Source organism: Juglans microcarpa x Juglans regia, chromosome 2D (assembly GCF_004785595.1).
Source record: "Juglans microcarpa x Juglans regia isolate MS1-56 chromosome 2D, Jm3101_v1.0, whole genome shotgun sequence".
NCBI classification, from domain to species: Eukaryota; Viridiplantae; Streptophyta; class Magnoliopsida; order Fagales; family Juglandaceae; genus Juglans; species Juglans microcarpa x Juglans regia.
Window position 1 is genome coordinate 20783646 of NC_054596.1, and position 72089 is coordinate 20855734.

The 72089-nt window shown below is 37.6% G+C and overlaps 2 protein-coding genes and 2 long non-coding RNA genes across 4 annotated transcripts; 3 read left to right on the forward strand and 1 right to left on the reverse strand.

Annotated features, from left to right (window-relative positions):
- Window positions 1-20335: 20335 nt before the first annotated feature.
- Window positions 20336-22349, forward strand: LOC121248874. The gene is made up of 3 exons (XR_005937532.1): window positions 20336-20635; window positions 20960-20965; window positions 22331-22349. It is a non-coding gene; the product is annotated as an uncharacterized LOC121248874 (long non-coding RNA).
- Window positions 22350-24514: 2165 nt separating this feature from the next.
- On the reverse strand, window positions 24515-45677 carry LOC121248875. The gene is made up of 2 exons (XR_005937533.1): window positions 45643-45677; window positions 24515-24655 (listed from the first exon to the last, which is right to left on the reverse strand). It is a non-coding gene; the product is annotated as an uncharacterized LOC121248875 (long non-coding RNA).
- A 3634-nt stretch (window positions 45678-49311) lies between these two features.
- On the forward strand, window positions 49312-50833 carry LOC121248876 (desmethylxanthohumol 6'-O-methyltransferase-like). Its single transcript, XM_041147486.1, has 2 exons — window positions 49312-50155; window positions 50283-50833. Exons 1-2 carry the CDS (start codon window positions 49397-49399, stop codon window positions 50580-50582), a joined length of 1059 nt encoding a protein of 352 aa, XP_041003420.1. The 5' UTR covers window positions 49312-49396; the 3' UTR covers window positions 50583-50833.
- A 1580-nt stretch (window positions 50834-52413) lies between these two features.
- On the forward strand, window positions 52414-53082 carry LOC121249357. Its single transcript, XM_041148069.1, has one exon. It carries the CDS (start codon window positions 52414-52416, stop codon window positions 53080-53082), a length of 669 nt encoding a protein of 222 aa, XP_041004003.1.
- Window positions 53083-72089: the final 19007 nt, after the last annotated feature.

Consider the following 72089-nt stretch of genomic DNA (forward strand, 5'->3'; position numbering starts at 1 on the left):
ATGCTATATAACTAGCTTATCCTTCTCACCCTTGAGGTCGTGGCATGATTTCTTGAGCTCCTCCAACTCCGCCTCCTGAGAGCTAGTCTGTCTCTCAAAGTGCCTCGCTCGTCCTCCAAAAGCTTGGTCGCGAGCGACCTCTTTCTGAGACTTAGCCAAGTCATTTTGAAGGAAGGTCTTCTCCTGGTGAAGCCTAGCAATCTTCTTCTTCTTGTGCTGATGATTGGAGTACACATAGATGAAGGCCTCCATGACATCGTCCCTCTCTCTATTCTCCTTACAGACCTTCAGGCGGGCCAAGATGGCAAGGGAATACAATGCTCGAACCTCCTCCTCCAACTCGCCCCTTTCATCCATGATCAAAGAGCCCAATTGGTTAACCCCCAGCAACCCAAACACATTTCGATGAAGCAAAATCAAAGTAGAAATGAAGAAGTATGACAAAGAGGAAAACAAATCCTACCAAGGAGAATAAATCCTTGTGTTTGATGGCTTCTCGACTAATGGCCTTGGCGTGAGCTCTATCAAAACCCGACCCAATCCTTTAAGTGTGCATGTATCACCTAAATGAGTAGTCACCACGACAGGCTCCTTTAAGGCTGTCAATGAAACAACCTCAGGCTAGGGTGATTTGCTGAAGGAGAGGAAGGTATGGAAACCTTCTCCTTGCTAAGGTCGGCGAACAAGGGATGGCCCGGAGACAACCCCATGGAGTGGTTAGAATGTGGAGAATGGGCACCGCTAGGAACCTCGACACCTTAGTATCAATTGTCGTCTCTCTGGAGCTATGGCGTGTACTTCAACATCCTCATTTGGGGAGGTGAGTATCTCTAAGACATCCTCAAGTTGTAGGATGAGAACACGAGACACCCTTAGAACAAAGGCGTGTAAGGCAGACAAGAAGGCCATCTCGAGCGCTTCTTTGTCACGGCTAGAGACCCCAATTGGCCCTTGATCACTTATTGGGATAGAAGATAGAGGCCCTAGTTGGGATAAAGCAAGGGGTGGGTTGGATAGGATGGCATCCAAACTACCTGGGGTAGGCTGCTAACCTCAAGTCAGCTCCGAGACCCCCAATGAGGATGGGGCCCGTGAAAACTGGCTTGGGAGAGGCAATCCAGGAGTTTCAGAGCTGTTGCTAATGGGCCTTAATGGCTTGCGAGCCACCTCATCCATAATACGAGGCTTCTTCCCTTTTCCTTCCACCAAAGGACTGGGAGGCCTTTTTCGGTCTTAGGGAGCATACAGCTCCCTTGGGATATGACGACCCCCAAAACAAGATTGGTCCGAAGACAACAGAAGTCAGTTGATGTTGGCTCCAATCAGCAAGGCGTCAGTCCAAACTTCTTCCCGATGTGTCTCCACTTAGGCATAGATCTCTGCCTCTCTACGAAAATCTCCTTGTCCTCCAAAACAACCCGACATAAATAGAACCACTTAAACCAGTCCCTGACACAGGTAAAATGAGGTTCCAGGTGGGCAACCTTATATCCCCTTAAGAACGAAAACTGCATAGGTTATCGTCATGCTACCGCATACTATGGATCTATAGTATGCTAGGGATTTTAAAGGATATGAGGAGGACTGAAACTTAGTTATATGATAAATCAAACTTTTGAAGAAAGAGGCTAAAGATGGACCCAAGGTAAGACCCAATAATGGGCCCAAGGTAAGGCCCAATAAGAAGGCCAAAGTAAGGCCTAAGAAGAAGCCCAAGTTAAAGCCCAAGATGGTAAGACCCAACAAGTTGGACCTAAGGCCCAATAAGAGGGCCCAACCCAAAGCCCAAAACAAAGCCTAGCCCAAGCTACATACTTGGGGCCAAAGTTGCCCAAACTAGGAGACCAAGCTTTGGAGCCTTGCACATCACCCTTACCTTGAGATTTCACCACCTAGCAAATCTAAAATCTGCCTTGACCAAACCAAGTGGAGCCCCAAAACTTCTTAGCTACCAAGTTTCACTCTCCATCATGAGTTAAAAATGCAAATTCTGAATTTGGTATGACATTATAGGACAAAAACCAAGGCAAGATAGCATGAATGCTATGTATCGGCTAATTGACTTCAAACCTCTTTTCTTTTGGAAAATTTTATGAAATGCTTCTCTCCCCTTGAATTGGATGAATCATTAGAGAACCTAGACTAAGATTAAATACCAGCACATGCCATAACCATGGGAGACATGTCAAAGTCATGCACTCCACACAAACACCTCATTTAATGCAATCGGATACACTTCAATGCATACCATTGATTTCCTAGTCAAACTTGAATGAACAATTTGCAACAAGCAAAACCCCATCTCAAGAATCAAATCTAAAACTCAAACCTAGTGTAGGGACAAGAGATGCACTTTATTACACATTCACATGAGGAATAGTGCACCTAAACATCAATCAGGTGTCATTATGAACTTACACCACTAAACCAAACAAAGTCAGCCCTATTTACAAGCCATAAGATTTGTCCCCCAAGCAACAAAGTAGAGTTCCAAGATGTTCAAATTATAACTTGACTCTACACATCTTACTTGTTACAAAGATGAGAGATGGATGAAAGAAGATGGAAGAAGCCAAGTCACCCTTCTTAGCACGCATCCTTCTCAAATTCTTTCACCAAGTTAAGCCAAGTGTCCCTTACCTTCATCGCTCTCATTTATAAGAAAAGAATGTCTCTGCACCTACATGGACTCATAGAACTAATTTGGTTGAAAACCAAATGGTATAGGCGACAATTTTGGTAGGAGAAAAGGTTTTGCATGGTGAAACCAATTCCTCTTGGGAACTTGAACATTTTTGAAAAATCTAAAGCCTACACCCCACCCACACTCAGCTAGGTCTTCATCCATAGGGATACGAAGTGGTTTTCTTAGCTGCACATGAGGAGAAAAATGAAATGCAATCATAACACCCTAGCCGATTGCATCAAGATGAGTTACCTTTCTCAATTTCAAATAAGTTTTGTGATGTTTAGCATCTTACGTGATTTTCCTCTTCTTATGAGTCCTATAAATAGCACCCTTCATTCCCCACTTCCATCGACTCCATTTTCAAGAGCATATGAGTTTTTTGTGAGAGAACCTTCATAAACACTATGTAAGAGATAAACTAAGTACCTATGTAAGAGAATTGGTTGTGAGTGACCCCAAAGCTTTGGATTTGGTAAGTGATTCTGTCATGAATTTTTATTAGAGGATAGATTAACATGTTAAGTCTTGGCTTATGGTATAAAATTGAGTTTTGGTTGGAGTTTAGTAATGATAAACCGATTGGAAGCATACTTGGTTTAGATTTGATGTTTGATGAAATAAGCTTGTATTAATCTTGGGATATGATCATGACATGTTTAGATATGAAATAATAAGCTTAACTAAGGTCTTGTGATTGTGATGATTGTTAAGAATTGATATTTGAAGAAAAACCACATGCTATGTCAGTTTTTAAATGGATATCTTAAGTTGATCATCAAGCATGTTTCAGCTTCTACTAGATTAGGAGTTTGATTCTGATATCTTGACTGAGTTTCCTATAACATGTCTTGAAAGTATTTAGAAGTATGCTATCATCATAATAAGAATGAGTACTCATGGTTTTGGGGATTACAAGTGTTCAAATGCCAAAGAGAAGTTAGATACATAACTTTGAGTACTCGATTTTATGAATGCAAGATACTTTGGTGTTATCCATCATATAGAATTTGGTATGCTTATTTGTTATTGAATCTAAGTTACTAGCATGATAACAAGGTGTAATTTGATGTGTAGTTTGGTGTTAACTTTCAGATTTACAAGAAGTGCACTAAGAACATAGGCTTAAAATCACATATAGCAAGAGTTGGCAACATACATGTCACGGGTTGATTGGATTTCTCATGGTTGAGGTTTGATTCATGTGAGTCTAAAGCTTTAAATGAATTTAGAATATGGAATATAAGGAGTTTGTAAAGCATGATGAAGTTTTGGATCAAAATGCAAATAGTGAAAGACTAGGGTTATATATGCAATTTTGGGTAACATGTGGATAGATTTGCAAATATGAGTTTCTATATAACCAAACTTTATAATTTCTAACTTCGAGTATATCTCTTATTTCAACCACACCACCCTTAGAATCCAAGAAGTTTGTAAATTGGCCTCTAACCAAGCTCTTGGATAATGTTTATATGACTTTGTGTAAGCACCACATTCATGCTATAAATATGATTTTGATCATGAAATGTCTTATGGTACATGATGAGCATTAGTCACTTACATCACATGTGTTAATTAATTGTTAGTTTTGCATAAACATGTACTATTGAACATGATACATGAAAATAGGTCATTTTTTCATAAAGCATATTATATGCTATGAAGTAAAGCACATGTCATGAAATATGTTTGGTCATGAGCATAGCATGAAAATATTTTATTACGATCCAATTCTAAGATGGGGAATATCCTAGTGGAACTCCTCTGTCCACTCTAGAGTGGTTAAAGATGGAGTGGTAACCCCTGGGTTCATGAAAAATAGTCAACAAATGTTGACTGGTTCCTCTTTAAACGATTCCAGGGTGAAGTCAGGTTATGGCATCAAATGCTGGTGGAGGCATATATAATGGAAGTTAAGAAAAGTTATGATCAATGCATTGAATGCTATATCTGCTCTGCTTTGATGTCGTAGTCTCAACTAAAGGGCTACAATAACTAGAAAGTATTCATGGTGCAAATGGGGAGTCGTCATATATTAAAGGTGATTCTAAGTAAAGGAAGGACTGATTTGAAAGGAAAAAGTATGAAATGTTCTCGGTAAGAAAATGTGCTACAAAGTTTTATGAAAGATGTTAAGCAATTTGGATGGGAGACAAATATGATTTATCTGCATTTTGTGCATTCATCGCATGTTTATTATCTGTCATGTTTATATTATCTCTATGTATGTTGGTTGTTAACTTGCTGAGATTTCAAGAAATTTCATTATGGTAGTCTAAACTACCATTCCTCTCTAGAATGATAGAAGCTATCATAGAACCGAATGATGGTTATGACTTCCAACTCTTGGTAGAGGATAATTGAGGAGGAACTAAACTTGAATATAAATTGGAATTAATTGTGTTGTTCCTGGAAATGGTCATGTCCGCCATTCAACGCATCCCAGAGATGCTTTGAAATGTTTCCTTTTGAAACCCCTAGTTACCGTAACAATGTTGGAACTATTGCCTTACATAAGGGACATCTAAGTAAGGCATTAAGTAAGTTTAATTAAGCTTTGGGATGTTTAGTTTCATTCTAGTGCAAAATTTTTTCAAGTTACCATTTTTAACTGCGATTTAATGCATACTGCTAGAAGCATGCTAGGTTGCGTTGCATGTTATCTGTCATGAATGTAGATATGTAGACTTATGTTACATGTCTTGATGCTACAAGTCTTTATTCCATCCCAAGCAGAGGTTGAGGGCATCACACTCAGTTCTGCAGAAGAAGCAACCAAGAACCATTGGTTCCCCTCAAAGAACTGGGAACTACCCTAGACATCGGGAGGCTTCAGACACCTTGGGACCTTGGAAGACCCCTCAAGATGGGACCCTAAGATGAGAAAGGAAAGGTGTTCTTGGGCTCCATCGAAGACAAGAAGAGGAAAAATTAGGGATTATCGAAGGATGAAGGAAGTTGGAGAAAAGTCGGAACTCTTGAAGACAATAACAAGGATGATGAGAGTGAAGGAAGGATGAAGAAGTGGATGGGATGTGAGTTTAAATAGAAGACAGTGCTGATTAGGCTACCCCAAGTGGGAAAGTGACAAGTGTCACTAAAGGAGAAACGATGAGAATAGATCTGACGATTTCGACTGCATGAGGGAGCGTGGGATCATGCCTTCACACGCAACCCCAGCCGTGGGGAAGTGAGTGGGTGCGCACAACAGGCAACCACATTGGATGTTACGAATTACTCAAGTATCGTAGGGTGAAAAAAAATAGAAAAAAAAAAAAACAAGGGAGAAGAGAAATTGGATGGGATGTTCTCATTCCCAACTGGGCTGGACCTAACTCACCTCCGGGAGGCCCAGTAGCCAAAGGTAACCAGACCAACAACCAGGACAAGAATAGAGGCCCAGGGCCAAGGCAGGAAGAGGTTAAACGTGGGAAGACGGGACAACATTCACACTGACATGACTCAGCACACGTAAACAACAGTAGAGCCACACAACAGTAATGGGTCAGATATGGAATGTGGGTTGGGATCCCGGTGGGAGCCTCTGTCCCTAACATAGTGCACAAATGATGGTAGAACTCACTAACCTGCCATATAGGACATGACCCATAAGAGCCACGCTACATTAAAGTCGACGGTATGGTATCCAGTACGGAGGACGGGCTCCCCTGACACAAGAAATGGGGACCCCACCTCAGTCAGAAGTATAAAAAGTCGAATTCCAGGTTAAAGTTGTTTCTCACATACTCTTACATACAAAAATTCTCTTTGTGGATAAAAAAATTGACTTAGGCATCGGAGGTGACTCACCACTTCCTGAGCACTCACGTTTCTCGTGTTGTAAGAGTATTGAGCCTGTGACCAATGTGCAAAACACGTCGTTAACATAGTGAATCAGAAGATGTGGTGGTGATTGTTGACCACCCCGACCTAATAAGACAAAGTTGTGCACATGGGACAATTTCGTGAAAATTGACAATGATTGTGATAACCAACAATCAAGGTGACACCATTGTGGAGATTGTTTTGGTTGTCACTCTAAGAAGTAAGGCAAGTCATTTTTTATTGCACATTTGAATGGTTGTATACAGTATAAGATACACAAGGGGTTGGTGGCCTAAGATCAAAGGAAGCTAAGTTATGAAACAATGGCCACGAAAGATGGGGCAAGCAATAAAAAATAGTCAATCCCTCATTATAGTGACAGGAGAGTGAGGGAGTTGCTAGTAGTCATGATTATATTGGATGAGATGCCTTTTCTCACCGTTGAAGGAAAAGGGTTTCCTGATTTTGAAGCTAATCTTAAGCCCTAATTTCTCATTCTTTCATGATATACGGTTAGGAGAGATTATTTAAAAATGCATGCATCTAAGAAGGCCTGCATGAAGGATATGTTTATGAGCACTGGGCAAAGAGTTTCTTTTACAACTGATACTTGGGGAGTTTGATGATTGTATTACTAAGTGGGGAATTAAAAAATTTATTACCATCACAGTTGACAATGTCAGTGCTAATAACAACGCAATTGACTATTTGAAGGGAAATCGAGTGGCCTCAGAAGATACAATTTGTGACCACAAGTTTATACATGTTAAATGTTGTACTCACATTATCAGTCTCATACCCAATGAGGGTCTCAAGGAAGTCGATGAGTCAATTATCAGGATCTGCAATATTGTCTTGTACACCAAGTGTTCCCCCCAAAGGTTTGAAAAGTTTAAAACCTATGTTGAATAACTAAAAATCCCATATGGTAGTATTTTGACCTTGGACATTCCCACTCGATAGATTTGACATATTCAATGTTGGATGTAGTAGAAAAGTATCAAAGAGCCTTCAAGAGGATGAAAGAGGAAGATAGAGGTTTATATCATACTTTGTCAGACGACACACCTAGGAGAATGGGGCCTGGACCGCTAGACTCTCGTGGTTGTAATAATGGAAGAAATCTCGACTTTTTATTGCTTTAGTTTTTTTGCTTACATGGCAAAACATTTCTGTTTGCTCTTGGACTTGACTCTGTTACATCACATAGATACTGTTGTCCCATATGCTCAAAGTCAGTGATAGACATGCCTCGATTGTTATACTTGATCTGCATATTTTGAAGAAGATTCAGTACATATGTAATATGTAACATTATGCATTGCATTAGTTTAATTAGTTGTGATGTTTCTTATTTATTTTGTTCTTTGTAAATTGATGTTTTGCATTGTATTGTAAACAACAATGTAATATATAGTATGCATGTATTGTGTGTATTATTATTTATTTTGTAAATAAAAAAATAATAAACATAAAGGCCTATAAAAAAAGCCTTTTGAATTGTTAAAAAGATTTTTTTTTTTAAAAAATAAAATCTTTTAAAAAGTGTTTATAATATTTTTTTAAAAAAAATATGGATATTAAACATGATATCCGAATTAAAAAATACTTTTAAAAGTTTTAAAAACTCATTTTAAAAAAAAAAAAAGCAAAAAAAGCTATTATAAACCTGGATATCCTGTTGTAACCAGATATCCGGGTTCACATCCAAAAACAGGTGATAAACCTGGATATTTGGGTTTACATCTAGTTACCGTCCAGATCATTTTCAGATTTATCTAGCTGATAACCACCTGGTTTTGAAAATTCGGATCTAGATCTGATTCTACAACCCTATATAGGAGGTTCTTCCAATCGAATCTCGGAATCTTTATTCTAATTGCAGGTTATTGAGCACTTGGAAGTCGTAGTTGGAAATTGGAAGCTACACATAATTGTTACCGTAAAATCAATGGATAATGATACTCTTACACTCTTTTTACTACTATTTTGCTATCCAGGCTTTTTATTTTTTATTTTTTATTTTTTTTAAATCTTAATTGAAAATTTGAAGAAATGATCTTTTTGCATAATCCAGAGGAAAATGAATCAATTTTTATAAAATTAAATTTATATTTAATTAAATTACACGATTACGTTAGTTGATTGAATTATTTTCTTCTATATTATGCAAGAATTTTATATTCTGAGATTTTTAATTCAAATTCAAATAACAAAAAGAGAAAGAAAAATAACTTGAGATTAAAACAGTAATGAAAGAGGTGTAAATGACCCTTTTTCTAGTATCCAAAGCAAAGATAGATGCTGAAGTAGTTCAAACATCTCAGACAATGACGGCTTGCTTATTGGCGTCAAAAATGTTGTTTCAAACCTTCAGTACCGCTGGACTTTGGCGGTGCCTACCTTACACCGCTAGCTCCTACTTTAATTGAGGACTCGTTTGGTTTTACTGCAAGCAGTTTAGTTGAGTTCGGTTCAGATTTATATCTCTTTTAATATTTAAATACCTAACTATCAAATCATCAAATTCATCTCAACTTAAAATCTATTTATATGTAAGATCCATAACTTTTTTTAATATCCTATAAATACATCTAAGTTCATATTAATATCTAAATACATTTAAACTCATATTAGGTAGATCTCATATAACTCACTCTATTATTTTAACTCACTACTATTCATAAAGAAGTTAACTTAGCACAACATCCAATGCAGCATGAGAGATCCTTGAAAGTTGAAAGTCTTTCAAAACGCAGAAGTTATATAGAGTCATCCAGGTCATGAGCTATAGGTTTGGTTGGTGTGGATATCTAAGCACTAATTTGCATGAGCTATACGTTTTTGTAACTTTTTTATTTTTTATTTTTTTATTGCCTTTTCTAAGAGAACTAGACTATGCAAATATAAATCTAATAGGATGTTTAGTTAATAGAGTCTCAAAATATGTTGTATTGGATTATGTAAGTGTAAAAGGAGATGACTTTTTACTACAGTAAGTTAGTGTTGTGAATGATAGTAACTGTAGCATGACCAAAATGATTAAACAATATTTTCTTCCTTACTTCCTACCATGGTTTGATTGCAGCAGTTTTTTAAGAGCTATAATATTATTATTAATTAACATATAATCGGTAGAATGATAAAATATAATAAAATTAGATAATTTTAAAATTTTGAAAAATAAATTAATATTGTTTTATTATTATATAAAAAATATATAGATAATTTAGTATGAAAATTGGATGTAAATGTAATAGATAAAGACAAATTCATATCATATAACTTTAAGGCGATTTTTCTGGGATCAGTTTTGGTGAGTCCGTGTTTCACGGAATTACGAATTTTGGCCAACTTACATTGGTTTTGCTAGGGTTGGCCATGGAGGCTGGCCCTCCCCCTCCTGCTGCGGGGGTTGTAATGATGGTTTTGAACACCAAAACGTTTGCACAAGCTACTAACGGAATGGGACAGTCTACGTTTAAGATTCCAATGAGATATCCGGTGGAGGTGGATGGTGAACAGGGGTTTGTTTTTTCAGAGGTTGAGATGTCGAAGGCTGCGGATGATTTCAAATATGCCCTGGTTAAGAAATTCTCTCGTTCTTGACCGTCCATTGATGCTATACGTTTTAATGTTGCGAAAACTTAGGGATTAAGTGAGATCCCGATTGTTAGCTTTATGGATGATTTGCATGTCCTTGTTCAGTTGTGATGTGAATGTGATTTCCTGCATGCTTGGGCTCGTGAAGGTCGTATTATGTGTGGTTCGAGTTTCCGATTGTTTAGATGGACCAAAGATTTTGACTTGTCGAAGGAATCTCCCCTAGCGCCTCAGTGGATCTTTCTGCCAGGGTTACCACTTCATCTGTATCGTACAAATTGTTTACAAAGTCTTACGACTTGTTTTGGCCGTTATTTGGGAACTGATAATGCCACTCTTAATAAATCTAGAGCATCTAGAGCATGGTTGTGTGTAGAGGTGGATCTAAGAGATGAGCCGGTGGAGGGGTTTCCTATTATGATGTGTGCAACGAAGAAGATTGGCAGAAAGTGAAATATGAGAAACATGGATTCTATTGCTTTAAATGTCATAGACAAGGGCACACATCAGTGGTTTGTATGGTAGGTGTCTGAAGTTCTAAGCGAGATCAGATTGCTAAACAACCACCAAAGCGGATTTGGCAGGAGAAAAAAAAAAGAATATTGAAAATACAGTGAAGGAAGGGGAAGGTGCGATATTTGGAAAAGAAATGGCTAAGGGGAGTGAGAGGACGGTATAGGATGGTCCCTCATTATTTGTTGAAGGTATAGGGAAGGAAGGGAAGACTGTAGAGGTTTTGGCTCTTAAAGCAGTGCAGGAAAATGAAATGGAGGATGAGGAGGTTTGTGAGGAGATTGAATGTGAGGTTGACCCAAGAAAGGCTCAATGTGGTGTTTTGATTCAGCAGAGTGCTCCACAATCGTTAGAACTGGAACTGATAAAATTTGGGTTGTTACTGCAAGGTTCTTCTGATGAGGGTGGGATTGAGGGTGGACGGTGCCATTTGGTTTTGGCGGTATTAGAGATGGAGAGTCGTGGTGGGAACTTGGAACGACATTTACCTATTGAAGAAATTAAGGACTATATGTCAGATAGGGCAGAGGATGAACATGTGGGGATATTGATACAAGAAAAAGCTTATGAGTCTGACCTGGAGAATAATACTACTAAACTCATAAGTAAGATTTAGTGTGTGCATGGGGTTCGACAATCACAGTGGGTTGCTACTAGCACCTCTAAACTTAATTTATGATTGATACAATTTTGGTGTGGAACCTTAGGGGCTTGGGTACTTCTTGGAAGCGCCTTAAGAGTTTACTCAAGAAACACAGGGTGGGTATTGTGGGAATTTTGGAGCCATTCCAAGATGCTGGGGGAATGTCTTGTTTGGCCTCGTACTTGGGGTTTCCTAAGTTTTGCTGTAATGAATCTTCGGGAAGGGGTGGTGGGAGTTTGGATTTTCCAGAAGGATATATATGATTTTGGAGTAGTGCGCATGTCAAACCAAGCGGTTTCGGGATGGCTGAGTTTGGCTTCTTACCGTATTATGGTGACCTTTGTCTATGCAAAATGCACTCAGCTTGAGGGCAGAGGGCTGTGGGAGGAGCTTGAAAATGTTCAGATTAATGAGTGTCCATGGTTGGTGGTCAGTGACTTCAACGCAATTTGTTCGGACTCAGAACGGATTGGGGGCAACCCAAGGTCATTGTTGGCAATGTCGGAATTTAATGGCTGTGTGGATACTTGTGGACTTGTGGAGATGCGCTTTCAGGGTTGAATGATGTCGTGGTGTAATGGTCATGTGGAATCTTCAAGAAGTTGGGCATGCCTAGATAGAGCCTTGGTAAATATTAATTTCTCTACTACTTTTGGGTCGGCTTTTATGGAGTATTTAACGCGGAAGTTGTCTAATCATTGTCCTCTGGTGGTGCATCTGAGTTTGCCGAGATCGTTGTATGGGCCATCTCCTTTTCACTTTCAAAATATGTGGTGTTCGCATGAGTCTTCTTTAAAATTTCTAGAGGATGTTTGGGTGCAACGAGAATGTAGTCATGGTCTTTTGAGGCTGGTGGCTAAATTGAAGAAGCTTAAAGTTGCATTGAAAACATGGAATAAAAATATTTTTGGCAGGGTTGATCTAACTATCAAGGCACTGGAGGAAAAAATGGAGTTTCTTGATTTTCAGCTTCAGGAAGCACGGGAGCCAGAAGTGGAAGCAGAATTCCTATTGACTAAGATGGAACTAGCTAAGTGGGAGGCTAGGGAAGAATTTAGATGGGCACGAAAAGCAAAGAGAAAATGGCTTCAAGAAGGGGAGCAAAATTCCAGATTTTTTTGCCTCAGTTAACCAAAGATGGAAGGCCTCTGTTGTGTCGTCTATGCACCAAAGATGGGACAATGTTAGCAATGCCAAAGGAGATTCATCAGGGGGCTCTTGACTACTTTAAAAATTTTTTAATGTTGACACCGAATGTGCATTAGGTGGAGTTAGCAGATTTAATACAGCCTTTGATTTCGGAAGAGGACAATAGTCGGCTTTGTGATGACCTTTCGGTTGAGGAGGTTCGGGCAGTAGTGTTTTCTATTCCAAAACACAGTTCGCCAGGCTTGGATGGCTTTGGGTCTGGTTTTTATATGGCTTGTTGGGAGATAGTGAAGGATGACATGGTGGAAGCGACGAGAAAGTTTTTTAATGGGGCTTCTTTGCCGCAGTTTTATTCCTCTTCCTACATTATTTTGATTCCAAAAGTGCACCCATCAGTCTGCGTTCGGTGGCCTATAAAATTTTTTCTAAGATTTTGGTTCAAAGATTGACAAATTTGTTGCCGACGCTGATTTAGTAGGAGCAGGGAGCTTTTATCCCAGGGCATAGTATTTTTTAGAATATTACGCTTGGCCAGGAGATGGTCCATTCGATGCATAAGAAAAATAATGGTGGGAATATTATGATGAAGATTGACATGGCGAAGGCTTATGATAGAGTCCATTGGCCGTTTCTGTTGGAGGTTCTTGCTGGTTTTGGTTTGAATGGTCAATTTTGCAGGCTGATTGAGGAATGTATTCAATATCCGTGGTATTTTATTATGCTGAATGGTACTTATAAAGGTATTTTTCAACCTACTAGAGGCCTACAATAAGGAGATCCTCTCTCGCCTTACCTTTTTATTATTATAGAAGAAGTCCTCTCTCGACTTTTGAATTAGAAATTTATGGAAGGAAGCATTGGTAAGTTTTATCATCCGATTGGAGCATCTTTAATTTCCCATTTACTCTATGCTAATGATCTTCTGATTTTTTCAAATGGTGATATATGGTCGTTTTGGATCTTGTGAGAACTTTGGAGCTTTATGAAAATTGGTCTGGGCAACAATTTAGCAAGGAAAAATATGCTATTTATTTTTCCAAGCATATTAATTTCGCGGTAGGCGTGCTTTGTTGAGGTGCTCCGAAGTTGTTGAAGGGAATTTTCCTGTGACATATCTAGGGGTTCCTCTAGTCTCTGGTCACCTTAATGCCAGAACTCTTGAGCTTCTTATACAAAAACTTCGTAACAAGGTGGTGGGTTGGAAATTTAAGTTGCTTTCTCAAGGGGGTCGGTTAGTTCTTTTGAAGCATGTTCTCGCATGTATGGCAACGCATTTGTTAGCGGTGCTTGATGTTCTGAGGGTCATGTTGAGGAAGAAATTTGCGTGGCGTTTGTTGGATGCGGATAATCTTTGGACTTGCTTTTTCAAAGCGAAGTATGTGAAACGTGGTCATTTACTGCTTGCACGAAATTCACTAGCTTGTTCGAGATTTTGGAGTTCGGTAATGAGAGTAATGCTGGATGTTTGTGATAATATTAGTTGGAAGGTGAGAGAAGGAAGGGTGTCCTTTTTGGTTTTATAAATGGCTTGATTTAGGGCCACTATGTTTGGTGAGTCAGCAATTGCTAATCCTCTCCTTAAAATACAAGAGTTCTGGAACGTGAATGGCTGGGACTTAGAGCAGTTATAGGAGTTGGTTGGAGTGGAGACTATGGGGGAGATTTTATGTAGTTTACCTGCACAGAGAGAAGGGACGGATGTTCTCATTTGTAAGCCAACTTCGGATGGTGTTTTCTCTACAGCTAGTGCATGGGAGGTCATTCGACTAAAACATGCAAAGTTTCCTGAAATGGGGTTGATCTGGCATAAGCTTTTACCAAAAAAATATTCGTATGCATGTAGAGGGTGTTGTTTAATTGTCTTCTTGTGGATGATAAAGTGCTCAAATGTGGTATCAATTTGGCTTCTAGATGTGACTGTTGCATGAATCGGCAGTGTGAGACATTGGCACATGTGTTGTGCTCGGGTGAGTTTGCGTCTCAAGTTTGGGCTCATGCGGAACTGGTAATGGGGATGGCTATGATGACTGCAGGTACTTGGTAGGGGTAGATTTCCACTTGGTTTTCAATAGCAAATAAGTTGTCTAGAAAGGAGCTACTGATCGGTTTATTGCCCACGATTATTTCGTATAGACTCTGGCAACGCAGGTGCAAGGCGCACATGGAAGGCCTCTTGGAGTCCGTTGAAGATGTCTGGTTGTCTATTAAATATTGGCTACGAATGTTGATGGCCGAATGTGCCAAAGTAGACTCTGTTTCGGCTAGTGATGCACAGGTTCTTGCTTATTTGGATATTCCTATGGCGTAGAAGCATACCCGTTGACAATGTATTGTACGGTGGACTAAGCCCAGTCTTCATAGGGTAAAGCTGAATGTTGATGGGAGTTGAAGGGGTAATCTGAGGTCTTGTGGGGGAGGAGGTGTCATCCGAGATGGCTATGGTGAGGTAAAAGGTGCTTTCTCTAGTGTTTTTAGCAATGTTTTGAATACCGTACCAGAAGTCGTACCGGTCAAGGCACTGGAACGAAATATTTTGGTACCTGTACCGTTTCGGGATAGTCGATATATGAATAAATTATATATATAAATTAAATTCTAAAATAATAGTCTACATATGAATAAATTATATATAAATATATATATATATAAATTATAAATAGCATAGTTTGAATTGTGGGTCAAAAAATAAGCTTGTAGTTTGAAAAAATGAAAAGAAAAAAAAAATTGAAGGTCGAAATATCGGCCGGTACAGGCTGAAATTTAGACCAAAATGACCGGTTCCGGCAGGTACGGTCAGTATTTAGGCCGGTACGAAATATATAGGATACCTGTACCGGCCCAGCGGCTGGTACGAAAAATTTCGGCCCTACCGGCTGGTACGGTATGAAATTCAAAACATTGATTTTTAGTCAGGGTACTAATAATGAGGAAATTAAATGTGATTCCAAAGTAATAGTTGATTGGATCAATGCTGGGAACAGTATGGTGTGGTACCTTTCGGAGTTTTGGGAAGCGGTCAATAAAGAACTTGAAGGAATACTTTTCTCTATTAAACATATTTATAGGGAAGCTAACCAAGTTGCCGAATTTTTGGCTCGGCAAGGGGAAGCTGGCTTGAGTTGTAGATATGAGGAAGGAGATGTTTTTCTGCGACATTTGAGAGGCATTGTTAGGATGGACAAAATTGGTCTTCCTAATGTGAGAGTATAGTTTATGGTTTGTTACAGGTTTATTTACAATAGGCTTGTCTAGTTGGATTTGGTTTATTTGTTTAGTTTATACGTTGGTTTTGGTTTATTTGGATTATGATGCCTGAGATGGTTTTTTATTGGTTTTTTATTGTAAATCCCAAGGGTTCGGCTTGTTACCACGGTTTTCCTCCGCTATAAGTGAGGGCTTATTAATAAACTTGGGACGGGGTCACTAGATGTTTTTTTTTTAAAAAATAAAAAACTTAATTTGACTTTAGCTATTACAATAAAAATGGTCAAACAAGCTAAAAGTTTGATCCTTCATGTGGTAGATAACTCCCAGATGATCTTAGGACATGTATTCGAGACATCTCGGGGACATATTTTTGGTGACTATAGCATGGCTCTTTGTTGCACAGAAACCAAATCAACCTTTTCATTCTTGAGCAGTGCTACAGTCACCAAAATATGTCCCCAAGATGTCCCGAATAGTTCATTTTATTTTTTTATTTTTCTTTTCATTTTTTAATGTATTTTTTTAATCATCATAAATATTTTTAAAAAAATAAAAATTGACAACATCATTAAAAACACTTCTTTAATCATTAAGTAAAAAAAAAAAAAAAAAAAAGAGGTTTTGGGACCATTTTTGGGATCCCAAACATTTTTCTTCAGTTTCATGTATGCAATTATGCAAATCTCTCACTTCTGGGGCTGCATAAAACCGATGCTTTTTTTTTTTTCCTTTTTCTTTTGTCAATTTTTCGTCTATCTGACCACAAGGTACAACATATATATATATATATATGTATGTATGCATGTATGTATATATATGTATGTATGTATGTATGTATGTATGTATATAGTAATAGAGCAACGTCCAAGGTACGTTTGCCTAGTTTAGATTTTTTACAAAAATTATATGATTTTTTACAAAAGAAAAATGATTAATAAATTATCTAAAAAATTTTAGCAGTGGTTTAATGTGCAAAACACGTTCGCCACATTTGTCTAATTCAAAGAAAAAATAAAAGTTTTGAAAATAATGTGTCCAAACAGCAAATAAAGTGTGACTCCTTACATGCAGCACAAAATCTTAAATAATTGAATTATTTGTTAGTTCACAATCATCAAGATTGAAAGAGTATGTGAAAAATACAACTTAATATAAGCAAGCATCTATGAATTTCCATCTTTCTTTACTTTCATAAGAAGAGTTTGTTCTAATTGCAATATCTCCAAACATTTCCTTTGGGTTGATCATTTGTATGGGAAAAATCAATCACGACACGTGTTAAAGCTCTGCATGGAAGTTTCAACTCTACAGATTAACTATATTTGAAGGTAGAGAATAAAGCATGAATGTCATGTTACCTGCAACCATGTAGAAGATGTAGTGAGCTCGTATGAAGCAAATTCACCCTCTCTGTTCGTGACTCACCTTCTTCATCATTAAAGTAAGCCTCTTATATTTTGGAAGCCCCAAAAATATTATAATTGTAGAAAATCATTTTATCTAAATGATTTTGGCTAATTAAGAATATTATGAGATTTAAATTATGTTAAAGACTCTAATTATTTATATGGTTTTACTTTCTTAAAAATATTTAGCAAAATTTCATCATTTATTTAATGATGAAAGATTAGTATTTTATAAATTAAATTTGATAGTTTATGTATGATATGATATTTATATTTTGATTATCTATTTTAAGTTAGCTTAAATTAGTGTTTAAACTCCACCGTTGGATTAAATCTGGATCAAATCTGGGGACTTAAGATGAATGATTGGAATTTAAAGCTCCAAACCCTAGCCTTTTCCCCTCACTTTCCCTTTGTCCCTCTCTCTCATTCCGTTCTAGCAGCGGCACATCTTCCCTCTCTCTTACCCGATCTCCTTTAATTAATTAGATGCTTTTATTCTCTTAAAAATGTTTAGCAAAACTTCATCATTTATTTAATGATGAAAGATTAGTATTTTATAAATTAAATTTGATGGTTTATGTATGATATGATATTTATATTTTGATTATCTATTTTAAATTAGTTTAAATCAGTGTTTAAACTCCACCGTTGGATTAAATCTGGATCAAATCTTGGGACTTAAAATGAAGGGTTGGAATTTAAAGCCCCAAACTCTAGCCTTTTCCCCTCACTTTCCCTTTGTCCCTCTCTCTCATTCCCCTTTAGCAGCGGCACATCTTCCCTCTCTCTTACCCGATCTCCTCTAATTAATTAGATGCTTTTATTCTCTTAAAAATGTTTAGCAAAACTTTATCATTTATTTAATGATGAAATATTAGTATTTTATAAATTAAAGTTGATTTTAAATGTATGATATGATATTTATATTTTAATTATCTATTTTAAGTTAGTTTAAATCAGTGTTTAAACCTCTACTGTTGGATCAAATTTGGGGACTTAAGATAAAGGGTTCAGATTTAAATCTCCAAACCTTAGTCTTTCCCTTCACTTTCCCTTTCTCCCTCTCTCTCATTCCCTTTTAGTAGCCCATGTCTTCCCTCTCTCTCACCCAATCTCCTCCCTTAAGCAGCCCAGCGCCGCTATGCGCCACCCTACGGCATCATCAACCACCTCACCGGCTTCCCCTCACACTGGTGACCAAACCCCACAGTCAAAGCCCCTTAGCAGCTCCTCCCTCAGCCGCACCCGAGCAACCCGAAATGGGTCTCAACGCACAAGTTCTCCACCCTTGCACCACTGTGGCTTAGCCCCAACTCCACCAAGCACCACCACTGAGTTTCCCTCATGTCGTGGACCACTTCTGTGGAACCCACGACCAGTAGCTCCTCCTCCCTAGCCCCATGCACGTAGCCCCTCTGCACGCACGAGTTTCTCCCCATAGCACTGCCGTTAGCCAGCCCCACGCCACTGCACCACCGCCAGTAGCCTCCTCCCTCACCAACGACCCCTCTCACTCCTCCTTTTCTCCAGCTAAAGCCCTAGCTCCTCTCATGCCCTCTCTCTTCACAGTATCCTAGATCCACCACCATAGGACGACCATGATGTCGCTGTATGCCGCCTCTAGCAGCCACCACGAGACCAACCACAACATAGCTCCCCAATCTGCCTCCCTCTCTCACGGGTTCTTGCCGTCGCACAACCTAGATCCACCGCCTACAGCACATGACGCCACCACTAGCCCTCCACGGTACCTCCCCTGCTCCTCCATGCCCAACTGAGCCTCTACCTCTCTGTTTCTCTAATTTTGTGAATTTGTACTATTAGGATGATTTACAATGATTTTGTGATGATTTACGGTGAGGTTGGTTTGTGCAGTGATTGTTGTGAGATTGTACAGAGGGATATAAGTGGAAGAAGGAAGTGTCAAACAAAGACACTGTTTATTCCTATTCATCAACTGTAGCCTCTTTTAAGTCTACGGAGATATATAAAAAATAAACTTTTGGAGAATATTCCCCACTCTCTCTCTAGATGTGTTATTTTCTCCTCCTCTCAGTAGATAATATTTGTTTTTAAGCAAATAATATCCCAGTTCAAAAAGCAAAATGGGCCGATAGAAGCAGGTCAACCCAATCATAACTTAACCTTGTTGGTGAGCCCATCCAAAAAAGCTTATATAGCTTTCAATACTTTTTAGCTGAGCCCAATTCAAACCTTAACCCAAGCACAATGAACCTTTCAAGTTGCCCCAGCCCTCCCAAAAGACAACACAAAAATGGCAAAACCAGTTGAAACCAACCTACCTCTCTCTGTAGAAAACACAGTTTCCCCAACCCTAGCCACTACTGAGAAAAAGAGAAAGAACTTAATGCTAGAGAATAGGGTGGGAGATCAACTTGTAAAGAAATGCTTCCTGAGTTTAGTAATCCAAGTTGAAGAAGCAGAGAGTCTAGAGATTAAAGAATAAAGCTTTCATGGAGGAGCCTAGACGCAAAGACTATCGGAACTAAACCAAAACAAAAAAGATGAGAACAAGGGAAAGAAAGGAGCAATCAAAGTTGCTAGAGCTTCAAGATTTTTGCCATACTTCAAACCAAAGGAGAGAAAAGTTAGTTATGAACCTAATTCTCAGATAATGAACAGTTTCCCCACAAATCCAATGGCTGATGAGGCAGGGTCTTCACTCCCTCCAGAGAATCCATGAAGCTCATTTCTTGGAATTGTAGGGGTTGAGGCTGACCCCATACAATTAGATCCCTCAAGGCCATCATCAGGGTTCACAACCCAGATGTTATCTTCCTTTCTAAAACACTACTTAATGCTTTTGATACTCCTAATGTTGTAAATACTCTAGGTTTTGCTAAGTTTGTAAATGTTCTCCCGGCAGGGAAATGGGGCGATCTCTTGCTTCTCTACCTCCCTAAGTTTGACGTTAATTGTGTTAATATTTCTCCTAACAAAATTGCTGAATGCAACCGGCTTGGGGAATCGGTGCGTAACCGTGTCCTATGTGGCGGGTTAATGAAACGGTTCGTTTAATTCGAACCTATGCAACGACGCGTTTTAGTTTGGAATTTCTCCTTCTCCCCGTAACCCTTTTGATCTCCCACTCTCCCTTCCCCTTCTCCTTCTTCTTCTGATCTCCACTCTCCCTTCCTCCCCTTCTCCATCTCCATCCTTATCTTTGGAAGATCCTTTGACATTGATCTTCACCATTTCCATTTTTGTGAGTTTCGTCTCCTCTGATCTTCTCCATCTCCACATCTCCTCTAATCCTCTGAGTTTCCTCATCAAGATCTATTTTTGTCTTTTTAAGTTTTTGAGTTTGTTTCCTCTTCAACCCACGAAGCCTTATTTCCCCCATTCACCTAATCTTCTCCTCCTCACCAACACCCATCCCAAAACCTTAACCCTAACCCTAACCTAGCCCCTTCCCCTTCATCCTTAATTTTTTGATGTTGGGTTTGGGCACTGGGCAAATGGCCAGAGAACCCACTGGTTTGAGAACCTGCCCACTCATTTATTTATTTATTTGACTCGAGCCCAGAACAGAGCCCATGGCTACAACCAAGCTAGAATGTCTCTATGGGTGTCTTCGTGAACAAGTGGTAGATCTTCTACTATGAATTTTTGTGCTTAGTTCTTTTTGTCTTAGAGTGGTAGATCTTGTCCATCTAGTTTCAAGTTAGTCTTAGAATGTATTTATTTGTGTGTAAAATGTAAAGAGGAAATTTGGGTTAACTTAACTGTGAGCAAAAAAAAAAGGGAGAACATTTTCTCACATTTTTCTCAATGATACTCTATAGTTTGTGGGGTGAAGGGGAAGGGGCTAGGAATTCCATCTGTATGACGAATTTCAATTGTGGGTAAGTTACTTTCATAAAAACTTTCAAACACCCAACTATGTGGGCTGCAAATTAGATTTCAGTCTTGTTGATCACTATCCTCGTACAGAAAAAGAGCAGAACAAACTACTTTGAAAAACAATTGAAAGGTTAAATTAAATTTCTTTCATTTTCTTGTCTCCCACATGTTTTGTAGTATTCCAACTCTAGCAAGCAATAACTTGGTACTGCTTAATTTGGTCCTTAATTTCCCCCATCATCTTTGGTTAAATGTTTCTTTATGTGCAACAAAATTCAATGGTTTAGATAAATATATATATATAAATATATATGTATATGGTTGACCTTACATGCAATATTGCAAAGATGAGAAAATAATTTCATGATATATATGTTTGCTGCTATCATCCACGTTGAAAACATTATTTTATATCCTTAGACTCACATGTAAAGAGTAAATTAGTTTTGGCAACTCTTTATTAAAATGCTCAAGCCCGAGATCAATAATCACTTTTTTCCTCATGTTCTAATTATGTGTCATTATGGTGTTAACCCATGAATATATCAAACCAATCTAGCTGCAAGTCACATTTCAAAATTGATGCTTGTTTGTGGAAGTTATAGTGCTTCATATGATGAAAAAATAAGATATCTTGCGAGTTGTAATTTTAAGATGGACTATAGTTATAGCTCTTCTTGGGATTGTCAACATGGAAAAAGGAGAACACTCATCTCCTTGAGATTGTACTTCATAATTTCAGATAAATTTTAGGAATGAAGTCGGACTGATGAGATGACCAAGTGATCATTATTGCTTGTATGAACCTACCAGTTACTTTTAGCATTCTACAAAGATTGTGGTGTTTTATTTGTATAGCTTTTGCACACCCTAAATTAAAAGGGAGCTCCACATTTTTGTATTTTGGTTTTCCTTATTCTTTCTGGTCATATCTCTTGTATACATCCTGTGTACTTGGATTGTACCTATTTTTTCTTTTAATCAAATTAACTTATACATACAAGTACATGTAGCTCTTTTTTATCAAACAATTCATTTAGTTTTGAAAAATGATAAATGGTGGAAATAATTTCTGCTGATTTTGTGCCTTATCCTTTAGGTGGATATATTCCTAATATCTTTGGTTAGTAATTTTTGTATAGCTTCCCACTCATAGGAAAATTATTTCATCCCACTTAATTATGTCCTCTAACTTGGTTCAATGACTGCATTTGAACTAAATTTCCATGTGTAGCATGTGCATGTGTCAGATTCTATCAAAGATAATCTTGTTTTGTTGGCATCAGAGTTGTTATCAATACAAGACAATGGCGATATTAATTTCTATATTGCATGTACTGTTTGGTTGGTTTCTTGATGTCATGCTGATGAATTTATTGTTGTAAGTTATGATTGGCTTATGCATAATTTTGCACCAATAATGGACAGGGTGCTGGTCCAGCATGTAAGAGATAATTTGCTAGTTACAAGAACCAAATGATTCGTTGCACGAGTTGTGGTCCTATGGAAATGTTGTCGGTCGTATGGCAGCCCAAAGGGAATGACTTGTTTTCAAGATATGGGAGAGGCACCACTACTTCAAATTCTGACCCTGAGATTATAGATGTGGAGTTTGAGGATAGAAGAGCTCAAGAGTTCGAAACTGAAGCGCCATGTATTGGAACCAATGGCTATATTATATTGGACAATTATTTGTATTTTTAATTGAAGAGATTTTTATTTGTAGTTATTTTTGGATGGTATGAGAAATTTTATGTGGAAATATAATGTTAGTGCTAGCAGCTTTACACAATCTAAAATCTGAGTTTGTGTAATGATATGAGTTTGTGCAATGATACATTGACATAAATAGTAAATAACTTCCGAAATCTGAAATCAGTACACAATATTGACATTGGCATAAATACTTTGATACATTGACATTGACACAATATTTGTACACAATCTAAAATCTAAATACTTTGATACATTGACATAATATTTGTACACGATCTGAAATCTGTTTATACTATTCGAAATCACATAGCAAATAACTTCTAACATTAGTCTGAAATCACTTAGATACTACCAAGTAACATGAAATAACAATGGCAAAAGTCCAATACACTCGCAGTAGTGTGCATGAAAGCCTTATTTCAGTTTGTTGCTCAAAAAGCGCCAATTCCTTCACAACCTCCTAATTTCTATCAGATAGCACAATCTCTCTCTTCTCGATCACATCCACTCTCTTTCGTTGCTCAATCTCTTTCTTTTCGATATTTTCGAGTATCTTTTTGAGCTCTTCCTTGTTCCTTAACAGGTCATTTCTTCTTTCTCGAAGTTCTTGCTCTATGTATTGATTACTATCTGCCCACTTGGAAAACTTGCAGTTTGTTAATCCTTGATCATTTTATACATATTTAAAAAATGTTAGATGTAAATAATATTAAGTGTCGGACAATGAACACATATATGAAATGTTGTACAAATGATGTAGTTACCTCTGTGTTGTACTTTGGATGGCCTAAGAAGAGTCGTCCTAGATTTCTTGCAGTATTTGAGTATCTCAACGTGACTTCAACTTCATAGAAGCATAATGGTTGACTCAAAGTACGTTTAGCAAAGGATGAAGGAAATATTGATGATAATGACATTCTAATATGGACCGAGTTCACGATGCAGTTGAAAATCAAACAATAGAAAAACATAATCTGATTGGAATAGATTCAACATAGTAAAGATAACAGATAGCATTATAAAACTGTTAACCTTATTAAAAAAAAACTTTCAATTTTTTAATAAGGTTAACAGTTTATGATATTTTTTGTTTGGATCAGTCCCTTTTTCTTGGCATGTTTTATATGTGGAGATCAGCAATAAGTATTTCTTTGCTTTTTCTTCATTTATTTTGTTTAATGCTAACACCCACAAAGATGATTGATAATAAATTCCAAGAAACCTTGGGTGACCATCAACATGACTTTGGTGTGATCTCAGTTTTACCTTTACTCAAATAGCCCCAGTACAAATATTTGACTTTTGGACAATTTTTTTTTTTAAAGAGTCCTATAATAAAAATGGGCTAGATCTCTTGGTATAAACAATGGTTGGTGATTTGAGTGACGGTATACCTCTGTTATCAACCCTATCAAGTAAAATAAATACACAAACAAGGAAAGTAAAGAGAGAGATAGTACAATACCAACTACAATACATAAACAACACAGTTTTAAAAATCCATAATCCTTTCCACAGTAACCTTTGTTAGCTTAGATCCTTTATTATATATCAACATCATATAAGAGAATGAAATTGACTGCAATTGATGAGCCAGAGTAAGAATTTGTACACAAATCAAATGCTTAGTTGCATAATTTTATGACAAAATCTCCAAGCTACGAATATAAGATTAGTAAGAACATATAAGGAAAAACTCAAAAAAATACACCTTTTATTGTCAAAAAAATAAATAAACGAGTGGGCTGGTGCTCAACTTCTTAACTCGGGGATTTGCTTTCCAAAGAACGCAGAGAACCCGCTAGTTTAAGAACCCGTTGGTTCTTAGCAACTATTTTTTGAAGTAGTTTGTTCCGTGCTTTTTTTGTACGAGGATACTGATCAACAAGACTGAAATTTGGTTTGCGACCCATATAATTGGCTGTTTGAAAGTTTTTAAGAAAGTAACTTACCCACAATTGAAATTCCTTATACAGATGGAATTCCTAGCCCATTCCCCTTCACCTCACACGAACTATAAAGTATCATTGAGAAAAACTGAGATTAGCAAACTGAACAACACTCACAAATTTGTTCAATCTCAACCTCCACAAGAAATCCCACTGAATCTGGAGAATAATCTCAAGGAACAATTGAACTCACTCCTGAAAAGAGAGGAAGCTTTGTGGCGACAAAAATCTAGAATCACTTGGCTGATAGTTATTGACCTAAATACCAATTTTTTTTACACCTCCACAACAATTAGACATAGAAGAAACAAAATTGAATATTTGAAAACTGTCCCTAGTTAATGGACTTCAGATTCTCATTCAATAAAACAGAAATTCCAAGAACATTTCCAGAAAATTTTCAAATCCTCAAACCCAATACTTTCTGATGAATTGGAAAACCTTTTCCCCAATAAAATTTTAGAGGAGGAGAATTTTAATCTGTGTAAAATTCCCACTGATGAAAAAATATGGGCAATAGTAAAACAAATCCACCCAACAAAAGCTCCTGGATTGGATGGTTTCACAATTTGTTTTACAATACTTATTGGGTGGTCAACAAGTATGATCTTATTGTGGCAATAAAAAGTTTTTTCATCAATGAGAAAATTTTAAAGGAGTTAAATCATACTAATATTGCTCTTGTGCTAAAGAAAGAAAACTCCAATGAAGTACTTCATTTTTCATCCCATTAGCTTGTCCAATGTCTGTTATAAAATCATTGCCAGAATTCTTGCAAATAGACTCAACCTCATCCTCCCAAGCATTATCTCCCCCTACAAAACAACTTTTGCTCTTGGTAGGCTTATGTAGGAAAATACCATCTTGGCTCAGGAAATTTTTCATTGTTTAAAGAAGAAGAAAGGACAAAAAGGACAAATGGCCATTAAAATAGCTATGGAAAAAGCTTTTGACTATATAGAATGGTCATTTATTCTAAGTATCTTTCGAAACCTTGGTTTCAGTCAAACTTGGGTTAACTTGACTAAGGAGTGTATAACCACTGTTTCTTATTCAATCATCATTAATGGTTTACCCAAAGGGTTTTTCAAACCATCAAGAGGGTTGAGACAAGAAGATCCTTTATCTTCTTTCCTTTTCATTCTGGATAGTGAGGTGTTATCAAGATTCATACACAAGGAAGAATTGCAAAATCATATCAAAGGCATAAAGCTGTCCAGTAGATGTCCCTCCTTCACTCATCTACTTTTTGCTGATGATATCATTCTCAGTGGAACAACAACTACTCAGATAGCTATGGCCTTTGCTAACTACCTGGACGTTTATAATTCTTGGTCAGGTCAAAGAGTAAACACCGAAAAATCCTCCATTCAATTCATCAGAAACACTCACACTAACTCAAGACTAGAAATGAAAGAGATCCTTAAACTAAAAGCCTCACCCCCTAATCTCAGATACTTGGGCCTTCCATTATACATTCGATCAAACAAAAGACTTCCTTGCTAAAATCCATGAAAAGATTCAGAACTCCAAGGTTGGAAATCAAAGCACCTTTCTCAAGCTACAAAAATAACACTCATTTATGTAGTAGCTAGTGCAATTCCCTCTTATGTGATGTCCTCAATAATGATCCCTAATTCTGTAGCAAAAAATCTGGATGCAATGTTTCGAAGATTTTGGTGGGGAATAGACACTCAAAACTCTCATAAATACACGCCAAAATCTTGGAAAACCCTAGGCACCCCAAAATCCATGGGAGGTCTCGGGTTGAAACAAACTTCTCTCTTTAACAGTGCCCTTGTTTAAAAACTGGCATGGTGTTTCATCATTGATTTCAACAATGTTTGGAAACAAATACTTGCAGCAAAATACCTGAGAAATTCAACTTTCTTACAGGTAACCCCAAAGCCTTCTGACTCCTGGAATTGGAAAGGTTTGCTAAAACAATGGGACTTTCTAAAATCAAGCTACTGTTTTCAAATCAATAATGGTGTGAAAGCTAGAGTTTGGATTGATCCTTGGATTCCCACTCTCCCACATTTCAAACCTGTCTCAAACCTAAACAACAATCAAATTGATCCAAACACCACTATCTCAGAACTCACTCTTGAGGAACCTAGAAGATGGAATACCCTTCTTCTCCAAGCAATGTTCAATTTTGAAGCGGTTTATGAAATCGAAAAGATTCCACTCTCTAACTTTAGATTTCATAACATTGAGGACAAAATTAAATGGAATCATCACACCTCTAGTATCTTTTCTGTGAAATCTGCCTATTCATCTCTTGTTTCCAACCAACCTCAAGCACATGTTGATGATGTCAGCTGGAAGAAGTTTTGGAAGATTAAAATATAAGACAAACTAAAACTTTTCCTTTGGATAGTTAGTCATAATATTCTCCCAACCAGAACCAACCTAAAGAGAATAATCAATCTGGAAGACGACCAAATGCATTGTCCTTTGTGTAACTTGGAGGAAGAAAATCTCAGCCATCTTTTTTTGAAATGTATGTGTACTAGGATTCTATGGAGAAATGCTCCCCTTGGATATCTCCTCATTATTTGATATCTCAATACCAAATTGGATCCAAAACATTATAGATCCCTCACTGAGTCTTCACTTACTTGCAAGTGAACATCATTCTTTCCAAATCTTTACAACTCTTGCGATGGAAAAACTTTGGTTCATAAGGAATAAAGTCATTCCTAATCTTGAAAAGCCATCACCAATAGAATTTCTCACTACCCTGGGAAAGAGTTTCATTGAGCATAAAAAATTCTAGTCTCTAATATAAGCCAACAGGTTGACAATGAGAGTCACTTGCTCTGTAAAGATTTCTACCTCCTCTCATTTGATGTGGTAGTAAGGAACAATGGCAGCACCATTGCTGCTCTTGCTAGATCAGATTCTAGTTCTACAATACTGGCCAAGACAGATCACATTCATAGTACTAAACTGAATGTAGGAGAAGCTTATACAACAAAAACGATTATACAGGAGGCAGCTGCAATGAGTTTGAAGAAAATAATAGTAGCAGGAGACTCTAGTTTGGTCGTACAGGCCATCAACATTCAAACTCTATCAAAGGATTGGAAAATGTAGCCAACTATAAGTGATATCAAACATCAACTTAACAACTTTGAAGAATGGAAATTGTTAAAGTTCATCGATATGAAAATCAATGCGCGCACAACTTGGTGCAATGGACAGCTTCAACGTAGGCCCTTGGTAATATCTCTCTTAATTTTATCCCTCCTAGTCTTCTGAACTTTCATAGTGGGAAAGACCCTCCCGCTATTTTGTAATTATAAATGGGATCTTTTGTACTGCTTAAGTTACATAATATGATATGCTTGCTTAGAAAGAAAACAAAAAAACTTTTGGCGACATTTGAAGCCGATGATTATTACACTTGGTGGTCTGTTGCATGAGGCTTTTGGTCGAGGACCATTTGATCAAAAAAACTTAAAAGACTAATGTGGGTTTTGTGTTAGCCCAATGGACCATGTTTTCTTTCCAAATTGCGTGAAACACCCCATCTGAATCATACCTTGTTTATTCAGAGTTTGCATCCAATTATGTAATGATAATAATTCTTGATTCAAGGCAACCGAGATCAGGTTTCCAGCATATGTAAACACCATGTGTGACCCATTTTCACCTTAGCTTAGTATGGTATAAGTTAAGAGGAAAAAAACAAAACAAAACATAGTTAATAGCAGCACAAATTTCGGTAAAGAATTTTAGATAGCTTGATGAGAGAGAGAGGACTTGAGGAAAGAGAAAGATTAGAGAGAGAGAGAGAGAGAACTTGAGGAGAGAGAGCTTGAAGAGAGAGAGGTGAGAGATAGAGAGGTCGGAGAGAGAAAATTTGTGGAGAGAGAGAACTTGATGAGAGAGAGAGGTCAAAGAGAGAGAGAGAGATTGAAGAGGGAAACATAGATGAGAGAGTTGGGTTGGATTGGGTGATAAGGTCTGACATTTGAGAAAAAAAAAAGGTCGTTTGCAGTGTGTGATGGAAACATTTCATGATGCATACCAACTCTCCATATGAAATACAACATTTTAAAGACCCTTTGATCTTTATGGTTGTATCCTGGTGCCAAAAGGCCCAAAACCACTCTTCTGCTATCTATTCAGTATCTGCAAGGAAATAGTCAAAGTTATAAGCTGCTCAATCATACAATTAGATTTGCTTAATATTCCTTTTGCTTAGGTTGCCATTCGGTTACTTTCTTCGCTTTTCTCACCCCATTTGCTCTGGAAGCCTTGATACACTTGGTCGTTGCACTAATCAAAATAGTCATCTAAGGACATAAGCTAATCTTGGAAAGCCCATGAGGAGACTCCACTGTACATGACCTGTAGGAGGGGTGGTGCTGCAGGGAATGAGACTCGTCGATCTGATAACCCTTTGAGTAGTGTCTAGTTTTCAAGTACCCGCCCACACAATAGGCATGATATATGGGGAGCCATCGATCTACTGACAGAGAATGCATAAATGGATCAGAAGTGAAACAGATTGAGAGAACGATGTTGGATAACCACGCCACATTAATGACTCCACCACCCGGACAACACGCCGCATTAATGATAACCGTCGCAGAACCACGCCACTTTAAATGACGCCGTTGCAGAGCCACATCGCATTTAAAGACCCTAACACATGGAACAGTACTGGGAACCCGAATGTCATGATAAGTAGGCAGTATCAGCTCCTCAGGTCTGTGGTATAAATAATAGATCTCAAGTAGGGGAATATCTCTCTGTGTAACGCCCCGTCCCCGATGGTCCAGAGAGTTAACTCATGTTACCTGATAATCAACTCCGACACTGCTAATATACTTCCGAAAGCTCTAAATCAAACGTCAACACTTCCAGTTTAAATAATCATTCAAACTCATTTATCAAATCCTCGGTACAATAACCCAAAAAAATATCAACTTCTCTACAAGTCACTTAAACTCACATTTTAACAATATAACTCCCAATATTATAAAGAAATTTTGATTCAAACTAATTTCCTCAATATAATCAATTCTTCAAAATGCCACGTCATCAAAACACAATGAAAATTCTTAACAAAAATTGCCAATACTCATCGAAACTTTCTATTCTTAATCCACTATTCTTAAGTCATCTCACCCAATCCTTCATAGTCTTGATCCTCAGCTGAAATATTCCAAATCATCTGAAAATATTGGAGATAAGGGGATGAGTTATCAACAACTCAGTAAGAAGAGAACATTTACTAGTTTATAAATATGAGAATTTATCAAACTTTGAAATGCTGAACAAAATATTTTCTCTCAGAATGCAGAGTGAGAACTTGTTTTTAGAATGTAAAATTGAAATATGTTACCAAAATATAAGAGCAAAACTTTCAGAAAACATTCTTATTCAAAATTTCCTTGTTATACCATAATTGAAACATCATGTCAAAACAGAATTCCATGTTTAACCCCCCGTGGTAGTGTTGTGCATTTTGCGGAAAGCCAAGCAGAACATAAATCACCATGAATATCAAAGCGATTGCACTCAGAACAGAAGACTGCTATTATATCCCGTGGTGGGCCAGAGGTCAGTACTATATCCCGTGACAGGGCCAGAGGTCACTACTGTATCCCGTGGCAGGGCCAGAGGTCACTATTGTATCCTGTGACAAGGGCAGAGGTCACTATTGTATCCCATGACAGGGTCAGAAGTCATTATTGTATCCCATGACAAGGTCAAAGGTCACTATTATATCCCGTAATGGGCCAGAGGTCGCTATTGTATCTTGCGACGGGGCCAGATATTAGAGCAAAACAGAATCAATATTAGAATCAGAGTCAGAATAAAATCAGAAATCATGCCAATGGTTTTTCAGATGCCACATCATATCAAAATAGAGTACTGAAATTCAAATTATTTCACATTTTCCAAAACAGATTCAGAACATCTTCATGTAACATGCAAAATTTGTCAAATTTTCATATTTGCTCATTTTTCTCAGTTCAATAACAGAATGTCAAAAATAAACTCATGTTTACACCAGTCATGTCATAAAAACATTTTATTCTTATACAGAATCTCATGAGCAATGCAGAACAAATAACTGATCGTTTAATATTTCTTTTCATAACACAACATGCACATTTTCAAAATTGACCTCAGTTCATTTTATTTTTGTGCAAAGTCTAGTATAGGAACCCCGCTTACCTGTATTTCTTAGCTTCTTGAATTTCCTCACAATAGTGCTAAACGCATATCAGTCATCACATTTAGAAAATTTATATAATTTAAATAGATCTCCAATGAACAGATATTTCATATTTACACCTAAAGTACCTATATTAATTCCTAAATACTTAAAATTCTCTTAACTCTAAATATCATCACTTTCTAAATTCATCAATATCTACTATAACCAACGTCAAACTCAAAATATCAATATTTAAACTCGAAACAGCCAACCAAACTACAAAAGATTTGTTAGTGCAAAAACATATTTAAATCTTAAGAAATTCGTTGGAAAATTACTTACTGTGCTAAAAAATAATTTTCAGAGGATCCAGGAGGTGCTAGAAGTGGCATCACAGCAAAGAAACAGTGAAAAAATGGACAAGGGTCGTGGGTGTCAAAAAGTCAACTTTTGAACGAGGATAAACAAAGGCTTGCGATGGCTAGGGAATGGCTTATGGGTGTTAGTGAAGCTACTAGTGGTAGTGGTTGGTCATGGGTGACGGTGTGGGCGGCAGTTGAAGACCAAAACACCCAAATCGAAAATAGGGATGAAGGGGCTTCAATGATGGCGAATCTAGGCTGAGGACGGGTGGGTTAGGTAGCTGAGAGGCTGCTGGTGTTGTGGTGAAAAAAGATTGTGGCCAATGGTGGCGACACAAAAACAGCTCGGCTTGAGGCCGTACGTGGAGGCTAAAGGCGGCGTGGGAGGAGCTAAAAATGAAGGGGGAAGGTCGCCGGCTGAAGGGGAAGAAAATGGGAGGGGCGGTACAGCTCACGGGCAGCACACGACGACGCTATGGGCTAATGAAGAAAAAGAACGGGGAGAGGGCAGGGGTGTCGCATGGGAGGAGAGAAGCAGAGGAAAAGAAGGAGAAAAAGAAAAGAAAAGAAGGGGAAAAAAAGATGAAAAAGGACAAAGGGAAAAAGAAAAGGTGACGGAAAGTAATGAGGTCCAATCCTCACAACTTGGGTCACAAAATTGATCCAACAAAAAGAATTTCAAAACAGTAAGCTTAATAAAATAATTTAAACATAAAGACTAATTAAAATAAAATAATAATAAAAATCCAACAATACGTTAATTTTAAAGTCCAACATTGAACTAATTTAAAGTAAAGAGTAATTTAAATGCACATCATAATAGATTTCACAACTTAAAAATCATAAAATAAATTCAACGAGAAATCCAATAAATCGAAAACAAGAGAACCAATATTTAAAATAATTAAAATAATCCTTCATTTAAAATACACTAAAATATGGGGTATCACACTCTGATCCCTAGATTCTCTTACTTATTAACTACACTCCAATAATATTTACTAATTTAGGCATCAAAGGTTACCTAGCCCTAAGGCCGCCCTCTCAAAGCCATACTCTTCTCTACCTTATGCAAGACTGGTTTTCAAAGACCTAAGTTATCGGAATTTGGCTCAAAGGTGTGCGAAACACGATGTTAACACTTATATTATCCTATAACTTAAAATTCCACATTATTATTCCATGATTGAGAAGCCGACCCTAAATATTTCCTAGAGACAGAAGCTTTACCTTCTTTTTAGAAACCCAAATCGAAAACCACCTCAGAAGGGGGGGGGGAGGGGTGGGAGCTTCGGCTCGTCCCTCCCTCCCTCCTCCCAGATGCAGTTTTCTCCGAGTGTTGAATTTTCCAGTCAATGTTTTGGTTTTGTTTTTATTTTTTCCAGTCAAAGCATGGAAAAACAATGTTTGATGTTTTCTAGTGGCCAACGACCACCACGCGCCCCACCGCAAGGTTCCTAAGCTTCCGATCTTTTAGACTACCAAAGGTTTCACCAAAACGAGCTGCGCGTGATCCACATGTGATGGTCAAAGTGTGTGCGTGGCCTCCACGCGCCCCACATAAAGGGCTCTACTGCCGTCATACATGGCATTATGTTTTTGGGATCAGCGATCGCTGTAGTTTCAGAATCGATGGTTTGGCACACTCCTAGCGTGGTGTGTATCCTTCACATGCCATTATAGCCTCCTTGGTCAGTGTTTTCAGTTTTCAGTGTATTTCAAGTTTCTGTTTTGTTGTATTTCTATTTTTTCGGTTGTTCCTATGTTTTTCTGTTCTGTTGCTTGTGTTAGGTAAAAAAAAAAAAAAATGGCTATTGGACTTGTTGTCCATAGTATGAGAACCCTCTCTTCCTTTTGGAGGATGAAGATGGTTATTCAACTGCTCCTTTTGAGGATGGGGGCGATTTTCTCTCTCCTCCTTTGGAGGATGGGGGGTGGTTGTCCCTCTCCTCCAAAGGAGGATGGAGGTTGATTATCCTATTTTTATAGAGTGTTATATTCTCAGACAAATTGAAATTGAAATCTCTGTCCTTACAGAGTCTCATATCTCAAAAAATTTTGTCATTAGAGAGCTTATAGAAATTTAGAGAATGCCCATCACAAAAAAAAAAAATTGTGTGTAGGGAAACCCCAAAAGAAGTGAGTAGTTTGGCTTGTAATCTGAGTTTTTTTTTTCTGTATTTATAAGTCACAGCTATAACTTTGGTTTCATTGAATGAAATGAAGTCTATTTTTCATAAAAAAAAAATGCCATATCATTAAAATTTGTCATCGTGTCAATAATTTTATGTAAAATATTTTGATGAGATGGCATCACGTGATAAGCTTGTGGGAGTATTCTTTCCTTTGTATTTTGGGATTATCCAATAATTAATCATGTGAAATAACTATCATAATATCAATTATTTGCATTGCGTATGACATACAAATCAAACCAAAATAGCCAACCTCGATTCTTTCTGTCAGTCAATATAAAATGGGTTAGGTTTAACGTCTTTTCATCACCAAATCCAACCTGAGCACAGGCAAATCTATCTTAACCTAATACCCTATTCAGAATTTAAAATCATGTGAACAAATATTATATATGGGAATCTTATATATATATACACGCACTTGATCATCATTATGAAATTATTATTATTATTATTATTATTATTATTATTATTATTATTATTATTATTATCATTTGTTTCCTTTTCCAGTTCTATTGACACCATCCTCCACTAGATCACCTTGTCGATTTGGTTGCAAGTTATTGAGTTTTCACGTACGTACGTACGTACATACATATATATAAAGATATTTTCTTTAGCCAATTACAACATACATATATATATATATAATTGTCGATTTGGTATACATGTATATACATATATAATTGGCTACCAACGCTGACATAGCTTTTTTTATTGAAAATTGAAAAAGTAGTGGTTCTACCAATCACTACACCTAGAGGGGGGTGAATAGGTGTATTCCAATTTTGATCTTCTTTTCAATATTAGAAACAAATAAACAGTTAATCAATGGACAAAAACAATTAACACAATGATTTTGGTCACGAAGTGGAAACTCATTTGAAGAACTTCTTCAAATTCTAAAACCAATCCGGGTGTAAGGCACCACCTAAAATCCACTATAGAAAAAGTTTATTACAACCAATTTAGAGACACTCACAAAACCTTTGTAGTTCCTAAACTTGGCTTGCAACATCACGAGTGACCCACACGATCTCTACACGCATGTAGTGTCGGAACTCTGACTTTCTATAGCTTTCCACGAGAACCTCTCGATCTCTGCATCACAGCAGCTCCGGAAACCTTCCGGCCAACAAAACGTCCACTTCAATGGACTTTGAACGAGATTTGATCTTGAGTGTGGTGTGGTGGATATGTGTTTGTCCAAGAGAGATTCACAAGGTGAGGAATAGGTTTCTCTCTTTGGCTCTTGAAACACTTAGGGTTTTTCTCTATTTTTCCACCCCACAGAACAGAAATGATCTGTTCTATTTATAGTCCCAGCAAGTCACGGCGCTCAAAACATGAATCTTTAGGTTGTCTTGAACATTGGCTCGAGCGAGGTGTCGAGCGAAGGTCGAGCGCACGTTATCTTCTGAAACCGCTCGAGCGAGATGTCGAGCGACTGTCGAGCGAACGTCTCTGGATGAGTTCTGCTCACGCGCAACATCGAGCGCACATCAAGCGAACCACTCTGGATGGGTTCCGCTCGAGCGCTGAGTCAAGCGCATATCGAGCGAACCACTCTGGATGGGTTCTGCTTGAGCGCCACGTCAAGCTCACCTCGAGCGAACCACTCTGTTTGATTTCCGCTCGAGCGCTTAGTCGAGCGCACATCGAGCGAACCACTCTGGATGGGTTCTGCTCGAGCGCCACGTCAAGCTCACCTCGAGCGAACCACTTGCCTGGGTTCCGCTCGAGCGCTGAGTCGAGCGCACATCAAGCGAACCACTCTGGAAGGTTCCGCTCGAGCGCCAGGTCGAGCGCCCATTGAGCGAACCTCTCTGGAAGGTTCCGCTCGAGCGCCAGTCGAGCTCCAGTCGAGCCACGTTGAGCACACTTCAATCTTTTTCACGTACCAATGCATCAACATTTGTTACAACTCAACTTTACATAGGTTTTCACAAGAATATGCCAATTAACTCATTTTTCCCTCAACAATCTCCCCCTTTGGCATTTCTGTGACAAAACCTCTAACCTATACATAGGACCTAATCCTAACACACCCAAATCAGGATTCTCATTTTTCAGGCAAAAAGTCTTGAGCACATTGAGATATTTCTGCAAACACTTAGCAAACGGTTAAACGTACCAATAACAATATGCAAGAAATAATCATAAGCATAAACATCTGTAGCACAGTTTTCAGAAAAGACTTTTCATTAAGAATTAAATCAGACATTGTTTTCAATTTAGACAAACAATATTAGCACGAGCAGCATGTGATACAAATAAAAATAGCTGCTCCCTCACAAAACAAAAACAAAAGCTGCTCCAACAGCTTTCTTGCTACTCCCCCTAAATCTCTATACCACTCCCCCTTAATCTATACTCCCCCTTTTTGTCACAAACGCCAAGGGTCTCAAGTATCACCATGAGGCTGACTGCCATCATCATCACCATCAGGCTGACTGCCATCATCATCAAAGCGCTCCTCTATATCGTTGAAGCGTTGAGTCACAAGCTGCTGCAGGTTGTTAACTTTAGCATCAAGGCTATCAAACCGTGCATCAAACCGGACTTCAAGACGGGCAAGATACTCAATGACCCGCTGAAGGCTGGGCTCGGTCAAACCAGGTGCCGAGCTATGAGGCTGTGAGCTTGAAGGCTGAGAGCTCGATGGTTGAGACGTGGATGGCTGGGAGGAGGATGCAGGAGGATGCTCAACATTCAGTGGGTGAGGGGTAATGTGAGCACGACTCAGCTGCATGGTCCTACGCCCAATAGGAGCCTTAAGAGGAACTCTAGGCTCATTAGGAAGAAGCATAACAGCTTGAGAGAGGGCTATCCTAGTGATGAGGCAGGCGAGAGGCAAGCCAGTCCGTAATTTCGGGGAATTAAATGCCTCAAGCATAACCCGACAGAGATGACTCCCCAGATCAATGGAGACATCATTTATCAATGCATACAAAAAAGTGGCGCGGTCAGGACCGACATCACTTTGATGACCAGTAGGATATAGGTTTGTAAGGACTATCCTACTGAGAATGAGAAACTCGGGTGTAAAACTTGAGGTGAGAATGGGTGATTTACCATCCCAACTCGAAAATGGACCGATTAAACATTCAACAATGACAGTCGGACTAGGAGGAGAAGTCTGTGTATATGGATATGTGGGGTTTGCCACTCGCGGGGCATTTAGCAAATCCGCAACCATGCCCGGAGTCACCCGGAAGACAATGTTCCGGAGACTGACTTCAAAAGAGCCATCATCAGAGATGGCAGCAATATTGGAGTAAAACTCCTTAACCAACTCCACAGAAGGAGTGGGATGACCAATGGTCAAGGCCAGCCACTGGCGAGACTCAAAAATGCGGGGAATAACAGTTTCAGAAAGCTCTCAAGGAGAACTTCCCCCTCGACAATAGGAGAACGGGTAGAAAAATTTTGAGTGTAAAGTTCTCTTGCACGAGGATTGCGGAAATGTGCTTGAGCGGGGGCTGAAGGATTTTGGCGTGAACGAACTCTTCGAGACATGACAGAAGCTGGACAAAATCAGTGACCGTTAGACAAGGCTAAAGGTAATGTGAAATGCCCAATGCTTGATGAATGCACATGCCTAATTTTGAACCAAGCCAAACTTAGGTTAAAAAAAAATTTTAAAAACAAGTCATGAATGTTGTCAAAAAACATTTTAAAATGCACAATGCACATGCCCAAAAACACAATTGAACAACCCATTTGGCATTTTGAGCACTTCAACTGCAACTAAGCCAATGTTGGGTTTTAAACCCAATGGAGGTCCCAAGTCTCAATGCCAAACACTATCCCTACACTAGAATAGACAAAAATGACCATGGGGACAAGGCAATACCAAAGCATGATGAAAATGGGAAATCAAACTTCATTGAAGCAATTCACCGAGCACTTGGAGTGCATCCAAGTACAAACAAAATGAAAAACCCCTTGGGGGTTCTAAGAACCTCCTAAATACAAAAATAATAGGAATGGACAACCAAGAGGTCCATTCAAACACCAAACAAACCAACAAATGTGTGCCATTTCGGAATCCCCAAATCTAAAGCCCTAATTTCCGAAATGTATATGTATGGAAATATATGATGCAAAATGAAAAAAAAATGTCCAAAAATGATTGAGAAGAGGGAGAAATAAGAGACTTACCGTGATTGAAGCAAGATTTTGGGGAGAAAATGAAGGAAACCACACGGAGAGAAGGGGAGAAGTTATCGCACAGGGTGGGGAGAGGAAACGGTGCAGGGGGAAATAACGGGCTGGGGAAAAAGAAAAGGGAGGGGGCGATTTTAAAACACGTTCGCTCGAGCGGCTTTTAAGTTCGCTCGAGCGGATGCCCAGAAATTTTCCTTCTTTTTTTTTTTTTACAGAAATTCAGTGTGATCCAACTATTAATGAAGTTAATTTTTAAATCATTCCCACACATCAAATGTAGAAAGGCATTATGTCCTTATAAAACACGCAGGTAATAAACACAAAGTATCACAAGTAATAAAGACAGTCGTGTTAACAAATTCCTTGCTCAATCAAGAAATTTCAACCAAAAGGTGTGAGCGGGGTTGGGCTGTACAAGAAACCACAAGTGTTTGAGAAACTCTTCCAAGATGCAGAAAGTCAAACCCAATGCTGCTAGAACCTAGATGCTTCTGTTTGATTATATGTATCAATGTTAAGATACTTGTTTACCCCTTTTTTTTTCTTTTTTTTTTTTTTTTATAAATATATATATGCAACAACAGCCCTTTTTCTTTTCAATGACATACAATATCATCTTCTTTTCTTTTTCTTTGCACAAGGGAACAATAATGAGGTTGTCTAGCTCGTGATCAATTCTGTGTGTAGGTAGAGTTTCCTAACACTTTTGATTGCCTCCCCAAAAACTCACGGTGGTGAAACGTCGATTGACTAAGCATGGAGTGAAGTGTGTGAAGCTAGTCACAGATTACAGCTGATACTCATGTTTCAAACCTTTGTAGGCCATAGAAATATGATATAATTCTCAAAAGACACATGCACCTAGATTTTTAGAATTAACAACACCAATAACTAATATCACAACCAAGGAGAGCATGTAAAGGCAGTAATACCAAAAAAAATAGAGGATGAATAATCACAAAATAACAAAAACAAAAACAAAACAAAAAACAATGTAGGTAAAGCATGCAATGCATGTTATGCATGTTTCAACCCTCAGGTCAATGCACAAATACCAATAGCCTTTCTAAGTAATTCAAACCGAAGCCCATCCAAAGGTTTAGTGAAAAGGTCGGCTAGTTGGTGTTCGGTGGGAATGTACTCAAGAGTCACCACACGTGTTTCTACCAGCTCTCGAATAAGATGATGTCTAATGTCAATGTGCTTGGTCCTAGAGTGTTGGACAGGATTTTTTGAAATGTTTATGGCGCTAGTATTGTCACAATAAATGCTCATCATACCTTGAGTAATACCATAGTCACACAACATTTGCTTCATCCACAACAATTGCGTGCAACAGCTACCTGTAGCAATATATTCAGCCTCAGCCGTGGACAGCGATATAGAATTTTGCTTCTTACTCATCCAGGCAACAAGGTTTGTGCCGACATAGAAACACCCACCAGAAGTACTTTTTATATCATCTGCATTACCTGCCCAATCAGCATCGGAATAGCCTGCAAGCTCAGTATTAGAGTCTCTAGAATACCAGATCCCATAATTGACTGTCTCATTTACATAGCGAAGTATGCGTTTGACAGCTACTAAATGTGATTCCTTAGGATTAGCTTGAAATCTAGCACAGACCCCAACACTAAAAGCAATGTCTGGTCTACTTGCAGTGAGATACAGTAGACTCCCAATTATGCTCCTATACAAGGATTGCTCAACATTCTTGCCTGACCCATCAGTACTAAGCTTAACACTCGTGCTCATAGGGGTTCTGGCATGGCTTTTCCCATCTAATCCAAATTTTTTGATTAATTCATTTGCATATTTGGATTGAGATATAAACAGCCCATTGTCTAACTGTTTCACCTGGAGTCCTAAGAAAAAGGTTAGTTCACCTACCATGCTCATTTCAATTTCATTTTTCATTTCTTCAGCAAACTCAAGAGCCAGGGCGTCAACCGATGATCCAAATACAATGTCATCCACATATATTTGAGCAACTGTTATGTCTTCTCCAACTTTTCTAATAAAAAGTGTTCTGTCAACACTTCCTCTCAGAAAATTGTGATCTTCAAGATATGAAGTAAGCCTCTCATACCAAGCTCTAGGAGCTTGTTTCAAACCATATAAGGCTTTCTTCAACCTATAGACATGATTAGGATATTTTGGATCATTAAAGCCTTTTGGTTGTTCGACGTACACTTCTTCTTGGAGGATCCCATTCAGAAATGCACTCTTGACATCCATTTGATACAGCTTGAAACACATGTGGCATGCAATGCTTAATAATATCCGGATAGATTCAAGTCTGGCAACTGGAGCAAAGGTCTCGTCAAAGTCTATTCCTTCCATCTGTGCATACCCTTGAGCAACCAATCTTGCTTTATTTCTCACTATTGTACCATTCTCATCTGACTTATTCTTAAATATCCACTTAGTACCCACGACATTGTGATTCTCTGGTCTTGGCACCAAGTACCACACATTATTCCTCACAAATTGGTTTATTTCTTCATGCATAGCATTCAACCAATTCTCATCATTTAAGGCTTCTTCGATTCTTTTTGGTTCAAGTTGTGAGATGTAGCTTGAGTAAGCCAATTGATTTATCACTTTCCTCCTCAGCCTCATTCCTTCATCAATGTGTCCTATGATGTTATCCTGAGGATGATTTAACTTTACTCTTGAAGAGGGCTCCTTTTGGTAACTCACTTTCTCATTTGATGGGGTCTCTAAGTTCTCATTTAGAGCACCAAAATCTTCTTGTCCAGTTTCACTCGGTGTGTGAGTTTGCTCTTCCTTGTTCAACTCCTCTCCAGGAGCATCATTGACCACCACATTTATGGATTCCATGACGGTTTGGGTGCGTAGATTGTAGCTCCTATACGCACGACTATTTCTGGAATATCCAAGAAAAATTCCCTCATCACTCTTAGGGTCAAACTTAGCTAAGTTTTCCCTATCTCTCAAAATGTAGCATTTACTACCAAACACCCGGAAGTATTTCACATTTGGTTTCTTTCCTTTCCACATCTCATATGGTGTTTTGGAAGTGTTTGGTCGTGGATAGACTCTATTCACAATATGACATGCTGTGTTCACAGCTTCTCCCCAGAAGTGAGTAGGTACATTTTTACTGTGAATCATGACCCGTGCCATTTCTTGAATAACTCTGTTCTTTCTTTCGACCACTCCATTTTGTTGTGGAGTGATAGGGGCAGAAAATTCTTGACTGATCCCTTCTTCATCACAGAAACTCTCAAGATTTGAGTTTTCAAACTCTCTTCCATGATCACTTCTAATTCTGACTATTGCTTTCCCTTGCTCATTTTGAAGTTTCTTGCAAAAAGTTCTAATCACATTAGGAGCTTCACCTTTTTCCCTCAGAAATTCTACCCAGGAGTATCTGGTGAAATCATCTACCATTACCAGTATGTATTTCTTTCCCCCCAGGCTCTCAGTTCTAGAGGGTCCCATAAGATCAATGTGCAGCAACTCTAATGGTCGTTCGGTCAGAATAGCCGTTGTGTGCTTGTGAGCTGTTCTAACTTGTTTTCCCAACTGACATGACCCACAAACAGGAGTCTCTACTTTACCCAGCTCAGGCAATCCTACCACCATCTCTTTCTTGGCAATCTTAGACAGATTTTTGTGATTCACATGTCCAAGTCTTTGATGCCCGAGGTCAGTAGCCTCATTCTTAGCACTATTGCAACTATACTGAGGTTTAGGGGCAATGCCATAACAATTATCAGATGTCCTTGTTCCTTGCATCATGCAATTTCCATTATTATCTGAAACAGTACACATATCTTTTGAAAAACAGACTTCTGCACCATTGTCATACATTTGGCTTATACTGAGGAGATTGGCTTTTAATCCATCAACAAATAGGACTTCTCTCAAGATGGGCAGTCCAGGTATTTCAATTTCACCCCTTCTTATTATATTAGCTTTTCCGCCATCTCCAAATGTTACTATTCCACACTTGTACTCTTCAACTGTTTTAAATAGACTTTTATCACCTGACATGTGGCGAGAACATCCGCTATCAAGGTACCACATGTAGGTGTCTCTGGTCTTTAGAGCAATGTGTGCCACATGGCAAGTGTGTCTTTTTCCAGTTCTGACCCACATTTTTCTAACTTTTGGAGAGATGTCCTTTTTGCTAGTTGACAGTTGGTCTATCTTGACATTGAGCATCTCATTTTGTCTAGTTAAGGCCCTGACTTGACTCCAATGATTCAAATGCCCTCTTCTTGATTTACTATTTCCATCTCTCATAGGATTCCTCCTAAGCTCATAACAGTTTGGTCGAATGTGACCAGACTTACCACAATTACGGCACACATAATTATCTTTGCGATCTCTTTGTCCCCTGAAGGATGAGGCATACTTAGGAGCAGTTATGAGATTTTTACCCATTTTTGGTGAGTACACACTTCTACTTTGAGAGCGTGTATGATCATACATGGTGTATCTCTTCAATTTAAAACAGTCTCCTACAACATGACCAGTCTTACCACAGTGGTGACACATAGGGCTTGTATTTCGAACTCTTGACTTATCGTGAGACTGAACACCCATATTTACATGAGAGGATTTCTTACCCTTGTCAGATGGGTTAGCATTCCCTTTTGCAATTGACTCACGAACAAACATAGTTTTCCTCTCATTCTTATAGGAGACTTTTGAGGTAGTAGCTGCATCAGATTTCTCTGTATTATATCCTAGTCCACTCTTGTCACCAGGAGGCTTTCCTGACTTCAGGATTTCATCCAGCTTTTCTTTCCTAGTAGACAAGGATTTCAATTCATCCTTCAACAGAATCATCTCACTCTCTTGATTTTTTAATTCCTCTTCCAAAGAACCATTCCTTATTTTTAACTGATCAGTTAAACCAATGGCTTCATTTAATTTGCTTTGAAGCTCTTCATTTTCTCGTTTGCTGAAGTCTATCTCCTCAATGTGCACTTTGTTGCGTTTTCTCAATTTAGCACATTCATTGTACAGCTTCTCGTAGACTTCTTGCAACTGATCTTCATACCCAGATTCATTTCCAGATATGCTCCCATCATCAGACATTGATTCACTACATTGACTTTTGCTGCTGACAGAGGTAGTGAATGCCATGTAGTTAAGATTTCTTTTCGGAGAAGAGTTATCTGATGATTCACTCGACTCTGATTCACTCTCACTTAGAGATGCAATCTTAGCTCTTTTTTTTGCCTTTTTGTAATTTGCACATTCCAGACGAATGTGTCCAAATCCATGACATTCATGACACTGCACCCTTGATTGTACCTTGTCTTTATTTGTTCTAGTGTACTTCTCAGTGTTTCTCTCATTGTTCCTTGAACTTGAGCCTCTATTATATCTTTCAAACTTTTTCTTCTCTGGCCTCTGGTTCTTATTGTTTCTAGTCACAAACATTTTCCTGAACTTCTAAGCATAAAATGCTATTTCTCTGTCACTCATAGCCGACTCATCGGATGACTCATCTGACTCTTCTCTAATGGTATTGAGGGCTATGGACTTGTGTTTCTTATCCACAGGAAAAGTGTGTTCATATGTTTGTAGAGAGCCTACCAATTCTTCAATTCTCATACTGTCTAGATCTTTGCTTTCTTCAATAGCAGTAACTTTAGGACGAAACCTCTCAGGGAGTGATCTGAGAACTTTTCTCACAATTCTGTTCTCAGGAATTCTGTCCCCTAGATTAAAACGAGAATTGACGACATCATTTAGTTTGGCATAAAAGGCATCGAAGGTTTCATCATCCTTCATTCTAAGTTCTTCAAAACTTGTGGTCAGCATTTGAAGTTTAGAATTCTTTACAGCTTTGGTACCCTCATGGGTGACCTCAAGAATGTCCCAAGCTTCTTTACAATTCTCACACATGGAGATTCGCTTGAACTCCTCCTGGGACACGGCCATGAAAATCGCATTCAGGCCTTTGCTATTCCAACCACACTCACTAATTTCCTCCCTAGAGTAATTATCCACACCTTTGGGAGTTTGAACTCCTTCAATAATAGTGACTGGTTCTCTCCATCCCTTTGTTATAGAAACCCACACTCGTTCATCCACAGATTTTAGAAAAGCTCTCATTCGAACTTTCCAATAAGCATAGTTGTTTCCATCAAAATAAGGTGGCGATGTGAGAGATTGAGACTTATCCATTCTAACCACTACAGCAGGATCACACTCAGGAATTTAATCCCAGCGGAGTGAACCCGCTCTGATACCAATTGAAAAAGCAGTGGTTCTACCAATCACTACACCTAGAGGGGGGTGAATAGGTGTATTCCAATTTTGATCTTCTTTTCAATATTAGAAACAAATAAACAGTTAATCAATGGACAAAAACAATTAACACAATGATTTTGGTCACGAAGTGGAAACTCATTTGAAGAACTTCTTCAAATTCTAAAACCACTCCGGGTGTAAGGCACCACCTAAAATCCACTATAGAAAAAGTTTATTACAACCAATTTAGAGGCACTCACAAAACCTTTGTAGTTCCTAAACCTGGCTTGCAACATCACGAGTGACCCACTCGATCTCTACACGCATGTAGTGTCGGAACTCCGAACTTCTATAACTTTCCACGAGAACCTCTCGATCTCTGCATCACAGCAGCTCCGGAAACCTTCCGGCCAACAAAACGTCCACTTTAATGGACTTTGAACGAGATTTGATCTTGAGTGTGGTGTGGTGGATATGTGTTTGTCCAAGAGAGATTTACAAGGTGAGGAATAGGTTTCTCTCTTTGGCTCTTGAAACACTTAGGGTTTTTCTCTATTTTTCCACCCCACAGAACAGAAATAATCTGTTCTATTTATAGTCCCAGCAAGTCACGGCGCTCAAAACATGAATCTTTAGTTTGTCTTGAACATTGGCTCGAGCGAGGTGTCGAGCGAAGGTCGAGCGCACGTTATCTTTTGAAACCGCTCGAGCGAGATGTCGAGCGACTGTCGAGCGAACGTCTCTGGATGAGTTCTGCTTGCGCGCAACATCGAGCGAACCACTCTGGATGGGTTCCGCTCGAGCACCACGTCAAGCTCACCTCGAGCGAACCACTCTGCCTGGGTTCTGCTTGAGCGCTGAGTCGAGCGCACATCGAGCGAACCACTCTGGAAGGTTCCGCTCGAGCGCCAGGTCGAGCGCCCATCGAGCGAACCTCTCTGGAAGGTTCCGCTCGAGCGCCAGTCGAGCGCCAGTGGAGCCACGTTGAGCACACTTCAATCTTTTTCACGTACCAATGTATCAACACTTGTTACAACTCAACTTTACATAGGTTTTCACAAGAATATGCCAATTAACTCATTTTTCCCTCAACAAAAATAAAAACAAAAATAGAAAAATTTTGAGAAAAGAAAAGGTTCTCTATCTCATGAAAATCATTTCTGTCTTCAATTCGCAATGTTTCATAAATGAATGCCTTACAGGTTAGTATCGATGCGTGGTTTGGTGCGCGAACTCGTTTGCAAGAAGACTTTTCCATACATATATATATATATATATATTTATATCATACTATTGCATTAGCCAATTACAACATATTTTCTTTGGTAGCCAAGGCACAAAATTACCATCTATATAAGCACCGGAACATGTAAGGAATTGGTAGCATCTTTGAGAACAAAATTAATGGATATAAACAACACTTTAATAATGTAAATAGATCTAAAACATATATACAATCTATCTTCTTCTATCAGCTTAAACTTTTGACATAAATGATAATTTCACATGGAATCATAACAAAAGTCTTAATTCTAAACCTTGAGTTTACATTCACTTTGCTGAGTTAATTAAATATTTCAAATCCTTTATGCTTAACAACTGATGAATATTATATCTTCATTCAAAACTATATATATATAAACACTAAGGCCATTTAAATGAAGGTCATGGGGCTCTTTCTCAAGTCAAATAGTGACTAGATAGTTAGAGTATTAGTATTGATGTAGCCAATTGTAAATGCAAACCAAAATTTAGCTAACAGTCCCATAAATATGTGTACATTGAAAGAGGCAAAATTACAAGCTATAGTAACTCTCCATATTTGTATGGTTAACGTTCCCCCTCCATTGAATAATTTATGTTAACTTCTCTCTTTTCCCACTAAGACTCTCTCCCTCTAATTTCGACAGAAGCCTTTGGAAACTCTCTCTCTCTCTCTCTCTCTCTCTCTCTCTCTCTATAGAAGTTCTCATTGTCTCTCACGATGGCCAAGCATTCTCCCTCGATGGAAACTCTCTTCTCTACAGAAATTGGGAAGATTTTCTCCCATTGTTGGCTTCCAACTGTAGATCTACTAGTTCTCAACTTCTTCTTCATTGTCTCACTCTCTGATCGACTCTTTGTTTCCTATTTCTCGATCCGTTCACTTAAACATGTGATATTCATTTCTAGATTTTTGGTCTCCCACATTCATACACTGCACTTCCTCCATCAGCGTAGCTGTTCATTGTTGACACTGCTCTTCAATGTCAAATCTAGGGTAAATGAAGCTCTCTCTCTCTCTCTCTCTCACTCTCTCTACTTTGCTATCATTTTTATTACTATGATTTCAAGATGAAAATTGGTTTTGTTGTTGTTTGGCTTAATCTAGGGTTGATTTCCAGGGATTGATAAGATCAAACAGCAAGGCAATCACCAAAGCATCAGCTCGTGATCTGTGCTCATTCCATTTGTGTACATTCCATCTTTATTTCATTTATGTTCTTTACATTCTAGGCATGTACGACTATACCTTTCCGTATATATGTTTTTCACCTTTTCTTGTATTAGTTTCGTTACTTGTAAAGTCAACTGTAATTGTCTATATGATACAAGCTCTCCATTGTTATCATTGTGTGTGATAGTTCACTCTCAAAGTCTTTATGTTGAGAAATAATCTCACATTGCCTGTGGACAAGGTCTTGTGTTACCCCGAGAAAAGGACAGGAAAAATACTGATTTGCACGTAAGAGAGGGTGTTGAGAAATAATCTCACATTGCCTGTGGACAAGATCTTGGGCATGTTTATAAGAAATGAGCAATCCTCTTTTGTTGACCTGGTTTTATGAGATGAGTTAGGTCCATGAATTTATTTAGATTTTAGGATTTATATTTGTTGTTCTTTTGAAGTTTTGCTCTCTCGATTTTAGCGAGAATTTTTAGTTTTTATTTGATATGATTAATGGGTTCATTTTAGACTTGTCATTTTGAAATTCGAGAGAGCAAGAGTGAGTAATGGGTCCTCTGGTTTTTACAAACATGTAGGAGCAGCTGAATGAATAGCTAAACTTTGTCCTTTGGTTTTGAATAACCTTTTTGTTTGAAGCATAATCCTCCAAAGAGCATTGTAGATGTAAAGTTTGGCTAGGACTAGGTGACTAAGTTGATGAGTTTGTATAGGATTAGGTGACTAAAATGATAGAGTTTATCTTATCAATAAGTTTGAATTTGAATGAATGTAAAATAATTGTTGACTTTATTTTAAACAACATTAAGTTTATCTAGGAGTCTTTAAGGTTGGTTAGATAAGTCAGCAACATGAAATTCGAATTCAAAAAGATCTGTAATTATCCAGAACAGAGGTTGAATACAGTTCAGTAACTACAGAGAAGAGTTATCGCGACATGTCAGCAATCCATCAAGAGACGTCTTCGCGACAGATTCTATCCGTCAGCAGAATCCTACTGAAACTGAAACTCTTTTCAGATTGTTTATTTAAAGGATCCTACTGGTTAGGATCCATAGAGATTTAGATATACATATTTTCTAGAGCATTTTCTAGTGCATTGTTTGGTGAGAAAATTCCTTAGTGAATTTTTATATTTGTGATCTCTCTTTGAGTGTGATCGTGCTTCGTGTGGAGAGGATCGTGTGATTGGATTTCAACCCCTAGAGTTTTAGGAGGAAAGGCAATATTTGAAAATCACCAGAGGTTCTGGCTGCTACTGCGGTAGAAGACAAACGGGTCTTTTGTTTGGGAAAGTAAGAGAGTCAAGTTACAAAGGTTTTGTAATTGATGAGTACTTGTAATTGATTTTCAAATAATAAAATTGATTTTCCTGGGTTTGGCTGCCCCGTAGGGTTTTACCTTTAAAGAGTTCATTAAAGGGGTTCCCTTCGATACCAATCTTAGTGTTATGCAATTTATTTATTTTATGTTATTGATTAATTATTAAATTAATTGCATGCTTAACAACTAACCAATTTGTTGAGTGAATTGGTAGATATTTCCGCTGCATTTCAGGAGTACTTTGGGAATTTCAAGCTTTAACAAAATATTTACAGGGCCATATTTGCAATGAATATGTATGCTAGTTGGCATTAATATTACTTTTTGCATACTAAAACATACAAACAAATAGTATTTCCATAATCTTCAAATGGAAATCATTGATGAGCAAAGGAACATGTCTCTATCTTGTACATAGTTGTTTGCGTGCTTGTGGTTTATTTTGATTGGATTTGTATGGCTTCCATTTGTAATGGTTGTGGACTTGCTGGTAGATTTGTTGGTGGCTGATTATGTATTGGTGTTTGATTGTGTGGTGGCTTCTTTTTTGACTTGTTGGTGGATTGTTTTCTATTGTAATGGACATGCTGGTTGCTGGTGTTTTTAGTTGGTCTATTGTAATCATGAGGCAGCATACTTCCAAATATAATTGAGGTAGCATCTTTGAAATGGTAAATTGAGGTAGAGTAGACCGATGATTGTAGTCATTTGGCTGACTATTGTATGAGTTGCTAGTGGTTTACAAATGTAATGAGGCAGCATCTATTGTAATGGACTTGTTAGGTTGCTCTAGTGATTTTGTAATCGATTTTGATAAATTTCATTAATGAAGTCTGTGTGGCTTGTAATGGATTTTGAAATGGAAGCCTGACATATAATGCAAGGACCGTTGCTTTCATGTTAAGGGCAATGTTATGTTGCGTGTGACATTTATAAAATGTGTCCAGATAATATATTATTGTAGGATGTTTGCATTTTAACGAGCATTTTGGGTACTACTTGCTGCTGCTCTATTTTAATAGAACATCTTGATGTTGCTCTTAAATTTCTTTGTTCTTAAATGCTGTTGCTACTCTTAGATGAGCATTTTGGGCACTAGTTTGCACATGATTTTGCTGCTCTTGAATACTGCTTTGCTGTTTCATATAGTCAATGAAATATTGTAATATTTGCTCAGAATGGGATTGTGATTGAAGGAGATCCTTGGATCCACTGGAATTGAAACTGACGACGATAAGATCAACTTGCTTTTATCCAAAGAAAAATGTGTAAAGATAGTATTGAACTAATTGCATTTGTAAGAGTGAAATTGGCATTCGTGCCTTTTAGTGGTGCTGGTGCTGTTGCATATGCGGCAACGAGGAGGAGACGTTGGTTCTGCTGCATATTACTCATGAACTAATCACTCGTGTCCCTGCATTTTATGTTGTTAGCCCAAACATTGTATTTATAGGTTGTTTTTACAAATTTTGATTTCTAGATCACTATGAGAAAGAAATTGGACATAATTTTTACAATATTTTAAGTTGATCTAGCCAAGCATGAGATCAGAAATTGTACACTTTCTGTACACTATGGCATGGTTATAGTTTGGTTGTGGGATAAAAAACAACATGCATGGTGGTTATGGTAATTTGGTTGCTGGATAAAAAAAACATGCATCGTGGTTATAGTTTGGTTGTTGGATATAAGCATGAATTAATATATCCAATGCGCCTATTCCAATGCTAACGCGCTTACATGTATATATACCAACTACCATCACCGACGTTTCATACTTTAAATAGAAACTATGATGTCAGCAAGACATGTCTTTAAATAGAGACCTTAGTTCCAGGCTTTCATTGCACTACTAACTCACCATCGACTTCATTTGTACTTGTGGCCATACTCCATACAGGAGAAAAGAATGGAACGCAAAGAAGAAGTGGCATTGTTGAAAGGCCAAGCCGAAATTTGGCAACACTTATTTGCTTTTGCAGACTCTATGGCATTGAAATGTGCAGTGGAGCTCCGTCTTGCTGACATCATACACTCTCATAGTGTTCCCATTACTTTGTCCCAAATAGCCTCTGCCATTGACTCCCCTTCTCCTGATATCCCTTACCTTTCAAGAATAATGAGATCTCTGGTCTACAAAAAGATCTTCACCGAACATCATGCATCGGACGGTGGAGAAACAGTACTCTATGGACCTACCCACACGTCAGGATGGCTTTTGCATGATGCTCAGCTAACCCTAGCGCCACTGGTGTTAATGGAGAACAACCAGTGGCAACTGGCGCCGTGGCATTTCCTGAGCCAATGCGTCAAGGAAGGTGGCAGTGCGTTCAAGAAGGCGCACGGCTTTGAGATGTGGGACTTTGCAGCAAGAAATCCTGAATTCAACAAGATTTTCAACGATGCCATGGCATGTACGACAAAGATCATGATGGGGGTGCTCCTGGCAGAATACAAGGACGGATTCGGTTCCATCGGATCATTGGTGGATGTAGGGGGTGGGACGGGAGAGATGATAGCTGAGATTATCAAACAGTATCCCCATATCAAAGGTATTAACTTCGATCTCCCACATGTTGTGGCAACAGCACCGGCACACGAGGGGGTCTCCCATGTTGGAGGGAACATGTTTGAAGTCATTCCTAATGCTAATGCAATTCTCTTGAAGGTATATTAATGTTCGGTGTTCTAATATTAGGTTACAGTACTTTTATATGTTTCTTTCAATAGTCTTCGTTTCTTAATATATAACTCCTTCTGGGCCTTCCCTATCATTACATGAAATGTTGGTGCAGTGTGTACTTCACGATTGGAGCGACGAACATTGCATCAAGATACTGAGAAATTGCAAAAAAACAGTGCCACAAAAGACTGGAAAGGTTATAATTGTTGATATTGTTATCGAGAAAGATAATGATGACTTATTTCAAGAGACGCGCATGGTGTACGACTTGTTGATGATGGCACACACCACTGGTGGGAAGGAGAGGAGTGAGCTTGAATGGAAGCAATTGTTGAAGGAAGGAGGCTTCCCTCGTTATAAAATCATCAAGCTCCCATCTATAACATCTATAATTGAGGCCTATCCAGAGTGATGATATAATTTATATTAACTAATAAGACAACGTTATATAAGGACGTTGATTAATGAATAATTTGCGGTTTAGTTTCCATATATAGGCCGGTTGGATCTCAACTAAACCGAATTCAGTTTAATAATTTCCTATTGTGTTTTTCCTTCTAATTTCATTCTGTTTGGCCACTACAGTACTTAATTTCTTGAGGATCATGATGTCGATCATTGGCAGTTATATATATGTTGCAAGGAATTGTTGATTTTTAACTACTTTATGCTTCATTACAAGGTATAATCTATTAATTGAAGCATACATTAATTAGCACTATTATGCTACCCTCGTTGGCACCCTAGCTAGCTAGCTAGCTCTTTTAACTAAATTGAGATCATCCAGTACATGAAACGAGCACTTACAATATCGATCGTTACGAATTAATCACACAAGATATACGTCATTAGCACATCCCATATATATATATATATATGTGTATATATGTATGTATGTATGTATGTATGTATGGTGTTGGCTGGTTGTTCCAGCCACTAAATTACTACGAGCAGTGTTATATAGTATCCACTGTAGTGGTGCACACAATACACACACTATGTGGATGCCTCTGTGTTTCTGCTTTTTTTTTTTTTTTTTAAAACGTGACCTTCTACCCCTCTCTCTTCAGCTCTCTCTCTTAACATCTCTCTCCAGCGTCTCTCTCTATCTCATCTCTCTCCTCGACTCTCTCTCATCAGATCTCTCGACTTTCTCTCTCAGTCTCTCATCGTTTCTCTCTCTCATCATCTTCCTCAGTCCACTAATTTCGAGTTATAGGAGATGTGTAGTTGGGATGATGCCACATAGGGTGTGTAAATTGGCTGCTACCAAACAGTGGCTGCTCCTCAAATTATTTCAATTACTATATATATGCATGACGTACAACCTTTTCTTTTGAACGGAGAGTACTAGTTTGTCAAAACCAATGTCTGAGATTCGTCCAATCAAAATATTCAAACATATAGACTCAACGTAAAACTTAATTGAACTTGCTGGTTCATTCGTGCACATACAATTATATATGGGATGCACGTACGTACACAGGTGATCTGTGAGCATCTAGACCCAATGTCATGCCCGTGTGTCCAAAGCAATATGCATGCATCCATATTAGCTAAACGGAAACTTAATAATTGAAGCAATAAAGGAACTTTAAGATGATAACATCAAGATATGGGGACAAAAGTGGCTTTCCAGCCCTTCTTCTTTCATGTTACAATCACATGTAGCTGTGTTACAGGGAGACTCAGAAGTAGAAGCCTTAATTGATAAACACAAGGGTGAATGGGATGAAGGAGTGATTAAACCCATTTTTAATACTGAAGAGGCAGAAAACATACTTACTATCCCACTGAGTAGAGATAGAGTAAAAGATAGGATGCATTGGGGACCTTCAAAAAAGGGCATCTTCTCAATGAGAAGTGCTTACTATTTGCTTATGGACAAAAGGGAGAGGATGAACGGAGAGTTTTCAAGAGGAATAAAAGAAGATGAAAGCTAGAGGAACATATGTGAGCTAGAAGTACCTGCTGTAATTAGAATGTTTTTATGGAAAGTAGGAAACAATTTACTGCCTACCAAAGTGAACTTGTTTAAAAGAGGAGTGCTTAAGGATAAAAAATGTCCTATGTGTGAAACCGAAGAAGAAACTGTGATGCATGCGTTATGGGAGTGTCATGCTGCAAATGACATCTAGGGTAGTGATAAAAGCTGTGTTCAAAAGTGGGGCAGATTTGGAAATGATTTTATGCTATTATGGGATAAATGTTGAAATTCTCTAAATAAGGGCCAGTTGGAGGAGATGGCGGCAACCCTTAGGAATGTTTGGTTTCGAAGGAATTGTGTGGTCTTTGAAAATAGATTGGAATGTCCTAATAGACTTATGCTATCTGTTAAGACTATTGTAAAGGACCAAGCAGTGCAGACTTTAGGCAATTCAGACAGACAAGAGCAGGTCAGAGGTGCAGACACTTTGAGTTGGGAAAAACCAGATTGTAGATATGTCAAAATTAATTGGGATGCTTCATTGGATCAAAAAAGAAAGAAAATGGGAGTAGGGATTATAATTAGAGATGAGACTGGGAAGGTTTTAGCTACTATGTGTGATCAGAAAGGATATGTAGAAAAGGCAGTCATTGCAGAATGTCAAGCATTGAGGACAACAGTGGAGCTGTGCAGTGATCTTCAGCTTCAGAAAGTAGAATTCGAAGGAGATGCAAAGGAGGTCATCTTGTCAGTTTCTAGTGAAGAAGAGTTGCTGACTTCTTATGGTTATTTAGTAGATGATGTTAGGTTTCATTTTAAGAAAAATGCACACTGGTCAATACATTTTACTCATAGAGAGAAAAACATGGTTGCTCAGACCTTAGCAAAAAAAGCTTTGTTTATAGAAGGAAAGAAAGTATGGTTAGAGGACTTCCCAAAATTTATTGTGGGATGCCTTAACAGAGACTTCAATTTTTTTACTTGATATATTAATGAAATACAGAGGTTTATTCATTAAAAAAAAAGAGATGATGATCAGACAGAACTACGTATGTACTACTACAAATAATAGAGCAAAAAAAACTATAAATGCCGAGAGAGAGAGAGAGAGAGATCAACAACTTCGATATTAATCAAATCCTAATCGTACTACAATTAAGCACAAAACTCGGCTTAATAGCTAAAAGAAAAATGTAAATATGGAAATTATTACACAAATAAAAAGTTCCAATTATTGCATTAATCAAAATACATATTAAAATAGGAAATCGATCACTACAAGAGAAAGGGCTTTTTGTGATCAATTCTTTTGCAACAACTCCAATTTAATTGCAAAAATGGTCGCAAGAAACCACTTCTTGCGATCAAAGTTTGTTGTCGCAAAAAACCTGCATAGAAAAAATTAAATCTTTACAAGAGCTAGCTGTATCTTTGGTCTTCCCTTCTATTGACATAAGAGCATCCAATATATTCTCACAGATATTTTTCTTAATATGCATAACACATATTCTGGCACAATGTCAAGGTAGACTAGTATGGCAACTCAATGAATATGTTTTTTTTGTCCAATTCAACTTCACTGCTTGTCGTTTCCTCTCTTCCGAGCTCTTGCTTCCTTATCAAATCTGTTTTATGAGACATCTATCAACTGAGTGATAATATCTTGACTAGACAACTCTGATGATGGTGGCCAGCGCTCAACATTTCCATCAAACATCGCTTAATTTGAAAGTCACCTATGATCATGAGGTAAATATTGACGATATCTCATGAAACATAATTTTTTGCCATTTATCAACCATTCAGATTGAGTATCTTTGTTACATATAGGACAAGTCATTTTACTTTTTGTGCTCCATCTAGACAAGTTTCTGTATGTTGGGAAATCACTATAAGAGTCTAATGTCAAATACTTATATATAATAACATGATGTACTTAATTTTCATGATTGTATAGAATTGACTAAGTGAGATTAACTTAGTATAGTATATACATGCCCTTACCAAATATACTAATATTAAGTTTAGGGAAAATGATAGGTACACCGGCAAAGTGTGCCTATCATTTGAACCAGTTAGGTTTTTTGTTTTATATGTTTTAGGATTTGTGTTTGTTTACTTTTTAATACTGGAAAATGATAGGTACACCATGCACAGCTGTCCGAACATACTACACACCTGTTTGAATGAACATTGTTTCTTCGAACCTTTAAAATTACACTTTTTTCCGTTCTAACTTACAAAAAACTAGTTTGAACTTATTGTACACATGTTCGAATGTACCTAAGTCCCCGACAAAAATATATAAATCCTCGTAACGTTTTCTAGAAGCTTCATGACTCAACTGTTCGAACGGACATTTATCATTCAAATAGAAATATATAAATCCTATTTAAACCATTTGAACATACAAAATCCATTCAAATGGAAACGATTTGGGACAAATATATAAACCAGAAGCATAAAAACATTCAATATTTCAATCTTCCCATTCAAAACCACCGTTCGCCACCAATCTCCGTTGCAAACTGACCTAAGGCTGCCATTTAATAGGTAACAATTCAAATCCCTTCATTATACTTAGTAAATAAGCTTGACAAATGTTGGTTTCGTATTGAAAATGGGGTTCAAAATTCGATATGTCGTCCAACCCATTCATTGTGTTCTTACGCTACTACACATAGTGTTTGGCCGTGTAAATGTGAAGTGAAGTGTGAGCTCCCTTCCCTCCCTTTGAAGTTTTCCCGATCGAAACCAACGATTCTTAATGAATTGCTTGTGGGTTATTTGCTTCTAAGTCGACTCAGCCATGGATATTCATGGCTAATATTTGTTCGTTTGAACGAATTTTACACTACTCGAATGCTTTTTGCCAAACAACACATATCAGACAATTCGAACGTGCTTCACCCCATTCAAACTGTCTGGGGTTTGTACATTCAAACATATTCAAAGCTGTTAGAATGTCTAAATAGCTATTATTTGCATTCAAACGTGTGACCACCCGTTTGAATGCTTTGAGGTATGTGGGTTAGAATGGATATAATCTCTTAGAATGGATTCTGCCAAACAAAACTTCTTTTAGTTCAAACCATACACAATTCCTTCGAGCAGTCTAACATTTGTTCATTAGAATGGATTTCAACATGTTCGAATGGTTTTTTCCAAATAGCAAATCTTTCAGTTCAAACCTAAAATACTCGTTCGAACTGCAAGAATTAGATTACTATTCGAACATAAATGCAGCCTATTCTAACATTACATTAATGTTCGAACACATATTAGGCTCTGTTCAAATGGTTTTACTCAGTTTTAACAGATAAAAGTATAGTTCGAACGGTATCTCCTACCCATGTAAACTGCCGTAGGATGATGTTGTTCAAACTATATATCTATCTATTCGAATGGACTCATCTCGATTGAACGTTATCCCTTTATGTTCAAATAGGTTAAATTTCTATTCAAACATTATTTGTTTCTATTCGAACATAGCTTCGAATAACACAATTACATTGTTTAGTTATTGAATCTATTTATAATTGATTATTGGTTTTTTTCTACAAAGTAAATCCATGGAATATGTTGGAAAAAAGCGTGGAAGGGAGGGGCAACCTAGCAACGAGGCTAGTAATACGAGAAGGCTTATATTGATTGAGCGAGAGATCATATTAGATGACCTTCGTGATTTTGTTTGGGAGGGAAGAAGTCTATCAACCATCATCCTTGATAGTAGATGCGGTCCGATCTGTGAGCAGAAGACTGAAGGGGATGGCCTATCCAGATATGGTCGGTGAGTTCCATCAGGCTATATTAGAGATGGGGGGTTGATGATGAGTCATTCACATTTTCTATTCGGGGAGTCAGTATTGCGTTCCCACCAGACAATATCACTGAGTTTCTCAGCATCCCCATGAGATAGCTACATACCCTGCGTTACCAACGTCTATCCCTACAGATGGTGGTCATGAGTAGATGCTAGACAATTCTGCTCCTCCATATGATAGTAACAAGGTCATCAAACAGGTAGATTGTCGAGCCTTCTTTCGCATGTTAAATTTGATTGTCTCTCACAATATTAATCCAAGAAAGCACAAGACATTTTGGCATCAAACAGGCCCTACTAATGTTACGAATAACACGAAGAGAGCCAATTGATTTGTCTCTATACTTCCTCATCTGTAACTGATCTAAATCATGATATTTGACTGGAGGTAGTCTATTATATGGATTGATGATCTCTAATCTATTAGTTAAATGGGGGGGGGGGGGTAGATGTGCTTTTGACAGAGTTGATTCACCCACAGATCGGCCCGCTTAATAAGATGATTTTCGACAAGAGCAAGGGTCACTTGCGGAAGACTTGCATTATTGTTGTGGCAGCACTGAGAGTGATCCAACTACTAATGGATGTTGGAGTTGCTACGGAGGCTGTTGGGACTAGTACCAAGGAGATGCGATCTCTGTTGGAGGAGCATTGCACACTTTTGATCCAGGACATGGATAGGATCATGGAGAGGATCACTGCATCCATCATTACTCGACTGAAAGGACTTGAGGCATCCATTATTGTGATGTAAGGGGACATCAAGAATCTATCCACATAGTTTGTGATGTAGGGGGACGTCCATCATTTATTTTGTCTTGAACATTGTCACTGTTGAATAGTTTTTATTTTATGATATATAGCTTGTTTGTGCATTAGATATTTATTTTTCTTAGCGATATTAAAAATCAGTTTTGTGCTTAATTAAAATTTTTATTTGAAAATTGTTGTTTACCATAAAAAAAAAACTAATAATTTCTATTTCCAATTAATTATATTACTTTTCTGGAATGACATAAATGATCTATTTTAATTAACCACTGAAAATAATAAACCTTTATAGGTAGATTTTTTTCTTTTAGAAATGAAAATTAATAAACTCAAATAATGATAACTTTTTAAATTTTTGGATGTCTTTAAAAAATTTTATATAACAATGGTTATTTCAATTTCATTCATCACAGTTCGAACCAATATATGGAGCTTTCGAATGGCTTATAACTGTGCTCAAACATAAAATTTACATTCGAACAAGATTTTACACATTCCAGCCAGAATTGAGTATAACTTCCAACCAAAAATATCATTTGAACTATCATATCAACATTCGAATGGAAAATATCATACCGTTGAACGGTTTCAAACTCAGTTCAAACTAAAATTTTTTGTTCAAACTAAATGCAACCCTCCCCTGCCACAATTGTATAAAACTTCCCACCACAAATATTGCTCGAACGCTTATCACAATGTTCCAATGTGAAATACAATATTGTTTGAACCTATTATGTAACAACTGGACCCAGAATTTGTATGGCTAGACTATGGATTTTTTTTTATTTATTTGAGCTTGATATTTAGGTTATTTTTTTTCATTTTTATGTTATGGATTGAGTAGTGATTTTTATTTTGAGCTTTTAGCCGTTTGTTTAAACCTAGGAAAAACCTATCAGTTTTCCCTTCCATGCTCACAGCCCGTGCGTGACCGTCCACCAGGAAAATCAAACTTTGCACCCTGTAGCCTTCCAAGACCCTCACGGAAGCCCAAACGAGAGCGTCCCTGCTACCTCTATGTTACAACCCCCCACAATGTCGTCCCTGCACCACCATCGTGAATGCCCAACTACTCAACCAAGAAATCGTGCGCCACCATCCACTTCACGAAGTCAGCCCATTGAGTCTCTGTTTTATCTCCCAAAACCAGAGTACCTTTGGAAGGCACTGTGAACTGCAGCCACCACCCCACCTTTGTTCATGGCCATCGATAAAAACCTCCATAGCCACTGATCTGCACCCCTCTGGCTCAACCACAACTCTCTCTCTCTCTCGGTAACACCTTCATGCGCACGTCGTGTTTCACTCCTTCTATCATGACTTTGTCTCTCTCTCACCGTGTTTCTCTCTCTCGCTCATCACTCATTATCTCTATCTCTCAGTACTTCGCCACTGTGTAGACCACCTGCGACGTCTGCCAGCCCTGCCGTTGTGTCCCTCCTTCCTCCTTGGTAAGCATGGCCACTATTACGTGTGTGTAAATCCCACTTTTGTTTTCAAAGAGCTATGCAAGTAATTTTTTTTTCTTTCCCATAATGCCCTTGAATAGGTGCTTATTGATCATGCTTTTATAATCTGCTATGCGTATGATTTATTTTGTAGTATAAGAATTTATATTTACGGATTGAAGTTAAATTACTAAATATATGGGTTTTAAATATGATTTAAGTAAATTTTCAAAATGAATCTAAGTTGTAGTTGTTTAATTTTTTAAAAAATACTTTAGTATAAATATATTAGCTAGTATTAAATTTTATAATTTCATTTCATTAGTTAATGCGTTAGATTTTTGTGTTTTAGTCGGAGTTATTAAGTGGACACTGATGAATTTAGTGAGTGATGACATTTTAGAGTTAAGAGAAATTAAGGTTTTTGAGGTATTAAAATAGGTTATTTTAGAAGGTTAGGCTAAAATATCGAAATACGTGATTGATTGAAAATTTACGGGAATTACGTGATTATTTTATAGGCACCGATTGATTTTTGTTGAGTACTGCTGTGGAGAAATTCTGATAAGCTAAGAAATTTAGGTAAGCGGGATTCCTATACTAGACTTTGCATTAAAATAAAATGTGCTGAGGTTGATTTTTGAAAAATATACATATTTGGTTATGAAAAGAAATTTGAACTACCTCAGTTATTTGTTCCGCATTACTCATGAGATTCTGTTTAAGAAGAAAGTATTTTCTATCATGACTGATGTAGACATGAGCTTATTTTTGACATTCTGTTTCTGAACTTTGAAAAAGAGAGCGAATATGAAATTTTGTGCATAAATTATGTTTTGTGATATGATTTTGTTCTGTTCTGAAGATTTTCTGTACCCTGATATGATATGATGTGATTTCTGAAAACCTCTGGTATAACAATCTATTTTTGTTTCTCCTCCGTTCTGACCTTACCACGGGTGTAAAACTGTGGCTTCTGTTCGGGTTGATACCAACTTTTCTATTTCTGGTGTACCCACTTTGGAAACGAAATGGTTTATGTGCACACTCGCGGCTCTGAGAATGAATGAGGAGAAGTTTCACATCCTGTTTTTGCTCGATTAGCTAGCAAGGTTTGTACAACCCTACCACGGGAGTTAAACATGGTATTTGTTCTGATATAATAACATAAGATATAATGTTTCAGTTTATGCTATGCCAAAGGGATTTTGATTATGAATATTTTCAAACTTTCGCTCTGATATTTTTGATAACATGTTCTGACGCTACATTTTGAAAACAATATTCTGATTCTGCATTCTGAAGGAAAATATTTTGTTATGCATTCTGAACTCTGTAAATGCTCATGTTTACACACTAGTATATGTTCTATACTTACTGAGTTGTTGATAACTCACCCCTTATCTCCATATAATTTTCAGATAATTTTGATAGTTTAGCTGGAGAACAAGAGTAAGAAGTTTTAGCAAGGTGTTATGATCGTAGTGGAATAAGTGTCTGTGAGTACAAATGCTTATTTGAGAAGCGTAGTTAGCAAATTGAATTATTTTTGGTTATTTGGATTTGATGAATTAAGAATATTTTCGAGTCTTTGGAGAGTTTTTAATTTTTGTTATTGAGAACTTCTTTGTTGTCCATATGAAAGAACATAGATTTTTGGTTGAGTAAATGAATTAATATTTTATAGAGTTTTCTAGATTTTATAGTTGTGTCATTTAAGTCGATCTTAGGTATTAAGAGCTAACTCTCCGTAGCTTTGAAATCGGGGTGTTACAGTTGATATTAGAGACAGATTTGAGATTCTGCATACTATAATAAGGAGTTTGATAGAATTTGAGGTTTTAGATTAGATTGGCCTATACTGTAGGTTGTAGGACACAACTTGGATATGATTTAAGGTTTAGATTTTGAAATTGATATAAGTTTGACAGAAAGTCAGGTTTGAGGTTCTGCAGACTATAAACACTTGAGGTGTGGATATCTGTGAATTTAGGAAGGAACTTCAGATTTGAGGTGTAGAATTGTAAAGAATAAGAGATGATTATGTGGATATTTAAGGTTCTAGATTTTACAAACTTTATGATTAAGTTTTGAGATTTTGAGGTTTAGGGATTTTAGATCCGACATGCTTAATTTGTGGAATATAGGAGAAAATATTTTCAAAGATTAATTTAAGGTTTAGATTTTTGAGGTTTAGATTCTAAGATGTAAGATAGTTTAGAGAGATGTCGGGTTTACAATTATAGAGGGTAGGAAAGACTATATGATTTGGTTAAAGAAATGGCTAAGAATGAGTAAAACAAGTTCAAGTTTTTAATTGATTCATTTATTTATTTTTAACTTGTTTTAAATATTTTAACTGGTATTTATATGTTGTTTATATATATTTTGTTTTCTTTCCTTAGAACGTTTAACCGAGTTTAAGATCTCAGGATGGCAGCTCGTTGTCGAGTTTGAAATCTTGGAGACTTGAATGAAAACAACAATGAGATGGGCTGCATGTTCGAGCAATTTAATCGCACTCATCCGCCCACCTTTGATGGAAGAGGCGATTCCAATATAGCTGAGGATTGGATTCAGGACATCGAAGAGATATTCAGTGTTTTAGAGTACACCGATCAACATAAAGTTTGTTTTGCAGCTTTTAAATTGATTGGAGAAGCGAAGAGATGGTGGAACTCTAAGAAAGTCATCAGAGAAGCTAGTGGAACAGGAGAAGTGAGCTGGCCTTACTTTAAGCAAACTTCATCGAATGCTTCTTTCCGAAAGCAGACCGGGAAGCTAGAGCCCGAGAGTTTACTAACTTGGTACAAGGGACCATGACGGTTCGCGAGTATGCTGCAAAATTTACATGTTGTCACGCTTCGCCTCATATTTGATTCCAAATGAAGAGAAGAAAACACGGAGGTTTGAAAAGGGTTTAAATCACAGGATCTACGAACGGGTTATGGTTCTACAAATTCAAAAACTTTTCAGACTTGGTATATAAAGCGATGCTAGTGGAGTAGAATCTTAAGAGAAGTGTTGAGTTGCAGGAACAGAAAAAGAGAGCTACTCCACATGGACCCTCTAGTATGGATCAAGGGCCATGAAAGAAGAGAAATGATGGAAGCAGCTCAGGGCAAAAGCAAATGCAGGGAAATCAATCGAATAGCCTTTGTAGGTTTTGTAATCGTGCACATACTGGAGAGTGTAGAAGGGAAGTGGGGGCGTGTTTTCAATGCGGTAAGATGGGACATCTTATCATGGAATGCCCTTTACTGCTAACAGACATCAAGAAGCCTAATCCACATCCAGGTCCCCAACAAACGAATCAAGGTAACAATCAATGTAGAATGCGACCGGCCCGAGTGTTTGGACTGACAGTTGAAGATAATTAGGACAACAACAATGAGATCACAGGTACTCGCTCTACTTCTCCTTGGCATCTTTTTAATTGAGTCGAGATTAGTCATGCTTGCATGGAACTGTTCGAATAGGATAGCTTAGAATGTTGAGGTTTGGTTGAAAGTAGATATTCTCAGTATTCAAAATTTGTGAATCGAGGTTGTTCAGGACTTAAGTTTAAAACTTTTGATTATACTATCATTCAAAGTTCTTAAATATTATTTTGGGAGTTCTCTATTAATTATTTGTGGCGTTTAGCTTTAAAAAAAAATTTTAAAAAATGTACAAACTGGTTAAATGAGGTTTGTTTTTCTTTCTGATGTATGTGTTTGAGATTCAAAGTTTTTCTTAGGACAATAAGTTTGTTAAAGTGCGCAGCGGAAGCGTAACTTTGGTGATGTAATAATTTGGGCGTCTTTTTCACTATTTGTATAAGGTTCATGGATTATGGGGAGAGTTTGGAATTGTTTTAGGTTTTAATTGTATTGTTGAGGTTTATAGTTTAGATATGATTTGTCGAAGTGCAATTCAGTGTGCACGAATAAGTGTGAAGGATTAAATATTTGGACTTTGCTTTAGGTCTAACAAATTTCAAGGATGAAATTTTTTTAAGAGGGGAGAATGTAACACCCGAACCCAGAATTTGTATGGTTGGACTATGGATTTTTTATTTATTTATTTGAACTTGATATTTAGGTTTTTTTTTTTTTTTTATGTTATGGATCGAGTAGTGATTTTTATTTTGAGCTTTTAACCGTTTGTTTAAACCTTGGAAAAACCTATCAGTTTATTGAGTAGTTTCTCACCTGCACGACTCTTTTCCATCCACAAGCACATTACTCTCTCATCTCTAAGGTTTTTGTTTTTTTTTTGTCATCCTTTCATCTATATATTTACACGTCTTCATCCTCAATGAAAACCTAGAATAGCAGTTCTTCTTTTTCTCCCTCTCCTCTTGGTTTCCCACTGCCGCCGCACCACCTTAGGGTATCCATTGCCCAACCAAGTGTAGCCAGCCACAGCATCCCTCTATTGTAGCATCGCAAGCCCCAGCCTCCATCCCCACGTGAAACCGACAGCCACCTAGATTTCCCTTCCATGCTTACAGCCAGTGTGTGAGCGTCCACCAGGAAAATCAAACTTTGCACCCCGTTGCCTTCCAAGACCCTCACGGAAGCCCAAACGAGAGCGTCCCTACTGCCTCTGTGTTACAAACCCCCACAGCACCATCCCCGCACCACCACCGTGAATGCCCATCTGCTCAACCAAGCCATCGTGCGCCACCATCCTCTTCACGAAGTCAACCCGTTGAGTCTCTGTTTTATCTCCCAAAAATAGAGCATCTTTGGAAGGCACCGTGAACCGCAGCCACCACCCCACCTTCGTTCATGGCCACGGATCAGAACCACCATAGCCACGGATCTGCACCCCTCTGCCTCAACCACCGCTCTCTCTCTCTCTCTCTCTCTCTCTCTTTCTCTCTCGGTAATACCTCCATGCACACGCCGTGTTTCACTCCTTCTATCATGACTTTGTCTCTCTCTCACCGTGTTTCTCTCTCTCGCTCATCACTCTTTATCACTATCTCTCAGTACTCTGCTACCGTGTAGACCACCTGCGACGTCCGTCAGCCTTGCCGTTGTGTCCTTCCTTCCTCCTTGGTAAGCATGGCCACTATTACGTGTGTGTAAATCCCACTTTTTGTTTTCAAAGAGCTATGCAGGTTTTTTTTTCTTTCCCATAATGCCCTTGAATGGGTGCTTATTGATCATGCTTTTATAATCTGCTATGCGTATGATTTATTTTGTAGTATAAGAATTTGTATTTACGGATTGAAGTTAAATTACTAAATATATGGGTTTTAAATATGATTTAAGTAAATTTTCAAAATGAATCTAAGTTGTAGTTGTTTAATTTTTAAAAAATACTTTGGTATAAATATATTAGCTAATATTAAATTTTATAATTTGATTTCATTAGTAAATGGGTTAGATTTTTCTGTTTTAGCCGGAGTTATTAAGTAGACACTAATGAATTTAGAGAGTGATGACATTTTAGAGTTAAGAGAAATTAAGGTTTTTGAAGTATTAAAATAGGTTATTTTAGAAGGTTAGACTTAAATATCGAAATACGTGAATGATTGGAAATTTACGGGAACTACATGATTATTTTATAGGTACTGATTGATTTTTGTTGAGTACTGCTGTGGAGAAATTCTGATAAGCTAAGAAGTTCAGGTAAGCGGGGTTCCTATGCTAGATTTTGCATTAAAATAAAATGAGCTGATGTTGATTTTTTTAAAATATACATATTTGGTTATGAAAAAAAATTTGAACTACCTCAGTTGTTTGTTCCGCATTAGTCATGAGATTCTGTTTAAGAAGAAAGTATTTTTGTCATGACTGGAATAAACATGAGCTTATTTTTTACATTTTGTTTCTGAACTTTGAAAAAGAGAGCGAATATGAAATTTTGTGCATAAATTATGTTTTGTGATATGATTTTGTTCTGTTCTGAAGATTTTTTGTATTCTGATATGATATGATGTGATTTCTGAAAACCTCTGGCATAACATTCTATTTTTGTTTCTGCTCCGTTTTGACCTTACCACGGGTGTAAAATTGTGGCCTTTGTTCGGGTTGGTACCAACTTTTCTGTTTCTGGTGCACCCATTTTGAAAACAAAGTGATTTTCTGCGTGATCTTTCCTATATGCACACTCGGGGCTCTGAGAATGAATAAAGGGAAGTTTCACATTCTGTTTCTGCTCGGTTAGCTACTGAGGTTTGCACAACCATACCACGAGGGTTAAATATGGTATTTGTTCTGATATAATAACATAGGATGTGATGTTTCAATTTATGCTATCCCAAAGGAATTTTGATTATGAATATTTTTGAACTTTCGCTCTGATATTTTTGATAACATGTTCTGATGCTGTACTTTGAAAACAATATTTTGATTCTGCATTATGAAGGAAAATATTTTGTTCTGCATTCTAAACTCTGTAAATGCTCATATTTACACACTAGTATATGTCATCTGCTTATTGAGTTGTTGATAACTCACATCTTATCTCCATATATTTTTCAGATAATTTTGATAGTTCAGCTGGAGAACAAGAGTAAGAAGTTTTAGCAAGGTGTTATGATTGTAATAGAATAAGTGTCTGAAGGTACAAGTGCTTATTTGAGAAGGGTAGTTAGCTAATTGATTTATTTTCGGTTATTTTGATTTGATGAATTAGGAATATTTTCGAGTCTTTTGAGAGTTTTTAATTTTAGTTATTGAGAACTTCTTTGTTGTCCCTATGAAGGAACATAGATTTTGGGTTGAGTAAATGAATTAATATTTTATAGAGTTTTCTGGATTTTATAGTTGTGTTATTTAAGTTGATATTAGGTATTAAGAGCTTACTCTCTGGACCTTCGGGATCGGGGCGTAACAGATTACCTTAAGTTCGAATTTGTTTCTCTTCTGGGATGCTATCATGTTTCATCCTAGAAATTATAGTTCGAACGGTCAAAAAATGGCTTCCATGTTTTGGGATCAAATTTAATTCATCCCTAAAGAGTTTTGTCCCTAAAAATCAAATTTCTTGTAGTGTTGAGATGGGAATTGATCGATTAAAGCTCGAAATCACGCTTACCAAGCAAATAAATTAGTGTCACATGTATGGGGAACAAAAGAATCTTAATGCGGCAGAAAATTAGCTAAGAAATCACAGAATGTTTCTGTTTCTTAACTAATTTTCTTGTGTAGTGGGCAGCTAACTCCCTAGCTAACGACTACAAAATGCTTGATTCATTGATTCTTTCGCCAAAAGGATCACTCACTAGCGTGAAAAGGGTTAAACAGTAAAGGACAGAGGCGCTCTCTCTCTGTCTCCTCATCTCTAAAATCACGAGCAGGCATATGCATATATAATGCCACAAAATAATAGAACCAATAATTGCTGAACGACCACATGAACGCATACCTGACTTTTTAGTTGTTCTTCATTCTTAATATCATTTTTTTTTTCTTTTTTTTTTTTTTTTTAGGATGGGAGTTTCAGACTCCAACGATTTTGGAGGCTTAGAGGCTATACCAACCGGGCCACATGCCTTAGGTGTGCCCTTTTAGATGTATCATAGCAAATATATAGTAGTGTTGAGGGCAAAAAAAAAAAAGGTTATTTAAAAGAATAATATTAATCATGTTGATGGTGCGAATTAACGTAGATCATATTATGACAAGCCAATATAAGGTGTTATTAATATATATATATATATATATACACACACACACAACACACTTTTTTTTAGTGCGCCGATAATATAACATAAACAATAGTTGTTCATGACCTGATGAACGCGCTAGCTACATTAATATGTTCATTTAGCAGTACTATCATAGAAAACATTAATATTGTTTAGGGCCCAAAGCGATTGTTTAGAAACAAAAACTAATGTTGAGGGTGTGAGTCTTGACATGATAATATCATAACAAGTAACATTATAAGTTATATTATTAAAGGATATGCGCGCATGACATGCACACGCACACAGGCATACACATTTCTTTTGACATTAGCCAGCCTAACAGTCAGAGCTACCCTCCTAATTCCTTTTTTTATACTGGAGATCATAAGGCATTTTTTACCTTTTTTCTTTTGTCTCCCCTCATCTTACCCTTTCTACTTTCACTTATCTCGTATTTGGTAATAGCTTAATTAATTAACCTATCAAAGCCAAAAACACTTCCTTTTCCTTTCTCACCATCACTAGTACTACTGCATGCCATTTATGCATCAGATCCATTCATGACTGCCCCAGATGAAGTTACACTGGTCATCTTCCATATAAAATAACTTCTAGATAAACACATGGTGATCTATGTTTTTTTGGGTAAAGAAAAGTATTAATTAATTAATATGCATAGCCGAATCCATCCTAATATGAGAGCCACAATCACTACAACAGATTTTGGTTTTTTGTGGCGGTTTGAAATCGTTACCATGACTGTCACCTGAAAGGCGTCACAGAAAGTTTTTTGTGACTGTTTGTTGTTCAACAGTCACAACAAGTATTTTTTGTGACGGTTGGAAGTCTTTTGTGAGATGTAATGTTCGAGCGTGATCTTTTGTGACAGTTAAATCCATCACGGAAAGTAACGTTCACATGTAAAAACCGACGTTCGAACGTTAACCCAACCGATTAACATTCGAACGTAAAAAAAAAGACGTAAAAAAATGAAAAAGATTGGTAATGGCATGGGGATTAGTATGAATGCAACTACTTAGTAGAAAGACCGCTTTATCAGTTGCAAATAGGTTGGGTATCTTCCTATATAATCTGTGGGTTCTCAAAGATATGAAATTTGGCCTATATATGATGTACCCATTGGATTTGATTACCAAAATGGATGGATGGATGGATGGATGCTTGTTACAATTTTCATATTGGCCTGATCATGGACAATATGATTGGAGTACATCAAAATCAATGTATGATTAAAAAGCCTTAAAGCCTTGTTTTTGTGGTATATATGTTTCTCCTAGAATAATTATTAATTGAGGTCTTGACAATTATTAGTAGCATAGGACAATTGAGTACTAAGGTGGAGGCAACAAACTCAAGCACAAAATCAGATTGGATGATGAACACCTTCTGATGATCACTTGTCAAATGCAAAGAAGTTGATCAAGAAGTACATCCCGACTATCAAGTGGGCCAAATAGGACACCATTTCACCCCACTCCCCACGAACCATTCTTCTTCTCATGTGATGTGCATGGTAACGTTTCACAGGATGGTTTGGAGAATCCTTTGTCCAGTCTCATGAATATATAGATTCACACTAAAGACCTCTCACATAGAGACAACCACACTCACACCAAGATCAAGGGTTACCACATAGGGTTTTAGCATCAGATATTAAAAAATAGTTAAAAGAATGAAAATATTGGAAGAATTGAAAATCAATGAGTAAATATAGCTATAAACATAATGATTGAAATATTTATTCATGCTTGTAGAAGGGGGGAGAAGTTATAGAAATAAGGAATGCTATATCTACAAAGAAATTATACAAAAGTAACTTCACAAACTTGCGTGGATTCATGTGATGACCCGAGCTTGTTTAGACATGGCCCATAGAATTCATTCTTGGTTGCCATGGCATTTTAGGAGCCTTAGTTACTTTGAAAGGCCTTAGGATCTTTGATTTAGTATCTTGAGCCCAAGAGAAGAGTGACCTTAGATTACCTTTTAATTTTTTGCCCTATTTAGAAACTTAGGCCCATGACCCAAATCTTATTCACCAGTGCCATGTGTCATGTAAGTGTTACATTATGAATCTAGACTTGATAGTGGGATAAGGGGGAGAGAGAAGTGTAGGAAAGCACCAAGATGTTGCTTGCATGCCTACCCTAGAGGAATTGCTACTTGTCAACTTACTAGAAACCTTCTAGATGAATCAAGGGACAAAATGAACCTAAGAAGACTAAGGGATTTTTGGCTAGCCCATCTTCCAACACGCCTAGACCCTTCTCTTGCCCAAAATTCGAGTTTCAAGGTAGATTTCTTGGGAAGGAAAGCCTAGGGAAGATAAATAGAGCTTTTATAGAAAATTTGCATTGGAAACCGAAAGGGGGCACAAAGGATTTCAAATTTGGTAAGTTTTTGCCAAGTGTTAAGCATGCACTAAGCTTCTTGAAGAATAGATGAATGGACTTTTGTATCAAGGACAAATATACTCCTAGGGTTTTGGCTAACACACACCCAAGCACCCCATTCACTTGCCACTTGTCACTTAGATTATTTTTAGACCAATGGCATATGAAAAGTCACCTAAGGAAGGAGCATTAGGAAAATGAAGTATCAACTTGGGAAAAGGTAGAAGGAGGGGACGGCTAGGGCTATGGCACACGCCCAAAGCTACTTGTCATCCATGACAAAGGTTACTTGTTAGGAAAAAGAAGAGGCATGAGATGTTTTACCAAGATACCTTTGAAGAGATATTCACTTGCTTAAGAAAAGGAAGGGCATAAAGGGGAAAAGAAGGAGATTTCAGCCAAGGAAAGAGAAACCCTACACGCCACCCCTAGGATGTCCTTTCCCAATGCAATCCAAGTAGAGAAGAAGAAACCTATGCCACTTGTCATCCATGCAAGGATTTTGGAAGTAACCAAAGAGGGAAGTGAAGAGTCTATTATAAAAAGGAAGGGGTACACGCCTATGGGCTTTTCCCTCGCCATTTTTTGAAATTTGTATGAACTCTCACTCTCTCCAAACAATTCTCACATGTTCACTTGAAGGTTCTCTCACTTTCTCGTATTTTCTTTCCAACCAAACAAGGAGGATCCCTTCAAGAGAGAGGATTTCGACACCATCAAGGATAGACAAGGTAAGGATCGGTCTTCTCTTAGTTTTGCACACATATGTCACTTTCTCAACCCAAAAATGAGATTCAAATAATTGGGGGGGGGGGGGGGGGAGTGGGGGAGTTCATCCTCCATGTTTTCCACCACCACATGTATTTTTGTTTTACTTTAGGTTTTGGTTTACTTCATGAGTGAAATGAAGGGGTTTTAACCCAAAAACCCTAGAAGTTGAGTGGTTTAAGATCAAGTGATGTCCTAGAAAACCTCACACACTCAAGTACACGAAATAGGATTTTTAGTTACTCTTTCTAATGTAGTATGTTTGGATTTACTTCTTGCTAGTATTTCGTTACGCATATTCTTTTTAAGTATACACTCAACTTACTCTTGGACAATATTTGTATATATTTGTGTTTCAGTGTTGTGTTTGTTTTGTTTGTTACCTCTTGATTGTTTGTTTGAATATGCTAATATGATCTTTGAGTAAATCTATGGAAGGAATTATATGCTTCAGATTTGTGATGAAAATGCCATGAAATACGCCTATGAGTTTCAGTTTTCACTTGATTAAGGTTGATGGTTTACACAACATGATATTTCGGTTTGAATATGCCTTGGAAGTTTCGAACCTTAGTCAAAACCTATGATTTCATGTTTTGTTTCACTATGCTTTGATTTCTATATTATATGCTTGAAGTTTGGAACATGTTTAAGTCATGATTCTTCATGATTTTGTGCCTCTGTGTTTCGGCCTAAGCAAGTTCTCATGATTCCATGTATGTGTTTTGATATCTTATGTGGTTTATGTTATCATGCTAGTTTTATCACGACCTGAAGTGTTAGGATGGGGGAATGTCCTAGTGAAACTCCTCTGTCTACTCTAGAGTGCTTAAAAATAGAGAGGTAACTCCTGGGTCGACAAAGTACTGTCGACGAGTCTAGAATGGATTCTTTTCAAAGGATGCAGGAGTGAAGAAGCGCCTAATGCTAATGGGTGCATAAGGCATGTAACCCGATGAAGTAAGGTCGAGTTAATATAAATATCTGTTTATGACGTATTCATTATGGTGTACAGACTGTTAATGGTACGGTAACTAGCAAGAACAAGTGGTGACAAGGGGACTGTGTTGTGTCCACCCTTTGAACAAGAATAAGAGCTTATGTGATAAAAATCACTCGATACAAATCTTGTGATATGTTCTGATTAAGATCACGTGATTATGAAAAGTTAAGAAGTTCTTTTTCTGAAAAATTAAGTTTTGTTACAAGTCAAGTCTTGGTCAAGTGCATAAGTCAAGTACATCTCCATGCACGCATTTCATGATATAGCTCTTGTATGCTTGTGTTAATTGTGGTATGTTGTGTGATTACCTGTTGAAATTTCTTGAAATCTTATTGTGGTAGTTTCCACTACCATTCCCCAACTGGAATGGTAGAAGTTGTTATAGGTACCTCGGATACCCAAGAAACATGAACTCAGATGGTTCCTTGATAGAGGACAAGTACACTGTTCAGGTTCATCATGACTATACTACTGACGCATTAAAACATACGGCTAAACTTCTCAGAGGGATCCTAAATAGTATTAGTGAGACCGAGATCGATGCTACGATCTATCAACCATCCAATAATATGAAGTTTTGGTGGAATATGGACCAGCTGTCCACTTATTTGGAGTGAGCCTCGAAGACCTTGGCTGACGCAAAGGCAATGGCAAAGGACTTAGGTTTGATATCGCCCGAGCCTCAGCAATCCAATGGGGTCTTTTGGTGTCTATCTACCGATGGGACAGTAGTTATGAAGAGTACGGGAACTGAAGTTATTTTGTAGAGGAAAAAAAAGAAGGAAGAGAAACAGTACTTATGATTTTAGACCTCAACTTTTGTGGAACTATGTTTTGAGGAGTTCCCGTGTTTTGGGAGATTTAAACTATACTCTATGATTTGGAATGTTACATCTTTATGATACATGTTTATGTTTTGGGCAATGTTGGGATATGATATTAGTACAGTGCCATGTGCTTTTCAATTGCTTATTGCATTGCTTAGATTATCCGACCTTTACTATTTTTTCACTACTACGTTATTGCATACTGCTAGTGTACCTAGGTGCATAGCATATTATCTATCATGTACGAGGGGTATGTAGCCTTCTGTTACATGTCTCGGTGTCTCAGTTATCGTCCCATCCCAAGTGGGGGCTGGGACGCCATAATTCTTCTGATCAGTTAAATTTACTTTACAAGAAAAGTAATTTTATAATCTGACAAACTACATCAAACCACGTTAGTTTGTAGGATTACTTTTGTGTAATCCCTTTATGACTAGAGTATTTTCTTACAAGAATATGTAATACCTCTTACACACAACATTCACCCCACATTCCCTACAAGAAAAATAAGTATTTATGATAGATTATTTACAACGATAACAACTATTTGCGATAAAAATAGAATCATTTTGATAGGAAATAATCATTTTCATTAGAAATAACAGGTCGCAAATAAGTAATTTTCTTGTAGTGATTACTCAACACTCTCTTACAATTTAACCTAAAAAAAATCTAAAAAAAACCTCAATCCTTCATTATCATTCTTTCTTTGGTGCCCATGATCCTGCATGTCCAAGGGAAACTATGAAAAACATCGAAGAAAAGCCTAGGCCAATTAGATACCTATATACCATGATTGCGCATGCAATTGTCCTAATGAAATCTAGCTCAATGACCCTCTTTTAGGACATTGCATTATTGCTAATTAATGTCTATAATACGGCTACTCAAAATTTAGTAGAGTGCGTAGCCCATGCTGCTTGGGCTAGCTAGTTAGGTAGGCATAGGCTGTGCAGAAAAGTCGTTAACCTGCACTGTCCATACCAATTGACCTGACCTGACCAATAAAAGCGGGTTGAATTAACTTGCAGGTCAAATCCATTAACTGTTGGTTTTGATCTGACTAAAACTCCCTAAATCTCAAACCCTAGCTGCCATCTCTCCCCATTTCCCTCTGTCATCACCGTCATCGCTGTCAACTCCGTTCGTCATCATTGTCGACTCCAACAAGCAACAAGCACAACCTCAAACAAAGAGAAAATAAGAAAAATCACATGGCCAATCTGACTCAAACAATACAATCACATTCACTTCCCCACAACCCAATAACGTAGCCCTTGCCCACCAAGCAACTAGAAATTCATCACG

What these genes read in the sequence shown, in the direction of transcription:
- LOC121248876 (XM_041147486.1), top strand. Translation starts at nt 49,397, where the DNA reads ATGGAACGCAAAGAAGAAGTGGCATTGTTGAAAGGCCAAGCCGAAATT. An exon ending in CTAATGCAATTCTCTTGAAG is followed by an intron (nt 50,156 to 50,282) that starts GTATATTAATGT and finishes ATGTTGGTGCAG; the next exon opens with TGTGTACTTCACGATTGGAG.
- LOC121249357 (XM_041148069.1), top strand. Translation starts at nt 52,414, where the DNA reads ATGGCGGCAACCCTTAGGAATGTTTGGTTTCGAAGGAATTGTGTGGTC.